Source organism: Chenopodium album, chromosome 20, assembly GCF_948465745.1.
Source record: "Chenopodium album chromosome 20, dcCheAlbu1.1, whole genome shotgun sequence".
Classification (NCBI taxonomy): Eukaryota; Viridiplantae; Streptophyta; class Magnoliopsida; order Caryophyllales; family Amaranthaceae; genus Chenopodium; species Chenopodium album.
The window spans coordinates 28,366,293-28,432,404 of record NC_137853.1 but is presented as its reverse complement, the minus strand read 5'-3'; the positions used below and the strand labels follow the sequence as shown (position 1 = coordinate 28,432,404).

At 35.4% G+C, this 66,112-nt stretch overlaps 4 protein-coding genes across 12 annotated transcripts; 3 read left to right on the top strand and 1 right to left on the bottom strand.

The window, feature by feature from the left end:
• Window positions 1–2,051: 2,051 nt before the first annotated feature.
• Window positions 2,052–9,569, top strand: LOC145596973 (4-coumarate--CoA ligase-like 9; the record flags this gene model as incomplete). The annotated part of the gene is made up of 6 exons (XM_081653161.1): window positions 2,052–3,026; window positions 5,881–6,070; window positions 7,489–7,634; window positions 7,724–7,791; window positions 7,950–8,052; window positions 9,085–9,569. Coding segments are annotated over 6 exons (1,605 nt in total), but the record flags the coding sequence as incomplete, so codon positions are not given.
• A 16,768-nt stretch (window positions 9,570–26,337) lies between these two features.
• LOC145597525 (4-coumarate--CoA ligase-like 9) lies at window positions 26,338–33,835 on the top strand. The gene is made up of 6 exons (XM_081653715.1): window positions 26,338–27,470; window positions 29,132–29,318; window positions 31,574–31,719; window positions 31,806–31,873; window positions 32,280–32,382; window positions 33,004–33,835. The coding sequence occupies exons 1-6, from the start codon at window positions 26,427–26,429 to the stop codon at window positions 33,124–33,126; spliced, it is 1,671 nt and encodes a 556-aa protein (XP_081509841.1). The 5' UTR covers window positions 26,338–26,426; the 3' UTR covers window positions 33,127–33,835.
• A 1,177-nt stretch (window positions 33,836–35,012) lies between these two features.
• On the top strand, window positions 35,013–49,834 carry LOC145598670 (uncharacterized). Of its 2 annotated transcripts, none has more exons than XM_081655052.1 (5): window positions 35,013–35,513; window positions 41,051–41,482; window positions 41,925–42,222; window positions 42,310–42,530; window positions 49,131–49,834. In XM_081655052.1, exons 1-4 carry the CDS (start codon window positions 35,073–35,075, stop codon window positions 42,456–42,458), a joined length of 1,320 nt encoding a protein of 439 aa, XP_081511178.1. In that variant the 5' UTR covers window positions 35,013–35,072; the 3' UTR covers window positions 42,459–42,530; window positions 49,131–49,834. The 2 variants fall into 2 exon arrangements, with proteins under 2 accessions (XP_081511178.1, XP_081511177.1); XM_081655051.1 differs by having other exon boundaries at window positions 49,120–49,834.
• A 3,942-nt stretch (window positions 49,835–53,776) lies between these two features.
• LOC145599512 (cyclin-dependent kinase G-2-like) lies at window positions 53,777–58,332 on the bottom strand. Of its 8 annotated transcripts, none has more exons than XR_014103783.1 (7): window positions 56,713–58,332; window positions 56,467–56,602; window positions 56,272–56,360; window positions 56,036–56,147; window positions 55,269–55,926; window positions 54,917–54,992; window positions 53,777–54,354 (listed from the first exon to the last, which is right to left on the bottom strand). XR_014103783.1 is itself a non-coding variant. In XM_081655878.1 (6 exons), the coding sequence occupies exons 1-6, from the start codon at window positions 57,855–57,857 to the stop codon at window positions 55,730–55,732; spliced, it is 1,584 nt and encodes a 527-aa protein (XP_081512004.1). In that variant the 5' UTR covers window positions 57,858–58,332; the 3' UTR covers window positions 54,041–55,729. The 8 variants fall into 8 exon arrangements, 2 of the variants coding, with proteins under 2 accessions (XP_081512004.1, XP_081512003.1); XR_014103785.1 differs by having other exon boundaries at window positions 53,777–54,318; XR_014103781.1 differs by having other exon boundaries at window positions 55,274–55,926.
• Window positions 58,333–66,112: the final 7,780 nt, after the last annotated feature.

Genomic DNA, 66,112 nt, shown 5'->3' with positions numbered 1-66,112 from the left:
GTTTTCCTATTCTCAAATGTCTTCAATTCACCGTTTCCATCGAAAATTGTGGATGGACAAATAAACCCCTTCCTTATCAAATAAAATGATGTGCGTGTCCTTTTGAGAAACATACAAGTTTCTCCTTAACTTGTATTTTCTCCTTTAAAAAAAAAAAAAAAAAAAAAATTACATTTGAAGTAGAAAGATTAGATACGGCGGGACATTCAAATATCCAAGTCTAGATATGTCTAGTTTATTGTGACCACTTATTGCACCAATTTACCATAACCAGTAATACTCCCCCAAACACTACACCAACCCTCTTCTTCACGAGTAGTGGTGGGCATGGGCCGTGCCGGGCCTGCCGTGGGCCGTGCCTAGGCGGGCCATGAACAGTGTCGTGCCGGGCCGTGCCGGCCCACGGTGGAGGCGGGCCGTGCCGTGCCGTGCCGGCCTTCAAGGTTTCCCTGTCCACGGCACGGCACGGCCCACCGTGCCGATCGTGCCGTGCCGGGCCGCCCGTCGTGCCGGCCACCGTGCCGGCCCACGGCTTACCCTTTTTTCTTTTTTTTTTTAAAAAAAAAATTAAAAAAAACTTTAAAAAAACTTGAATTTTTTTTATGAAAGAAAAAATTGAATTGAATAATTATACAATTTAATATTTGAATTTAATAATTATTAAATTTTTTATGGAGTTAAGTTATATTAAATATTGTTTAAATTATATTAATATTTATTGTTCATTCATAATTTACTATATATCATATTATTCATATAACTATATAAGTATTAGACAAAAATTAAATAACAATATAACATATTCCATAAAATTAAAAATTGAAAAAATTCATTCATAAAAATTTATTAAGTAAAAGATAATATGAAGTACAAGTGTACAACTAACAATAATTGATGAATAACTTATTTTGTTATTTTATTATACGGCTAATGTTAATAGAGTACATAGCCAACATAGGAAATACTAACATTTTCACTAATTAATAGAGTACATAGGAAATACTAGAATTTTCGCTAATTAATATTAATTCTCGAGTTGTTGGTAATCTTCAATCAAGGTCTTCATTATCTTCTTCGTCTTCATTTTCGGCTTCATGTTCACTAGCTAATGCGGAGGAGCTAGTTGAACCAGAACGATCGGAACCATCGATGTTGTCGTTGGCCGTAAAAGTACGATCTTGGATGCGTTCTTGGGCATCCATCCAATCCTTCAAGCAAACACACATTTCTAGTGTTTCGGGCTTCAAACTTGTTCTTCTATCGTCTAGAACCCTTCCCGAAGCACTAAAAGCTCGTTCCGAGGCAACGGAGGAGGCTTGGATGCTGAAAATATCACGTGCCATTGCCGCCAAAATTGGATGCTTTGTGCTTTGGGATTTCCACCAATCTAGGATGTCCATCCCCAACCTCGAATCTTCGTCCAAGCCTTTCATGAAGTCGTAGTTTAAGTACATTTGCAACTCCGAAACATCGCTTTGTGTTCGCCTTGATGATGATCCACTACCTGAAAACTTAGATAACATGTTAGCAGCTTGGGCCGCCAAACTTTTGCCCGTTTTACTTACGCTTTTGGATGTTTGAGAAGGGGCAAAATGAGTGACGGTTCCATATTTAGATTCATAAACTCTATATAACTCAAAAAATTTATCTTTCACATGATTTTTATATTGTTCGACACCATCACCGAGTTGCATGCATTCATAGTAAATATTGGAGGGAAAAAACAAGAGCAGCGCCAGTTTATAGCCGTTAGCCCGCGGGCCGTGCCTGCGGGCTATTGGCCGGGCTCGTGCCGTGCCGGGCCACTTTTGGATTTTTTTTCACCGCAGCCCGCACGAGGCACGAGGGGCGTGCCATCGTGCCGGGCCGGGCCTGCCGTCGGGCCGGGCCGTGCCGGGCCATCCTCGTGCCGTGCCCGGGCCGCCCGCGTGCTGACCCGGCCCATGCCCAGCTCTATTCACGAGTCACTTCTTCCTATTTCTCTGCCTATTTTTCATTCTCTCTCCCCAAAAATAAAAAAACTAAACTCCTCAAAAATGGCACTCTCATGAATTGATCCCAAAAATGGCTATTGCTCCGCCACCAAAACCTTCCACACCCTCCGCGAAAACCCCCCTCTTCCTCCTCAAACCACCCCTCTCTCCATGACCGATTACGTGTTCTCTCTCCTCCATTCCAACCCCGACTTTTCCCTCTCGTACTCCGACTTCCTCTGCCGCGTTAACTCCCTCTCTCATTCTCTATCCAACCTCAATAACTTTCCGATAACTTCTGACGCTGTCGCCCTCATTCTGTCTCCTCCCTCGTTCCACATCCCTGTCCTCTACTTCTCCCTCCTCTCCATCGGCGTCATCGTCTCCCCTGCTAACCCTTTATCAACCCAATCCGAGTTCACTCATTTAATCGAACTTGTTAAACCGTCTGTTCTATTCGCTGTCTCTTCTATGTCGTCAAAGATTAATTCGTGTACCTCTGATCTTCCCGTCATCCTCCTCGACTCGCCTGAATTCGAATCAATGCTGACCCACCGAGACACCACCCGCCCTCGAGTGACGATCCCGCAGTCGGATTCCGCGGTGATTTTATACTCGTCCGGGACAACGGGACGAGTCAAGGGAGTCGAGTTGACACACCGGAATTTCATCGCGTTGCTCGCTGGATTGCACCATCGGAGAATGAAGGCGATTGAGGAGGAAGAAGGCCCGAAAACTCGGGCAATCTCTCTATTCTTTCTGCCTTTGTTTCATGTGTTTGGATTCTTTATGCTGCTTAGAGCGGTAGCAATGGCGGAAACTCTGGTTTTAATGGCGAGGTTCGATTTCGAGAAGATGTTGGAGACGGTGGAGAGGTATCGGGTTACTTACATGCCGGTTTCGCCGCCGTTAATGGTGGCGTTTGAGAAATCGGAATTGACAAAGAATTATGATCTCAGCTCGCTTGAGTTTTTAGGATGTGGTGGTGCGCCGCTGGGTAAGGAGGTAGCTCAGAGGTTTAAAGCACGTTTTCCTCATGTGGAAATTGGACAGGTAATTTTTCGTGTTTAATTTGATGTTTTCTGTAAAACACAATTTTTAATCTTATATTCTGTACTATATACTTGATATAGTAGTGTCAAGTTTAGTTATCCTGCTCTTGAAATGATTTAGATATACTTTTTAATCATAAAGTTAAAGGCTTTTTTGGCGTAGATATAAATGATGTAGGCGAGATTTGATCTAAAATGTGGTCATACTGGAAAGACATGACGAAATGTCCTGTTGAGTTTGGTTTACTTTTGGGATTATTGCTGTACTTGATTTAGTTAATTGCTGCTTTTTTCTTTGGGGCCCTGTTATGTGACTAAATAAAGGTAGTAATTGTAAAGTATTGGTTATTTTAATCTATGTTTAGGCTGAATGTCTTTACAAATACAGTTATTCTATAGTAATTATCATTGTTGTTTATGTGATTATCATAGAAGAGTTTGATTATCAAAAGAAGTATTGCATGATAATGTTACACAATTACACACTTGCACTGCATTGGCGTTGAAATGTTAAGTAGGATAATAGGAAGAACTGAGAGATTATTAACAAATTGAACGAGATAGAGAAACTGTCAAGTTTTGAAAATTAAAGCTATAGAGTGAGGAAGAATGGTGTGGTGGAGAAGCAATGAAGTATCGAAATAACGAAGATTTATGAGTTGGTAGTATGTTAATTCTATGAACCTTTAGAACGATGCATGCTATGACTTTTTTTAGTTATTATTAAACATGAAGTTGAAGGTAAGGATTTTGTTAAAAAGTATGAATTAGTGATGGCTCCACCACAAATGGACAAGGGAATTGCATTAACTGTGAAATTAATATTCAGAGGAGGCCTTAAGCAGGCATTCTTGACTTTCGAATTCTAAGTCAATCTTGCTACAATGATTGATAGGTTTAATCTTTTTAAGGTTAAATTATTGAGTATAGATATAACTTTAATTGGATTATATAATTGATAATGAGTGAAAACTACTAGTAAGAGGAATGGTTCTTTGTCCTGATGTGCAAGCAGGGAAAGTGTCTGACCAGCTTATGTTCTATATTGAAGATTAGGTAATATTAAACCTCCTAATAAGAAATAGAATTGGCTAATCAAGCTAACAAGGGCCATTCCTAACAGCATTAAACTAACTTGGAAATAGTTTATTTCAATATATCTGACTGATTAGATTTAAAAATACTTTTTGTTTATGAAATTTGACTATATTTGAGTTTCTAATAAGAAACAAGCACACCACCAAAGTGGGTTTAATTTTTCTTATATTTTTTTTTTGAATCTTTATAGATTTAGCTTAAAATATTTGCTAAATGTAAAGAAATATTACAATCAAAATTCTAACATTCAAATTAATAGAGCAACATTTAAGTTTCTAACTGTTCTAAACTCCAAATTAGTAAAAGAACAGAACAAACTTGAAAGATAAAAACTCTGATCTTTTCTTTAGATGCAATACCAGAATTGTATAAACAATTGGTTATTTCTGCAACCATTTATAAACTGACTGTTTTGTATCTATCTTCTCCACTGTGACCTTGGGTGCTCAGAGTTATCGTGGTGTTCTGAAGTTTATATTCTCGTCTGTTTGACATAAAACCCTTTCCCTCATCCACACGGATTAGTAGCCAACCTTCCATCACAGCATTCCCTCCTTTGAGTGAGGTGAAGTAAGCTATGTGTGGCCTTTGAAACTACTTTAATGAACTTAAAACAGTTACTAGGAGTTACATGGTTTTGTAATTCTTCAAAAGGATTTGCTCTGGGTTTCGACTTTCAAGTTTTTGTTTCCAATGTCTAATCTAAGTTGTTCTGGAAAAGATATGATATTCTGGGGCTAATTAGACTTTAGAGAAGGAAGAGAAGAAAATGGGAGGAGAGTAATTTTCAAGTTGGGATATTTGTCTTCTTTGTGGGTCAACAATTCAACATTTGTAAATATTATCTGCATTTGTCAATTCTCTGCGCATAAATATATTACTGTATAAAAATTAAATTTACTATAAATTTTGGAAGGATGTGACAATGTTAAGACACCTTAATTTGCATAAAAATGACACCTTAATGATTTCTACTGGCATGACTGTACAAATTTTTAATTTTTTTTTCGGTATAAGACTAACCTTGTAGATGTAATTCCAGTTTGTTGGTTATCTAGTGGTTAATAAGGAGATTGATAAGGTGAATATTGAAGATTGAATGGAAATAAATTACATAACAAAGTATTATGGTGAAACTATATAATGAGTAATGCATATGGGCAGCAAGCTTTCCTCAGTTGTTTTGATCTGGCATTGGAGATGGATTTTGAGGCTAGGCTCTAGTATAGTAGTACATATTACCATATATCTTATGTTTCGTGAAAATAACGGATTTGTAGTGAGGCAAATTGTAGAAATGGTGGCACTTGTGTGATACGTAAGTGATAGTGTGGAACCATATTGATATGTGTAAAACCTGTGTGATATGTGTGAAACCAAATTGTGGAAAACAAATCAATATTGTTCAGAGGTACTGCCCAAGGAAAGATGTTGTATCTTAGTTGTAATGGTCATTCAAGAAATCAAATGAAACACGTTCTCACTATATCTCTCTAGTTCTATCCCTTCCCTTCCCTCCATCCCTCTTTCTTTTTCTAAGAAGCTAGTTAAACTTCAGTAGCCATTTCTGAGCAGCAAGCTTCCTTGCTGTTAAGATATGCTTTTGTAACACTTCCCTGAAAATAAATACTTTAACAGTTTTAACTTGCTAGTTACTGATACAGATTCCACAAGTATAAGAAATTAATTTCATGGGAGGTTCTGCAACTTCTACATATGTTTTCTTTTTATCAAATTTGCTCTGTCCTCTTTCGCAGGGATATGGAATGACTGAGACAGGAGGTGGGGCAGCGTCGACAGTTGGACCTGAAGAGTGTGAACGATATGGTTCTGTTGGCCGCCTACAAGAGCACTCGCAAGCAAAGATTGTTGATCCGTCGACAGGAGAAGCCTTGCCTCCTGGTAAAGAAGGGGAACTATGGCTGCGTGCTCCAACCATCATGAAAGGTAAGTTTACCCCGAAGTTTTATACGTCTCCTGGACACATGTATGGCTCTTTAAATGTAATGGTGTATTTTTCTAAAATATATTGTACCTGTTTTAAAAAGTTGGGAACAAAATGTCATATCAATGATGGGCTCTAACAAGGCTAATTGATATGTTTTATATTATACAAAGTAAATATTTTTTTCATATGATCAAGGAAGAAGATCAAGCCTCTTGTAGAGGGCTAACTTTATTTGTTGTATGCTGATAGCAAGCAAGGTGGTGGTCAAGGACTCAATGCAATCAAACTAGCTAGATAGATGGTGCATTTATGTCCAACATTAGCTTTGAAGTTTGCAATCTGTGTTCCTGAAAGCAATGGTGGTTTAAGATTCTTAACAATGACATCAATTGAGTTGGCTCAAGTCTATAAGAGAATGATTGGTCATTCATTGGATCGCACAAGGGATAGCCCACTAAATCTCTATGGCTGTAATGATAGATGAGTATTATGACAACCAGGCTATTTCCTCATCAACCAAATTGGAGATCCTTGTGATCTTTGCAGATTTAACACCATTCGTAAGAGGATAAGATTCTGCTGAAATATTTATTCTGCCAGGTTCTTAGCCTAAAAACATGTCTTTGAAGATCTTTAACATTGTAGACTCTTATCCAATCTTCATCCTAGTTACTGACCTATCAACAATCAATTCAGTATAGTTGTGTGGCCTGGGCCAATATGTGTCCGTGAGTATATGACTAGGATATAAAGTTTGATAAGTAAAGGTGCATAGTTCTTGGTAGTCAAGGTTTAGAGTTTACAAATCAGTAGTGGCTCTCTTTTAAATACCTATCAATGGACATTGCTTTAATACGAAGAGTGACTTTTTTGCAAGCTTAAAAGTTTGACACTTCCCATATCTCTACTTTTCAGTGGAAAGTAAAAGGGCATCTGATTGTGTGAGTCATGACTAAGCACCCCCATATTACAAACATTACTTTTGTAATATGCTGCTTAGTAAAAGGCTTGCAATTACAGTTTCCTGAAAAACTACCAACTTCTGTATCATTTGAAATTGTTTCTCTCATTCCTAGAGGTCCTTATTTCGTAGTTTTTGGTGGACTTCTGGTCTGTCTTCTTTGTTTCATTCCTTCTGCTGTCAATGAAATTTATAGAAAAAGATCATAACAAGATGGGCGACTTGATTGATATTGTGCAAGATACACCTTATGAGCAATTTTGATTTCATGGAAGGGTATTTGACTGCTAACAATTGAGGAAGGGTTATTATATGTGAAACAACCACTGTGCAAGATACATCTGTAGTGTTACGAAAGGATTAGTCTCTGTCTGGTGTTGTATCATTTTGTATTAAAAATGATCAGTTTGACTCTGATGTTTGTCTAATAGCAGTTGTAAGTTGTAACAATTGTAGGTTATGTTGGGGATAAAGAGGCAACTGCTGCTACCTTCCATCCAGATGGGTGGTTGAAGACTGGTGATCTTTGCTATTTTGATTCTGATGGATATCTGTACATTGTTGACCGGTTGAAGGAATTGATCAAGTACAAGGCATATCAGGTTACAAGATAGTCATTAAATGACGGACAATCATTTTAACTTTAGAACTGTTCTATATTCACTGAATCATATCCTTTTTCAATTGCCAGGTTGCTCCAGCTGAGTTGGAACGTTTGCTATTATCACACCCAGAAATTGCTGATGCTGCTGTTGTTCCGTAAGTTGGTCGTCTTCCTATTATGCACACATGATCCTATAGTAGATTGCATCATTTCACTCCAATCAATCAAATATCATTTCACTCCCTGCATTGTTTTATGTTAGTTGTTACAATATAAAAAAAGGTATGATAAACCTTATTCGTGTTGACTGCAGTTATCCCAACGAAGAAGCTGGAGAAATACCCATGGCATTCGTAGTCCGTAAACCTGAAAGCAGCATTACTGCGTCTCAAGTGATGGATTATGTTGCAAAAGAGGCATGTTCTTTCTAAACTGATAACAAACTTGGTATTGTTTATATATATTGTCAAAACTTTATGCAAGGGTCATAAGCTGAGGATCTAATCTTACAATCCTATACTATGCAGTAGCTATCCTATAAAATTACTTCGGTTTATCTTGAACTTCTGTTGCAACCATAGTATCTTATTTTAGATTCAAAGTCAAAAACCTGTTTCTGTTTTAGCTGACTATAAGGGGCGGGGCCATTCCTTTGGCAGGGAAATCTGGTGATGTTAGGCTGTGTCATAAATAGTGCATCTGCAATAAATTGACGCCCATGATATTACTGATTGCTTTGAACCACTACCAATCCTTGTAACGGAAAACACATCTTTGCAACTGTAGGCTGCATACATGCCACCCCTACTACCCCGTCGAGCCTTGTTGTGGCATCACCACATTGGGAAGGTTTTTGGCTTGAAGAAAACCAAGAGCCAAAATTCTTTAATCAAGGATTCAAGGGACAATTTGTCTAGTACATATGAGGAAATACTACTTGGACAATGACTTAATTTAACCAAACTTGGGCATCACCAAACGGCATAACTCTAGCAAGGTGATGGGCTGCAAAATTACCCTTCTAGTATGAGACCACTCTAAAACATCAAAATTCGAGCTAGTAGACAAAATATCACCCAAAATTGAATCAAATTAAGTGAGATGCACAGCAACCATGGAGAGATGAGTGGTGAGGGTCTGACAATTCGACTCCATTGTCATGCTCTTGATCCCATTCTGTTTAGCAAGTTGTAAGCCAAATAATTATGCCTTGCCACATTGGGGTAGTTTATTCCATGCTATAGGTGAATTAAAGTTTCCTTGTAAGAGTGAGGTTGTTGGTCATACAGTTATTCACATGCATGGAAAAATGGAGTGTGACCATTATTGAAATTGTGAAATTGTTGTAGTCTTATAGATGTGTCTATAACTTTTGCTTGATTATTCTTGTTGAACCCAAAAGTAGGTATTGCGTGAAATCTTATAGCTGTGCTCTCACATCTGTGCAGGTTAGTCCATATAAGAGGATACGCCGTGTTGCTTTTGTCAGTGCTATTCCGAAGAATCCATCAGGGAAGATCCTTAGGAGAGAGCTCGTCAAGCAAGCTACAGCTAGTCCATCTAAGCTATGATTAAACAATAGTTTCCTGCATCTGTATCAGTTTAGTTTTGGGTTCCTTAATGTTGCTCATTTAATTTAAGGTTGTCCCCTCCCTGCTCTTGTATAGTTGTATTTATCAATATGATGATCAGTCCAGAGTTGCTATCAGGTAAGCTTGGTGCCAAAATAATCGAGTTGTAGCAGTCTAGCAGAGAATGAGTGCAACTCTTTTGTGCAGGGTTGATATTCCTTGTGAACATTTTTTGAGCATGAGAAACCCTCTAATTAAGTTTTGTGTTGAAACTCAATACATTATTAAAGGTGGTTCAAATGTGTATATGAATTTTATTGTTTACAATTGTACAAATTTTGTGAGCGATATTGTAAATATAATTTGACATAAGTTGCGTTTTTGTTGGTACAATTTATACATTTGACTTTTTCAAAGCATTGATCTTCTTTTCTTACTATTATAAAAATAAAACGATATAATAACTAATAAAGTTGTTGATTTTATCTTAATGTATCTTATTGAGATATTAACTGAATGATTAAAGATGTGAAATAAAAAAGTCAATCATTATAAAATTGAGGAAGTTTATGACTATAAGTGTATAACTATATTTGCATGACTCATACGAGTATGAAATACTCAATTTGTCTCTATTTGTTTGTCTCATACGGAATAAAATGTATATATGAAAAATAAGGACCCATGGGGGTAGGAGACAGATAGAAAGAAAGAAATGTAAAAAATAGAAAGTGTTGTAATCAATTAAAATTTTCAAATTAAGAAAGTGTAACAATTAAAAAGAAACAGAGGAAGTATTTGATGTTAGAATGTCCCTTTTCCTAATTAGTGCTCCATCCGTTTTTAAAATACTTGCTCTACTTTTTTTTCGGTCGTTTTTAAATACTTGCTCCATTTCCTTATTTAAAAAGCTTTTACAATATTTAATTAATTTCTCTCACGTAGTGGACTCATCATTAATCATATGTTATTAATTTCATGTTCTCTCTCCTTTCATTTTCTCTACTCCCTCCGTCCCTAAATTACATTCCTCCTTTCTATTTTTGGTATTCCAAAATTACATTCCTCCTTTCTATTTTTGATAAGTTTTTTTTAGTAAATCAACTCTCTTTTTCTGTTTTATATTTAATGCTTTCTCACTTATCCTTACCTAATCTCACTCATAATCCTTGTGTCAAATTACAATGAATATGATTGGTTAAAAATTTTCAATTAGGAGCATGTGATTGGTCCTTTTTTTTTGCAAAGGATTGATGACATGTCATGAGTAATAACTAATCTATCTTTGTACTTCCCATCACATTATCTAATTATCGTTATTTGTCTTATTCTTCTTCCTTAATTCCCGTGTAAATTTCCAAAGAGGAATGTAATTTAGGGACGGAGAGAGTACTACTTATATTTTTACAATTTTTTTATTAGTCTACCTACCCCACTACCTCCATATTTTATTCCTTTTTTCTATTTCTTCTAAAAGTCCGCACATAAAGAAATGGAGCAAGTATTAAAAAACGGAGGGAGTAATATGCTCCCACAGTCCCACCACTAAGGGCATGTTCTCTTACGTTGAAATTCAGTTCAGTTCAGCTCAGCTCAGTTCTTTTCAGTTCAGCTCCTAATTTCCTTCTCTTACGAAGTATAAAATATTCAGTTCAGTTCAGCTCCTAATTTGATATGGCTTTGTTGGCCGCCTAAATGCACACATGGAAGCAAAGATTGTTGATCCCTCAAACGGAGATGAAATGCCACCTGGCCAAGAAGGGGAACTGTGGCTGCGTGGTCCAAGCATCATGAAAGGTAAATTCCTTAGGAGTTCTATATGTGTCTCGCAGGTCTGGGCACATATTCACCTCTTTAAATGAACATAGATAATTAAATATAACATACCCATATTAGAAGATTGGCAACAAAAAAAAAAGCCATGAAGAGAACTTCTAAACAAGGCAGATTGATTTTTTTTTTTTTTTTTTTTTTTTGATTATCATTATTATTATTAAAATGACCAATGAAGAAGGTTGAGCCTTTTGTGAAATGCCAACCATATTCCTCATTGCAACATTTGCAAGCTAGGTGATGTTCAATGCAATCAAATTAGCTATAAATGTCGGGATATTTATGCCTAACATTAGCTTTGAAGTTTGAAATCCTCTTTGATTCTTAAAAGCAATTGTTAAATTTCCTTTAAATGACACCATTGATTTATTGAGTTGGCCAAGTCTACAAAGACTATTATTTGTTAGATTTTGGATCTCACAAGGAATAACCCACCCAACCTTTAAGGCTTTAATGAGTATTATCTGCCACATTTTGGATCTCACAAGGGATGACCACTCAACCTCGTTAACCAATTTAGAGTTTCTCGTGGTTTTTGATGATACATCGTTCCCATAAGAGATGCTTTTGCTAAGATAATGTTTAACAATGGATTTGACTATGTGATAGCGTGACCTTTAAAGATCTCTAATATCATAGCCTCTTATTAAGTTACCGTCCTTGTTTTAAGACCTATCAATATACCAATTCAATATAGTTGTATGACTTGGCTTAATATATGTACTTGAGAATTTGAGTATAATATATAGTTTGATAAGTAGAGACACATAATTCTAGGCAATCAAGGTCTAGAGTTTACAAATCATCAATGGCTCTCTTTTGGGTATATTTATTAGTGAACATTGCTTTATTGTGAATAATGACTGTGTACAAGTTTAACAATTTTTGCACTTGCATTTCTCAGAAATGTCTACTTTTCAAAGATTAGAAGTACACAATACACGTCATAAATTTATTATTTATGCCATGAAAAGATTCTTATTGTTGGTATCAATATGATGATCGGTCCAGAGTTGCTATCAGGTAAGCTTGGTGCCAAAATAATCGAGTTGTAGCAGTCTAGCAGAGAATGAGTGCAACTCTTTTGTGCAAGGTTGATATTCCTTATGAACATTTTTTGAGCATCAGAAACCCTCTAATTAAGTTATGTGTTGAAACTCAATACATTATTAAAGGTGGTTCAAATGTGTATATGAATTTTATTGTTTACAATTGTACAAATTTTGTGAGCGATATTGTAAATAAAATTTGACATAAGTTGCGTTTTTGTTGGTATAATTGATACATTTGACTTTTTCAAAGCGCTAATCTTCTTTTCTTACTATTATAAAATAAAACGATATAATAACTAATAAAGTTGTTGGATTTATCTTAATGTATCTTATTGAGATATTAACTGCATGATTAAAGATGTTGATTGTAAAAGATGTGAAAAAAAAAGTCAATCATTATAAAATTGAGGAAGTTTATGACTATAAGTGTATAACTATATTTGCATGACTCATACGAGTATGAAATACTCAATTTGTCTCTATTTGTTTGTCTCATACGGAATAAAATGTATATATGAAAAATAAGGACCCATGGGGGTAGGAGACAGATAGAAAGAAAGAAATGTAAAAAATAGAAAGTGTTGTAATCAATTAAAATTTTCAAATTAAGAAAGTGTAACAATTAAAAAGAAACAGAGGAAGTATTTGATGTTAGAATGTCCCTTTTCCTAATTAGTGCTCCATCCGTTTTTAAAATACTTGCTCTACTTTTTTTTCGGTCGTTTTTAAATACTTGCTCCATTTCCTTATTTAAAAAGCTTTTACAATATTTAATTAATTTCTCTCACGTAGTGGACTCATCATTAATCATATGTTATTAATTTCATGTTCTCTCTCCTTTCATTTTCTCTACTCCCTCCGTCCCTAAATTACATTCCTCCTTTCTATTTTTGGTATTCCAAAATTACATTCCTCCTTTCTATTTTTGGTAAGTTTTTTTTAGTAAATCAACTCTCTTTTTCTGTTTTATATTTAATGCTTTCTCACTTATCCTTACCTAATCTCACTCATAATCCTTGTGTCAAATTACAATGAATATGATTGGTTAAAAATTTTCAATTAGGAGCATGTGATTGGTCCTTTTTTTTTGCAAAGGATTGATGACATGTCATGAGTAATAACTAATCTATCTTTGTACTTCCCATCACATTATCTAATTATCGTTATTTGTCTTATTCTTCTTCCTTAATTCCCGTGTAAATTTCCAAAGAGGAATGTAATTTAGGGACGGAGAGAGTACTACTTATATTTTTACAATTTTTTTATTAGTCTACCTACCCCACTACCTCCATATTTTATTCCTTTTTTCTATTTCTTCTAAAAGTCCGCACATAAAGAAATGGAGCAAGTATTAAAAAACGGAGGGAGTAATATGCTCCCACAGTCCCACCACTAAGGGCATGTTCTCTTACGTTGAAATTCAGTTCAGTTCAGCTCAGCTCAGTTCTTTTCAGTTCAGCTCCTAATTTCCTTCTCTTACGAAGTATAAAATATTCAGTTCAGTTCAGCTCCTAATTTGATATGGCTTTGTTGGCCGCCTAAATGCACACATGGAAGCAAAGATTGTTGATCCCTCAAACGGAGATGAAATGCCACCTGGCCAAGAAGGGGAACTGTGGCTGCGTGGTCCAAGCATCATGAAAGGTAAATTCCTTAGGAGTTCTATATGTGTCTCGCAGGTCTGGGCACATATTCACCTCTTTAAATGAACATAGATAATTAAATATAACATACCCATATTAGAAGATTGGCAACAAAAAAAAAAGCCATGAAGAGAACTTCTAAACAAGGCAGATTGATTTTTTTTTTTTTTTTTTTTTTTGATTATCATTATTATTATTAAAATGACCAATGAAGAAGGTTGAGCCTTTTGTGAAATGCCAACCATATTCCTCATTGCAACATTTGCAAGCTAGGTGATGTTCAATGCAATCAAATTAGCTATAAATGTCGGGATATTTATGCCTAACATTAGCTTTGAAGTTTGAAATCCTCTTTGATTCTTAAAAGCAATTGTTAAATTTCCTTTAAATGACACCATTGATTTATTGAGTTGGCCAAGTCTACAAAGACTATTATTTGTTAGATTTTGGATCTCACAAGGAATAACCCACCCAACCTTTAAGGCTTTAATGAGTATTATCTGCCACATTTTGGATCTCACAAGGGATGACCACTCAACCTCGTTAACCAATTTAGAGTTTCTCGTGGTTTTTGATGATACATCGTTCCCATAAGAGATGCTTTTGCTAAGATAATGTTTAACAATGGATTTGACTATGTGATAGCGTGACCTTTAAAGATCTCTAATATCATAGCCTCTTATTAAGTTACCGTCCTTGTTTTAAGACCTATCAATATACCAATTCAATATAGTTGTATGACTTGGCTTAATATATGTACTTGAGAATTTGAGTATAATATATAGTTTGATAAGTAGAGACACATAATTCTAGGCAATCAAGGTCTAGAGTTTACAAATCATCAATGGCTCTCTTTTGGGTATATTTATTAGTGAACATTGCTTTATTGTGAATAATGACTGTGTACAAGTTTAACAATTTTTGCACTTGCATTTCTCAGAAATGTCTACTTTTCAAAGATTAGAAGTACACAATACACGTCATAAATTTATTATTTATGCCATGAAAAGATTCTTATTGTTGGTATCAATATGATGATCGGTCCAGAGTTGCTATCAGGTAAGCTTGGTGCCAAAATAATCGAGTTGTAGCAGTCTAGCAGAGAATGAGTGCAACTCTTTTGTGCAAGGTTGATATTCCTTATGAACATTTTTTGAGCATCAGAAACCCTCTAATTAAGTTATGTGTTGAAACTCAATACATTATTAAAGGTGGTTCAAATGTGTATATGAATTTTATTGTTTACAATTGTACAAATTTTGTGAGCGATATTGTAAATAAAATTTGACATAAGTTGCGTTTTTGTTGGTATAATTGATACATTTGACTTTTTCAAAGCGCTAATCTTCTTTTCTTACTATTATAAAATAAAACGATATAATAACTAATAAAGTTGTTGGATTTATCTTAATGTATCTTATTGAGATATTAACTGCATGATTAAAGATGTTGATTGTAAAAGATGTGAAAAAAAAAGTCAATCATTATAAAATTGAGGAAGTTTATGACTATAAGTGTATAACTATATTTGCATGACTCATACGAGTATGAAATACTCAATTTGTCTCTATTTGTTTGTCTCATACGGAATAAAATGTATATATGAAAAATAAGGACCCATGGGGGTAGGAGACAGATAGAAAGAAAGAAATGTAAAAAATAGAAAGTGTTGTAATCAATTAAAATTTTCAAATTAAGAAAGTGTAACAATTAAAAAGAAACAGAGGAAGTATTTGATGTTAGAATGTCCCTTTTCCTAATTAGTGCTCCATCCGTTTTTAAAATACTTGCTCTACTTTTTTTTCGGTCGTTTTTAAATACTTGCTCCATTTCCTTATTTAAAAAGCTTTTACAATATTTAATTAATTTCTCTCACGTAGTGGACTCATCATTAATCATATGTTATTAATTTCATGTTCTCTCTCCTTTCATTTTCTCTACTCCCTCCGTCCCTAAATTACATTCCTCCTTTCTATTTTTGGTATTCCAAAATTACATTCCTCCTTTCTATTTTTGGTAAGTTTTTTTTAGTAAATCAACTCTCTTTTTCTGTTTTATATTTAATGCTTTCTCACTTATCCTTACCTAATCTCACTCATAATCCTTGTGTCAAATTACAATGAATATGATTGGTTAAAAATTTTCAATTAGGAGCATGTGATTGGTCCTTTTTTTTTGCAAAGGATTGATGACATGTCATGAGTAATAACTAATCTATCTTTGTACTTCCCATCACATTATCTAATTATCGTTATTTGTCTTATTCTTCTTCCTTAATTCCCGTGTAAATTTCCAAAGAGGAATGTAATTTAGGGACGGAGAGAGTACTACTTATATTTTTACAATTTTTTTATTAGTCTACCTACCCCACTACCTCCATATTTTATTCCTTTTTTCTATTTCTTCTAAAAGTCCGCACATAAAGAAATGGAGCAAGTATTAAAAAACGGAGGGAGTAATATGCTCCCACAGTCCCACCACTAAGGGCATGTTCTCTTACGTTGAAATTCAGTTCAGTTCAGCTCAGCTCAGTTCTTTTCAGTTCAGCTCCTAATTTCCTTCTCTTACGAAGTATAAAATATTCAGTTCAGTTCAGCTCCTAATTTGATATGGCTTTGTTGGCCGCCTAAATGCACACATGGAAGCAAAGATTGTTGATCCCTCAAACGGAGATGAAATGCCACCTGGCCAAGAAGGGGAACTGTGGCTGCGTGGTCCAAGCATCATGAAAGGTAAATTCCTTAGGAGTTCTATATGTGTCTCGCAGGTCTGGGCACATATTCACCTCTTTAAATGAACATAGATAATTAAATATAACATACCCATATTAGAAGATTGGCAACAAAAAAAAAAGCCATGAAGAGAACTTCTAAACAAGGCAGATTGATTTTTTTTTTTTTTTTTTTTTTTGATTATCATTATTATTATTAAAATGACCAATGAAGAAGGTTGAGCCTTTTGTGAAATGCCAACCATATTCCTCATTGCAACATTTGCAAGCTAGGTGATGTTCAATGCAATCAAATTAGCTATAAATGTCGGGATATTTATGCCTAACATTAGCTTTGAAGTTTGAAATCCTCTTTGATTCTTAAAAGCAATTGTTAAATTTCCTTTAAATGACACCATTGATTTATTGAGTTGGCCAAGTCTACAAAGACTATTATTTGTTAGATTTTGGATCTCACAAGGAATAACCCACCCAACCTTTAAGGCTTTAATGAGTATTATCTGCCACATTTTGGATCTCACAAGGGATGACCACTCAACCTCGTTAACCAATTTAGAGTTTCTCGTGGTTTTTGATGATACATCGTTCCCATAAGAGATGCTTTTGCTAAGATAATGTTTAACAATGGATTTGACTATGTGATAGCGTGACCTTTAAAGATCTCTAATATCATAGCCTCTTATTAAGTTACCGTCCTTGTTTTAAGACCTATCAATATACCAATTCAATATAGTTGTATGACTTGGCTTAATATATGTACTTGAGAATTTGAGTATAATATATAGTTTGATAAGTAGAGACACATAATTCTAGGCAATCAAGGTCTAGAGTTTACAAATCATCAATGGCTCTCTTTTGGGTATATTTATTAGTGAACATTGCTTTATTGTGAATAATGACTGTGTACAAGTTTAACAATTTTTGCACTTGCATTTCTCAGAAATGTCTACTTTTCAAAGATTAGAAGTACACAATACACGTCATAAATTTATTATTTATGCCATGAAAAGATTCTTATTGTTGGTATCAATATGATGATCGGTCCAGAGTTGCTATCAGGTAAGCTTGGTGCCAAAATAATCGAGTTGTAGCAGTCTAGCAGAGAATGAGTGCAACTCTTTTGTGCAAGGTTGATATTCCTTATGAACATTTTTTGAGCATCAGAAACCCTCTAATTAAGTTATGTGTTGAAACTCAATACATTATTAAAGGTGGTTCAAATGTGTATATGAATTTTATTGTTTACAATTGTACAAATTTTGTGAGCGATATTGTAAATAAAATTTGACATAAGTTGCGTTTTTGTTGGTATAATTGATACATTTGACTTTTTCAAAGCGCTAATCTTCTTTTCTTACTATTATAAAATAAAACGATATAATAACTAATAAAGTTGTTGGATTTATCTTAATGTATCTTATTGAGATATTAACTGCATGATTAAAGATGTTGATTGTAAAAGATGTGAAAAAAAAAGTCAATCATTATAAAATTGAGGAAGTTTATGACTATAAGTCTATAACTATATTTGCATAACTCATACTCTCTCCATTTTTAAATACTTGCTCTATTTTTCAGTGCGCGGAGTTTTAGGAGAAATTGAAGAAAGTAATAAAATATGGAGATAATAGTGGGTAGTTGGGAGAATAAAAAATTGTAAAAAGCAAAAGTAGTGGAATAATTGGAGGAGAGAGAGTATTATGTTGGGTCCACTGGGTGTAAGAAATGAATTAAATATACTACCTCCGTTACATATTATTTGCAACGATTTGACATAAAGTAGAGAAGGAAAATGTCTAATCGTTGCAAATAATGTAACGGAGGTAGTAGTAAAAGCTTTCCATAAAAGGAAATGAAGCAAGTATTTAAAAACGGCCGAAAATAGAAAGTGGAGCAAGTATTTAAAAACAGAGAGGATGAAATACTCAATTTGTCCGTATTTGTTTGTCTCATACGGAATAAAATGTATATATGAAAAATAAGAAGGACCCATGGGGGTAGGAGAGAGATAGAAAGAAATGTAAAAAATAGAAAGTGTTGTAACAAATTAAAATTTCCAAATTAGGAAAGTGTAATAATTAAAAAGAAACGGAGGAAGTATTTGATGTTAGAATGTCCCTTTTCCTAATTAGTGCTCCCTCCGTTTTTAAAATACTTTCTCTACTTTTCTTTTCCGGTCGTTTTTAAATACTTGCTTCATTTCCTTATTTAAAAAGCTTTTACATTATTCAATTAATTTCTCTCACATGATGGACTCATCATTAATCATATTTTATTAATTTCATGTTCTCTCTCCTTTAATTTTCTCTACTACTTACTCCCTCCGTCCCTTTTTGATAGTCCCTAATGGACATTTTTCACGGGAATTAATAAACACAAATAAGAATAGTAAAAGTACATTGAAAAAGTAAATTGACATTGGATATGCAAAAAAGTAGAGAGAGAAAGTAATAATAGTACATGGGAAAACAAAATTTACATGGAAAATTTAAATTTGCACAAATATTGTTGTAAGTTGGAAGAAATTTTGGTAAAAAATTAATATTAATAGTTGTTGGAAAAAGCAAATGGGGTGAACATTTTGGGACTAAAATTTGCCCATAAGGGACTATCAAAAGGGGACGGAGGGAGTATATTTTTACAATTTTTTATTCTTCTACCTACCCCACTACCTCCATATTTTATTACTTTTTCCAATTTCTTCTAAAACTCCGCACATAAAGAAATGGAGCAAGTATTCAAAAACAGAGGGAGTAATATGCTCCCACCACTAAGGGCCTGTTCTCTTACGTTGAAATTCAGTTCAGTTCAATTTAGCTCAGTTCAGTTCAGCTCCGCTCCTAATTTCCTTCTCTTATAAAATATTCAGTTCAGCTCAGCTGAGTTCAGTCAATGAGAATAGACCCTAAATCCACTTACAATCTTACATACTCCGTATTTTGCAATTAAAAAAGACAATTACACCCTCATCCACTTGCCATCTTTCAGCAAACACGGAAGGAGTACTACTTGAATGAGGAATTCTTGGTCTCAAGTAGGTAGAGACCAAGGTGGTCTCTAGTAAGGTCATTTTCGTAATTTAGTAAAAAGACAAAAAAAAAGTACCTTATCTGTGAGTACCAACGATATATATATAGACAATACCATCATGAGTAATATCAAAATACCATCCTACAACGTGTTGGTATCATCATAGTACTACGGTTGGTATCATATTAAACAAATATTATTGTTGGAGTAAGTAGCTTTATAGTTGGGATCCTAATTAAAACTTTGTTGGTATCTAGCTGCGTTCGATTGGTATCAGAGCCATACTATTAAAAGCTAATATTAGGTTGTAATTAATTAGGTAAAACTGGAGAATACTAGGCCTTCTACTGAGTGTAAAAAGCCTGATTTTAAGCATTACTATCATATTCCAGAAAATTCTAATAATCTTGGCCCAGTCCTTAATTATATTGTAGATCAAATTGGTGAGCTTAAAGTAGAAGTTGGTAGCGTACATTGTCGTTGCATGAGCAGTGAGCATAAGCTATTAACAGAAATATCAGAGATTAATAAAAATTTAAGTGAGCTAAAAGAACAAGTTAAACAAGTACAACTTGCTTTAACAAACGAGGTTAGACATCAGTTTAACAAAGAAGTATCACCTAGTAAGGAAAAGATTGTTCCATATAAATATAAATATCCTTTTCAAAATCTAGATAAAAATAAGAAGTTTATTGTATCACTTCCTAAAAGACCTATTAGTAATCAAGAAAAGAACCAAGAGACTAAAGATGAGCCATCATCTTCAGGAGAAAACGCTTGAAGAATTACAAGTCTTATTCGATAAGGAAGAAGACCCTAATAAGCTTAACGAAATCATGAATTTAATTTCTAAAAAAGGGATATCTTCTATAGAAGAAAATAATTATGTTACTTTAGAAGAAGACCTATATCAACAAATAGGATTAATGAAGTTAAATGATCTGGATTTTCTACCCATAGAAGTAGTCCAACAAAAGATTGAAAATAAACTAGGTAAAAGAGTAATGGATAATAATGATGTGGGAGAAGAAATTATTGATGAAAACATTAACGTAAATAATGTTATCCCAAGACCTAGATATCAAGGAGAAGGAAGTTGCACACGACCAAGATACATACCAGGGAAGACTACCCGGTTTAGTGTCAAGGTTATGCCAAACCAAATTCCTAAACAAGAAGAAGTAACTCTTGAACCCATAAGTCAAACTGGATATAAGCTTAAGTTAGATGGAGTAAGAGATAGACAAAATGTATTAGACCAGTGGAAAAAGAGCATGAGTAGTGTACTCAACCTAAACACTGATTGGACTTCTGAGAATTTCTTAAATTATATCGAACATAGTTTTTATGGCTGTGTAGAAGATTGGTATGATGGTATAGATGAAGAAGTCAAAGCTACATTAAGAACTAGTGAATCTCCTACTAGAATGTTTAGGCAGTTATGTCAATTCATTGAGTTAGAATTCATTGGTCCAAAAGCTGATCCTAATGAAAAACGTATAGAATATCAAAGAAAGTTAAGTAATTTGTCCATCTGTAATATGAAATATGTTGAGAGTTACATTATGGAGTTTGAGATATATTATTATAAAATTGGCGAAAATGAAACAAATCTTGGAATGTTCTATGATAAATTACCAAGCCCCCTTAATGAAGAAATTAGTGAAAAATACCAAGAATGGAAAGAAAAATTCTTAGCTAGGGATGCCCTAGGAAACAGAATTGCTTTTCTAAGAAAATGGACTGAAAAGAAATGTAGAGAAGTTGCAGGAACTCAACAAATGAAGAGACAATTTCTCACTTGTTGGGATTTCCCAAATAACTATGGATGTGAAAGAAAAAACTATAATAAGAGAAGGAACTATAAGAAAAATAAATTTGACAGATCAAGAGGAGAAACCTATAAAAAGAAGTACTATAAACATAAATATAGAAAACCAAGTAGGTTTTTCAGAAAAGCAACATATTGTCTTGAGAAAAAGAAAACATGCAAGTGTTGGTCTTGTGGAGAATTAGGACATTACGCTAATGAATGTAAGAAAGCTAATCATAAATTAATGGAAGCCTTAGGTAGTTGGGATTACATAGAAATACCAGAAGACGAGGCTTTAGAATTGGCTTTAAGTAATAATAAAGGAATAGTAGAAATAATAGAAGAAGAAAATGAGTGCAATAAAGAACCTGAAGACAGTGAGTTTGAAGATGAAAATTACGAAGAAATAAATAATATGATGGAAGAAGATGAAGAAGAAATATTAGACTTAATTAAAAAGTTAAATGAGAAATATGAAGCTAAAAAGGCCCTAAAACAACCAGCAAGACATAGTATAGATATTGGTTCATGTTCTAATCTAGAAGTGCATGAAGATCCGAATAATTCTATTATTGATAAAAGAAAAGTAATTGGATATAAGACTAAAACTGTGAGTGAACCAGTATATGAAGATGAAGTTAATATGCAAATGGAAGCTTGTAATGAAGTAACCAGTACTAATCCTAATAGCATTTATATTCCAATTGATATATGCATTGAAGACTATAATAAATATAAATTATGTGCGTATATTGATAGTGGTTGTTCTACGTGTTTTGGAAAAAGATCATTATTTCCAGAATTCTTATGGAAAAAGGCTAAAAATCCTATGCAAGTTAGAATCGCTAATAATAGTGTCATGATGCATACGGAGATAATTGAAGATTTAAAAATAGAAATAGGAGGAGTTCGATGTGTTATTCCTATTTTATGGGCAACTGATCAGCCAAGTCATGATATGATAATAGGAAATAACTTTCAAAGATTATACTCCCCATGCACTCAAACAATTGATCAGATAATCTTTACTATTAATGGTCATTCTGTTCCTATACAGAAAATATTAAAGGCTTATACCCATCAGACTATGGAGTTTACGCGCAGCCAGCGTGGTGATAGGGTTACACCTACACAACGAGAGGTTGCACTTAGAATTTCTGAGTGTGAATTATCATTAATAGATCAAATTAATAAGCAACAAGAAAATTTATGTGAAAAATTATATTCAACAAATCCTTTAGAACATTGGGAAAGGGATAAAGCATTTGCTAAGATAACTTTAACAAATCCTAATAAGATTATCAGAGTAAGACAAATGGTTTATACCTACCAAGATATATTAGAATTCGATGAGCAAATAAAAGAATTGTTGGATAAGAAGTTAATTAGGAATAGCAAAAGTCCTCATAATAGTCCAGCGTTCATGGTTAGAAACCATGCAGAAGAAAAAAGAGGTAAAGCTAGAATGGTCATTAATTATAAACAACTAAATGACAATACTGTTTTTGATGGCTATTACATTCCTAATAAAACTGTGTTATTTAATAGAATACAAGGAGCCACATGGTTTTCTAAAATGGATTGTAAGAGTGGTTATTGGCAAATTAAAATGGAAGAAGAAAGTATTCCATTAACTGCATTTAGTGCACCTCAAGGGCATTATGAATGGTTAGTCATGCCTTTTGGATTAAAAAATGCTCCACAAATATTTCAAAGAAGAATGGATAATATTTTTAGAGAACTTAATCATTGTTGTTTGGTTTACATAGATGATATTTTAATCTTCTCAAAGGATTTAGAACAGCATAAGAATGATCTTAAAGCTGTAACTCAAAAATGTGCTGAACATGGAATAATCCTTGGAAAAGATAAATGTGTATATGCTAAACAAGAAATTGAGTTTCTAGGATTAGAAATTAAAGCAGGACAAATAATATTGCAAAAGCATATTCTAGAATAGATTGAAAAATTTCCTGATAAAATTGAAGATAGAAAACAACTAGAAAGATTTCTAGGATGTTTAACTTATGCTTCTGATTTCATAGAAAATCTTGCTCTATTAAGAAAACCATTACAACAAAAACTCAAGAAAGAATTAACTTGGAGCTGGAAGGATTGTGATTCTAAAATTGTTCAAAATTTAAAAGCTATGTGTAAAGATCTTCCTGTACTAACACTACCTACTAGTGAAGATGACTTAATCCTTGAAACAGATGCTAGTAATGAGCACTGGAGCGCTGTGTTAAAAATAAAAGAAGGAGAAAAACTTTGCAGATATAGCAGTGAAAGTTTTAATAAAGCTGAGTTAAATTATCCTACAATGCAAAAGGAAATCCTTGCAGTTATTAGAGGGATCGAGAAGTTCTTAATCTTCTTAGCCCCTAAACAGTTCTTAATAAGAACAGATTGCAAAGGCATACTCGGTTTTGTTAAAAAGAATTTGTCTAATATGCAAGCGCAAGGGAGACTCCTGTGTTGGCAATTATGGCTTAACCAATTCTCTTTTACTGTTGAACATATACAGGGAACAAAGAATTCTTTGGCAGACAGCTTAACCAGAGAATTAGCCAATGTCGTCCAAGAAGCTCAAGACTACACAAAAACCTCCTGCATACCAACTTCAAAAGATGGATGTAGAGAGGAAAACTCTCATTAACGAGACCGAAAAGGCAATGGAGCGGGTTTCACCCTCCAGTTGGGCCTTAATGCAAGGCTTAATCTTATTAGCAAAACAACGTTCACGAGATGGTTTAATTAAAGGTTGCCATCGAGCAGTCCAGAGGTTATTGATGTTCGAAATAACAATTATGTTATTTCAGCTCATTCCTGATGTACGAAATATAATATTAAATAAAATAAGAGATAACGATTTTAGGACATGGTACGAGTTGGTGGTCACGAGGTCCAGTAAATTCTTTGATGTTCGAGATCTATGGGGAGATAGGATAGAGTTTCCCAAAAACTCTAAAGTTGCATCAGTGTGACTCTATCCATATCCTCTTGATAAAAATGCTCCATTTATTGATATACATTACAAGGCTTGGGATTATGGGATGGTACTCGATTTCTATAAATTCCCTACTCCCAATGACTCTTTCTTTCCAAGACTCACGAAGTTCCAACAGTATGCATTCAACAGGGTTCGAAAATATTGTGATGACAAAAAGGATAAGTTTCAGCTAAGTGTAAAGGTGCAATGTGCTAATATCGAAGTTAAGGAAGGAAAAGTTAGTACTCCGCATTACTTGATAATGGTTGGAAGAATAAGGTGTTGCAAAGATCCCATACTAATTCGTCAGAAGACTGTTAGAAATCCAACTGAAGCCAGAGCACTGGGATTTTTCTACATTTCACAATATCTTAATGATTTTATAAAAAGGAAAGGAATTCCTCTTGTCATGTTTCATATTGGTAACACTACAATTGTGGCGCCAAACGAGATGACAGAATATTTAGTAGATGGCATAAACAACACCGAGTCAATCTACAAATATTTAGAAGATATTGAAAGTGGAAAGTTTATGTCATTTGAAGGCCATGAGTATCTGTTTGAAGCATTCATGAGTTGGGATGAGGAGTATGCAGCCAAATGTGTTGCAGACCTTTGCAGAGAGAATCCTATGTATGAAGACAGCAAAGATAGTGAGGGAGGCCTACAAGAAATAATGATGGATGAAATTGTAAAGGCTTGAGCCCACACCAACAATAATGCAAGGAATCTTCACTGTAGCCACGTTTTACTAATGGTTTCTGTTTCAAAATCTCTGTAAAAAGCAATGGTGTAGAATTGCTTGGTAGGAATCCTATGTAACTTTGTTTCCCTATATAAAGGGACTTAGGCAAAGAAGTGAAGGCAGAGTTGGAAGAGTTAGCTAGAGAATTACTCTGAAAATAATAGAGAGTCCTCTAGAGAAAAATACTCACATTAAGAGACAGATTGGTTCTCCATCTCTCTTAAAGTAGAGAAAACTCTAGTTCAGCTTATGTCTGTTTAAGCTTCCTGTGTGTGTGTGTGTGTGTTGTAATATATGAGTGTTGTAATCTTTTCAAATTAAATAAAAGTTTAGTTCAAGAAGGGAACGTTATCCCCTTGAACCTTATATATCAAATGAGTTATCTTTCTGTTTAAAAGGTTCCATCATAAACACAGTAAGGATTGTTTAGTTAGAGATTACGGTCTAAGGTAGGAAACGAAATAGATCTGTGCTGAGCCTGATCTAAGGAAGACAGGGTTGGGGTTAGCTACCTTGGTAAAGCCGGAAGCTCAGAACGCCGGAGGTTCCATTGTCGACTAAGTTCAGGTATTGGTCAAAACTCTCTAGTTAAGTAATAATTATTGCGAAGCATGGTGGGCTATTAAACTGTTAAAATAACTTATTTTGATGTATAAGTAGTAGAGTAGTGATAACTAGTACCGTTAAAAGTCATTAATCAAAAAACAAGTAAACATTAGTTGATATCGTACTATATATAAGTTTGTAAGTACCAGTAAGGTGTTCGTTGGTATTGAAAAGGTGTTAGATAGTATCAAAAGAAATACCATCTAAGAGTTCGAAGGTATCAAAAAGGAATACCATCTAAGCTTAACTGGTTATTGTTGGTACACCATCCACGTTAAAACCAGAACCAAACCACTAAAGACAAAAGTGTCGGTAAAAGTACACTTGGTCCCCACTTGGTAGAGACCAAAGTGGTATCAAGTAGGTAGAGGTTTAGTTCAGTTCAGCTCCGCTCCTAATTTCCTTCTCTTATAAAATATTCAGTTCAGTTCAGTTCAGCTCAGCTGAGTTCAGTCAATGAGAATAGACCCTAAATCCACTGACAATCTTACATACTCCGTATTTTGCAATTAAAAAAGACAATTACACCCTCATCCACTTGCCATCTTTCAGCAAACACGGAAGGAGTACTACTTGAATAGTGTAGGACAATAGCCTTGTAGGAGTAGTTGATAGTTCAAAATTTTAAAGTAATCCCAGTCACTTCACAACTCACATGTTACATGAGTTCCACTAATAACATGAATAACGTCCCATTATTATCCAAGTATAAAACATTTCTCGTAGTATTCATACTTGACAAATCACAATACAATACTATTCATACATTAATGCCTAATGATTGCAATGCAACACTCAATTGATCCCAGAAATGGCTACTGCTCCGCCACAAAAACCTTCTACAGCCTCCGCGAAAACCTCCCTCTTCCACCTTCCACCACCCCTCTCTCCATCGCTGACTACGTCATCTCTCTCCTCCATTCCAACCCCGACTTTTCCCCCTCCTCCCCCGTCCTCATCGACTCCGCCACACACCAATCTCTCTCCTACTCCGCCTTCCTCAACCAGGTGAATTCGCTCTCTCATTCTCTATCCAACCTCAATAACTTTACACTCTCCCCCGGCACAACCGCCTTCATTCTGTCCCCTCCCTCATTCCACATCCCAGTCCTCTACTTCTCTCTCCTCTCCCTCGGCATCATCGTCTCCCCTGCTAACCCCTTATCAACCCACTCCGAGCTAACTCACCTACTCCAACTCTCTAAACCCTCCGTCATCTTCACTCTCTCTTCTCTCTCCTCAATCCTTACTTCGTCTTCCTCTAATGTCCCCCTCATTCTCCTCGACTCTCCCGAGTTCAACTCAATGCTCACTATTGATCTTCAAGTCACTCGGCCTCGTTTTACAATCCACCAGTCAGACTCCGCGATGATCCTATACTCTTCTGGGACTACAGGACGAGTAAAGGGGGTTGAGTTGACGCATCGTAATCTGATTGCGATCACTGGGTTCAATTTTTGGAGGACAAAGGCGTTGGAGAGAATGAAAGAGAAGAAAGCTAGGGCAATGGCAATCAATCTATTATTTCTGCCAATGTTCCATACCTTCGGATTCTTCATGTTGGTCAAGGCGGTGGCAACGGCGGAAACTCTGGTTTTAATGGCGAGGTTCGATTTTGAAAAGATGTTGGAGACGGTGGAGAGGTATAGGGTTACTTATATGCCTGCTTCACCGCCTTTATTGGTGGTGTTTGGAAAATCGGAATTGGCAAAGAATTATGATCTCAGCTCGCTTGAGTTTTTAGGGTGTGGTGGTGCTCCGCTTGGTAAGGAGGTTGCTCAGAGGTTTAAAGTTCGCTATCCTAATATCACAATTATACAGGTATATATATTTGATTAGTGTTATCTTCTTAAATTCCTCCTTTCCAAATTAGTAGATATGAATTTTTATCACGTTTTGAGAGTGAGTGATAGCTTAAGTGGTTAAAGCTTTCCTCCCGGTTTCAAATGATCGTGGGATCGATTCTCACGACTTGCCCTTGTGGCTGTCTAAACTCTAAACACCAAAAAATAATAACTTTTTTTTTTTTTTTTTTTTTTTTTTTTTTTTAAAAAAAAAAAACCGTTTGTTAACACATAAATTCAACCAAGATGGTACGTAACCATATTTTTCTTATTTATAAATCCGTTATTAACATAGATTTTACTGAATTAAAGAGAAAGAGAGGAGAATCTGTTCATTTCATTCAATAAGTGCTGAAACTTCTTATATGAGCTTATATATAAACTGTAACTCTAACTAACTAAAACAGAATTTTGGGGCCAAAAGCTATTCTAACAGCTTTCCTAAGGAGCTAAGTGAATTCTAACATAACCATATACTGTTACAAGACTTACAACTACGAATTCGCTTGTGTCTTATATAGTAAGTAGTATGAGAAATTAAGTATGTAAGACCTCCTAGAAAGAGCTGGAATTTGCTACTTAAAATAATAAGGGTCACTTCCAATAGCATCAACCTCATGTTGGTATTCAGTAAATTGACTGATTGGAATGGTCATATACTTTTGGTTTCTTGAAAATTTGACTGTTGTTGATTTTGTAACATGAAACAAGTGTGCCACCATGTTGTTAAAAATAAAATTAAGAATTCGCATGATTGCTTTGAGCAAAGAAATCTGACATCAATCAAAATTCTTAAGTCTAAAACATTCTGAATTCCTTGGAAATTACGGAGCATATTGACTATTGGGTGCTGTATATGGCCAAACATCTAACAGAAAATATGTAATCAATCTAGTTTATAGAAGCCAACCTTCGGTCAAAGGTTCATAACACACCATATTTTGAGCAAGGTGAAGGACGATATGTGTGGACTTGGAAACTACGTGGGTGCGCTAGATGAATTCGGCATTAAGTTTAAAATATGTGAGGTTAAGACAGCACACCTTAATATGGTTTACAATGGAAAATTATTGGAATGATGGGAGATATATTTTCTTACAAAGCATTATGAAGCTGTATTGACTAGTAGTGCATATGAAGCACACATCCTCAATTGTTATTACTTGTTTAGATATGTGGCATTGGAGATGGTGTTTGAGGCTAGGTTCTTGTACAGTTGTAGGTATCACTGTATCAACATACATAGTATACTATCTTGTGCAATAGTAGTGAGGTAAATGGTAGAAATGTTGGGCCTATTTGGTATGTAAGTGGAAGTGTGGAACCATATGGATATGGCCATATGAGTAAAAACCTGTATTTTATTTCTTGCGATCATAAGAAACCTCTCCCCTGTATTTTATCAGAAAGATGCTTGGCCCTTGTAATATGGTGAAAACTAGAAGTATGTAGTTTCTACTTGGCTCTTCCCTTGTCTTCACTTAAAAGGGTCACTTCCATTAAAGAATATAACTAATTTGATAGAGAACTTGATGGTTACTGTTACAAATTCAGAAAGTACAAGTAATTAGTTTCATGTGGTCAATAAATTAGATTTTTTTTCTGTTTCTTAAATTTTTGTCCTGTTCACTTTTTCAGGGATATGGACTGACTGAGATAGGTGCGGTATCTTCGACAGTTGGACCTATAGAATGTGAACAATATGGCTCTGTTGGCCGCCTTAATGCACACGTGGAAGCAAAGATTGTTGATCCCTCAAATGGAGATGAAATGCCATCTGGCCAAGAAGGGGAACTATGGCTACGCGCTCCAAGCATCATGAAAGGTAATTGAGAGTTCTATATGTGTCCCGCTGGTCCCGGGCACATATTCGCCTCTTTAAATGAACATAGATATAAGTATATAATATACCCTATATTAGAAGATTATCTTATTATTATTATTATTATTATTAAAATGACCAATGAAGAAGGTTGAGCCTTTTGTGAAATGCCAACCTTATTCATCATTGCAACATTTGCAAGCAAGGTGATGTTCAATACAATCAAAATATCGAATTAGCTATAAATGTTGGGATATTTATGCCTAACGTTAGCTTTGAAATTTGAAATCCTCTTCGATTCTTAAGACGAATGGTTAAATTTCCTTAAAATGACACCATTGATTTATTGAGTTGGCTCAAGTGTACAAAGACTATAATTTGTCAGATTTTGGATCTCACAAGGAATAACCCACCCAACCTTTAAGGCTTTAATGAGTATTATCTGCCACATTTTGGATCTCACAAGGGATAACCACTCAACCTCATTAACCAAATTAGAGCTTCTCGTGATTTTTGATAATACATCGTTCCGAAAAGAGAAGCTTTTGCTAAGATAGTGTTTTAACAATGGATTTGACTATGTGATAACGTGACCTTTAAGGATCTCTAATATCATAGCCTCTTATTAAATTACCATCCTAGTTTTAAGACCTATCAACATATCAATTCAATAAAGTTGTATGGCTTAGCTTAATATATGCCTTGAGAATTTGACTAGAATATATAGTTTGATGAGTAGAGACACATAATTCTAGGCAATCAAGGTCTAGAGTTTACAAATCATCAATGGCTCTCTTTTGGGTATATTTATTAATGGACATTGCAATGACTTTGTACAAGTTTTAACAATCTTTACACTTCCATTTCTCGGAATTGTCTACTTTTCAAAGATTAAAAGTACACAGTACGCGTCATAAATTTATTATTTATGCCATCATTCGTTTTGTGATACTTACTATTTAATACTTCCTCCGTTTCTTTTTTTCACTTGACCTGTAGTCCCATGGCAAGTAATATAAGGAAGAAATTAGGTAAGATAAATGATTGTTCTAATACACAAAAATATAACCACAAATAAAAGGGATTAAATGGGTTGTATGGTATTTGTTTGTTTTATTTAGCATATGTTTATTTTTTGTAATCTCTTCCTTAAGTTGCATGCCAAAGGGTTATAGGTCAAGCAAATAAAAATGGAGGAAGTATAACTTTGGGGAAAATCGGATTCTAAGATTGTGGGGATACTTAGACAGAGGCCTTAGTTCAATTATAAAGCCTCTAGCCATAAACAATCCCATTGGGGCTCCAGATTAGAAAAATTGTAGGCATTTAAGCATATCTTTCTCACATATATGACTTGGTTATCAAGATGTTTAGTTAATATTTTTGGTAGGAGTTTCATTCTAAAAGCTTTGTTGGGTTTTTCTGACTTTGTAATCCTTAGTACCTTTATGCTTTTAAGAAAGTATATTCCCCCCTCCTACAAAGTTAGGACTTCTGCTTTTTTGTCTCGTGTTCCACATGATATTTCATGACTTCAGCATTTTAAAAGATGGTGTGGATGACTCAATTTCTTGGTTAGTTTCGTTTAGTATGTTTTCCTTTTTTTAAATCGATTATTTCTCCTTGTTAATTTGTGAAAGGTGGTGGTATTTATTCTCTGATCAATTATTGTGCAACCTAAGTACTTCACTCAGGTAGTTTCCAACTAACCTAGTATACTTGAAAAGGTTACCTGACCTATCATGTCTACTGATATTTTTGTATGCTCTGAGGTCAATTTGTAAAATTTGCCACCTAGCTTGATGTTGTATAATGTGTGTCCAATACATTGTTTATCTCACAGAAGCAAAAAATTGTGCTATCTACCAATTTTAGCATATATAATTGTTCTAGCTCTTCCTATCTATGTTACTTGGACTCGGATGAAGTGTCAAATTAGACACGGGTGTCCAAGCATCGGACTCGCCCATTTCTTGAAAAAAGTTGTGTTTTTAGTTAAAAATGAAGTGTCCAAGTGTCAGTGTCGATGTCCGACAGGTGTCGTGTCGACACAGACACGTGAGGTGAATGAAGGAGTCCGAGTAACATAGCTTCCTATTATGATGTCATTGAGCCAAGATTGATGACTCTTTTGTCCTCTTTTGCATAATTAATACACTGTATTGGAAAGCTCCGTCTGCTTTTGATACATCATTATTCTATCAATAATGATTATTTTAACTATGATGTTTGTTTAATAGCAATGACTAAAACTGTAGGTTATGTTGGAGATAAAGAGGCTACTGCTGCAACCTTGCATCCAGATGGGTGGTTGAAGACTGGTGACCTTTGCTATTTTGATTCTGATGGATATCTATACATTGTTGACCGGTTAAAGGAATTGATCAAGTACAAGGCATATCAGGTTACAAGATAGCCAAGAGGACTATATTTTCAACTAACTCACCTATTGGTTTTTGTTTATTGTATCACAACGTTTTCAATTGCCAGGTTGCTCCAGCTGAGTTGGAATGTTTGCTACTGTCACACCCAGAAATTGCTGATGCTGCTGTCATTGGGTAAGTTGATTATTTTTCTCTAGTGCACTCACGATGCTATCCAAGATTATATCAGTTTTCTCTCTGCATTTACCTCCTTTTATGCAAGGATGAACATGAAATTGCATGCTTATAATATTATAACAACAAACAACTCTTTTTTATTCATGGTTTTTTAGGTTTCCTTAAAGACTAACATATATTATCACTCTTTTTTTTTCTTTTTTTTTTTTGGTGGGGGTGGGGGTTCAATATAAATTTCACCTATGTTTTGCTTGGAAAATCTTTCGTAAGTTTTTTCTAAAAATTACCATGTGTTAGAGTTTTGATTAGGTTTCTGGATGTCCTTTAACCATAAGTTCATTTTTTAAACTAGCCCAAGTTATCAACCTCCTGTGTAATAAATCTTGTTTCTGTTTGACTGCAGTTATCCTGATGAAGAAGCTGGACAAATTCCCTTGGCATTCATAGTCCGTGAACCTGAAAGCAGCATTACTGCATCTCAAGTGATGGATTACATTGCAAAAGAGGCATGTTTGCTCCTACTTGATAACAGAATTAGTATTATGCTGTTAAAACTTTATGCCGAGGGTCTTAATTTAAAACTCTAGTTTGGCCAGCCATAAAAATTACTTTGGTTTATCATAAATCTGTTGCATAGCATCATATTATGAGCTTTTAGTCTTTAAATTTTAATTATCAATTCTCTGTTTGGCTGATTATAGTAGGTCATCCAGCAGGGAAGTCTGGTGGTATGAAGTTGTGTCATCATATTGTGCATTTATCTCACATTGGCGTCCATGTTAGTACTGATTTCGTTACCATTTGAATTTAACGAAAATAACCTCTTTGCAATAAGGGTAAAGCTGTTATGATAGTTTTATGGTGATTCACTGATTAAGACTGCATACGTGACACCCTTACTACACTGTGGAGCCCTATTGGGGTATTTCTGTTATAAAGTTTCCTTTATAAGATTGATGTTGTTGGTCATGTAGTTGCTCTAATCCATAACTTAATGAGAGCACTAACCCTTCTTGAATATGTGAAACTGCTATAAATGTGTCTTGAAGTTTTGATTGATTATTGTTCAGACCTAAAAGTAAGTATTGTGTAAAATCTTATAGTGGGGATTTTTCACTTCTGTGCAGGTTAGTCCATATAAGAGGATTCGTTGTGTTTCGTTTGTCAATGCTATTCCGAAAAATCCATCAGGGAAGATCCTTAGGAGGGAGCTCATCAATCAAACTACAGCTAGTCAATCTAAGCTATGATTAAACAACAGTTTCCTGCAACTTATTACCTGTATCAGTTGCAGTTGCTTGGGCTGCTTAATGTCTCGGTTGATTCAAGGCAAGGTTTTGTTCCTCCTTGCATTCGTTGTAATCATTACTATGATGATCTGGCCAGGTTGCTCTGAGCATCAGGTAAGCTAGGTGCCAAAAAATTCGAGTTGTAACACAGCAGGAGTGTGGATCATATGTGCAAAGCTGACATTCCTGGTGAAGATTTTTGAGCATAGGTTTTTAAAATATAGATCCTCTTCAGTTCTGTGTTGAAGTTCAAGTACATTATTAAATGGTTATTCATTTGTGTATATGGTTTTATTGTTTATATATGCTGTACAAAGTCATATAAGAGAGCAATGTTGTATGTGTAGTTTGATATTGTATATGTAATTTAAATATTTAATAGAAGCTACAATTGTATTGACTTATGGAGAGACATTGTTCAGCATTTTTTTTTTTCTGTATTTTTTATCTTCCTATATTAAATTTTGATAAATTCTTTTTCTTTATTAATGATTTTCCTATTTTATATTTGGGAAATTGTTCAGTGTACCTCTGAGGTTTTGCAAAATGCACGGTATACTCTTGAAAACTTTCAAATGCACCGTGTACCCTTGAGGTTTATAAAAAAATGCACCAAATACCTTAATATGAGATCTTTGTTGATTTGTTTCAATGAGGAATATCACAATATCAACATTTTATAACAGGTACTCTCCCGTGCAATATTTGACACATTTCTTATTTACGTTTTTTTTTTTTTTTTTTTTTAATATTTGACACACTATAAAAATGGATTGACACAGTCAATTTTTTTCTATTTGAACGATCCACTATGGTCTATTGATTTACCCTTTTCAATAATGCTTGATGTGTGTTTTTTTATTGTTTTCCCTTTGGGCTTTGCCCTCTCTTTTCACCAAAAAAAAAAAAAAAATCTATGCCCCGTTTGTTTAATTTGTATCATTAAAATATTATCCCACCAACTTTACTCAACATAAACAATTCAATTAAATGAATCCATCTCACTTTTCCTTAAACTTTTTAATCAATACTAAAATTGCACGAATGCAAATTTAAACTTTTATTTCTTGGTATGTATCTTGGAAACAATATACTCTTTAGGGCATGTTCTTTTCAGATTATTTTCAATTTAGTTCAGTTCTTAATTTCCTTCTCTTATAAAATATTTCGTTTAATTCAATTCAGTTCAGCTTAGTTCAGTCAATCAGAACAGACCCTTATTTCCCCAAAACTCTTTATGACAAAATTATAATGCGCATTCAATGAATGATTTTAAAAGTGTTAAAACTTTTAATGATAGAAAGAAATTAATTAGTAAGAGGAAGTAGACATAGAAGTAGAGTTTTTATTTTACTTGCGTTGTTCATAATACGTAAACTTGCTCTTTTATAGGCAAAATCTTACACTTTATTCCGTGATATTCCACATTATTGTATTAGGTAAATGCTCATGTGAACTTTATTTCGATTTTACTCTCAACATTAAGTAAATTTTCTCTACCAATTGCATCGTAATAATTGATTATTCCAAATTGTTTGTTTTACTTGTATTATTTACTAAGCTAAATATTAAAAAAAGAATAACAAATGGTTAATTAAAAAAACAAAATCATACTCTAGTTAATTTAAAATATCAAACTTGGCTTGCCAAACTAATTTGTAATTATTGTTGACTAAATTGATTACTATAGTAGCTATTAAAAAATCTAATACGAAGTAATTACTATTGAAACTTGTTAAAAGGTTATAGATTGATCATGTCACAATCCAAGTAACCTTCAAAAAAATCAAAAATGAAATCTCAACTTCCCAAACAATGAATCAAATATTCAAATTCAATCAACAACTATCAAATTAAACCCAGAATCAAGCATCCTCTTTCTCTCTCTACACTCCAAGCTTCTAACAATGGCGGTTTCAACATCACACTACTCTCATCTACAAAATCGATATTACAACCCAGAATCAACACACCCAGAAACCCCATCTCTTCCACTACACTTTTCTCTTCGACGAATTGAACTCTTCCTCAGATTTCTGGGTTTCATCCATGATTCCCGATTTTCACTCTCAATCTCCTCACTTTCTTTCCTATTTTTCGGTGTTGGCGCTCCTTCTCTTGTCATCATCTTCTTCTACTGTGGCTCTTCCGATGTTGCCGCTTGCCGGAAGTATCATGTCAAGAGTTTTGAGCTGGAAACGCTGTTTTTTCAGGCTACTGCTGCTGCGGTCTCGTTGCTTTGTTTTTCGCGGAGTTTTAGGAAATATGGGGTCAGGGTTTTTCTTTTTGTTGATAAGTTTCATGAAATTGGTGATGAATTTCATTTTGAGTATATCCCCAAAATCAATGTAAGTTTTTGAATTAACCCTCTTCTTTTTCAATTTAATGCTTTGAATTGTTATGTTGTTATTTTTTAATGAATATGTTTTTCTGGCCAAAATTTAGTTAGAGATTGTGGGATATTACTATGTTTTAAGCTGGTTTTGTCTAATGGACTGTTGCTGATGAACTGATGATTTGTATTGTTGAAAAAAATTTAAAGAATTAGAGCAAAAATTTTAGTTGGAATTTAATAATTGGATGTGGGCTCCACAAATGGAAGTTTGTAATGGACTCTGTCGGTAGTGTCACTGAAAAAACGGCACTGTGTTGTGGGAGGAAGGAGTAGTAGTTTATGGAAGTGACAAGTATTTCTGTAATCTGTACTTAGTTGCAGTTCACAAAATTTGTTCTTTTCTTGCACTAGAGCCTATAAGAAATTCAATGGCGACAAGATTTGGACTATTATGGGATGAAGGGAGTATTTGTTCATGGTAGAGACAAGTGCTATTGTATTAGGTAGTGGATTGATACCTCTTTTCTTATCCTAGAGCCTAAAACTAAAAAAATTCAATGGCGACACCTGTTGTACTATTATAGTATCATGTCTCTAAAAGTCATCTATTGATATTTGAAGTGGTTAATATTGCTTGGTTACTTGTTGAAGTGATTGTTGTAAGACTTGTAACTTACGAGAGATCTAGAGAAAGAAGAAGATGAGGAAGGAAAATGCAAGTGTTAGTATTATATGATGAGTTGAATACGCTCCTCTTTAGAGAGTTAGTTTTAGTGGCACCTTGATAATCTAATGGAGTACTTGTGTATGTAATTATGTTTCTTCAAATCCAGTTGTGAGGTATCAGACTTGACTATGGCATTGATCTGATTTAGGATTTATGTTTTGCTTTAGTGTAATCATGAGCGCTATAAACCCAATTGTGTATCTTGGAATTTCATATGGCCATGTGGGGTATGTAAATTTTTTTAGCTATAATTCAAATTTGTGTTAATATGGTGTCAAATAATCAAGGACTTGGAGTTGGGATCAGGAGGGAGCGTGGGAGAAAAGAATTTAGTTTGCGGATTGGTTCTTGGAATGTGGGGTCTCTTACGGGAAAATCAGCAGAATTGGTAGAAGTAATGAAAAGACGACGCGTGAACATCATGTGCCTCCAAGAGACAAGATGGACAGGAGAAGGAGCTCGAGGCTTGGTTTTGGGGTATAAGGTATGGTATGTTGGGCAAGAAACGAGCCACAGAACAAGGAATGGTGGAGCTAGGAACGGAGTTGGTGTGGTTCTCGATGAGAGGTTGGCAAAAGAGGTGATCGAGGTCTATCGGAAGAACGATAGGTTGATAAGGCTGAAGTTGCTATGTGGCAAGGAGATTGTGAATGTTATCAGTGCTTATGCTCCCCAAGTGGGTTTAGATGCAGAAGAGAAACGACAATTTTGGGAGGACCTAGACGAGGTGGTGCAGGGTGTCCACCACTCAGAGAAGTTATATATTGGAGGGGATCTAAATGGGCACGTTGGGGCGAGCCGAGATGGCTATGAGAGTGTCCATGGAGGCTTTGGGTATGGGCAGAGGGACGCCGGTGGTGAAGCTATTATGGATTTTGCCCAATCATATGATTTAATTTTGGCTAATACTTGGTTTAAGAAGAGGGATTCACACTTGATAACTTTTCGGAATGGAGCAAATGCAACTCAAATAGACTTCCTGCTCACAAGGAGCATAGATAGACAAAGTTGCATAAACTGTAAGGTTATCCCAGGGGAGAGTGTGGTCACCCAACACCGGCTATTGGTAATGACTATTCGTCTGAAAGAGAAGACGAAGAAAAAAGTTAGACAAGAAGAACCAAGGATAAGATGGTGGACCCTAAGGGATGCAAAAGCTAAGGTTTTTACAGAAAAGGTAATTGAAGAAGCGGATTGGGATGGAGAGGTGGATCCGGACATGACCTGGTTACGAATGAAGAACTGTTTCCTAAGAGTGGCCAAAGAGGTCTTAGGGGAAGTAAGGGGAAGAACTTCGGTACAGAGAGATACTTCGTGGTGGAATGAAGAGGTGAAAGCAGTAATTAAGCAAAAAAGGGAATGCTATCAAGCCTTAGGAAAATGTAGGAGTGATGAAACCTTTGCAGCGTATAAGGAGGCTAAGAGTAAGGCAAAGGCAGCTGTTCGCCAAGCAAAAGAAAAGGCATATCAGGAGGTTTATGAAAAGCTTGATTCCAAGGAGGGAGAAAGGATCATTTATAAGATGGCAAAGAGAAGACAAGAGGCAAGGAAGGATATTGGCATGGTGAAGTGTGTCAAAGATAAGAACCAAATGGTCCTAGTGCAAGAGGAGGGCATCAAGGACAGGTGGAAGGGGTACTTCGATGAATTATTTAATGGAAGTAATGGAGTTGTGATAGGAGATACCTCTATGAGTGATGAAGAAATCAACATGGAGTATGTGCGAAGGATTAGGAGAGTAGAGGTGGAGATTGCACTGAGGAAGATGAAACCTAAGAAGGCGGTTGGCCCTGATGGGGTACCGATAGAGGTGTGGAGGTGTTTGGGTAAGATTGGTATTGATTGGTTAACAAACCTTTTCAACAAGATATGGACGGCTACAAGGATCCCACAAGATTGGAGGAAGAGCACCTTGGTCCCGGTTTATAAAAACAAAGGAGACGCTCAAGATTGTTCTAACTATCGAGGAATTAAGCTTATGAGCCATACTATGAAGTTGTGGGAAAGGGTGATTGAACAAAGGTTGAGGGCATGCACAAGCATTTCAGATAACCAATTTGGTTTTATGCCTGGGAGATCTACTATGGAGGCAATCCATTTGATAAGACAAATGATGGAGTTTTATAGGGTAAAGAAGAAAGATCTTCATATGGTCTTTATTGATTTAGAGAAGGCATATGACAAGGTGCCAAGAGAGATACTTTGGTGGGCAATGTTGAAGAAAGGTATCCCACGAAGGTATGTAGACCTAGTTAAGGATATGTATCGGGATGTGTCAACAAATGTGAGGACATGCGGAGGGTTGACAAAAGATTTCCCTATTACAATCGGATTGCATCAAGGGTCTGCATTAAGCCCTTTTCTTTTTGCAACGGTTCTAGACGAATTAACTAGACCAATTCAAGATGAGGTTCCATGGTGTATGCTGTTCGCAGATGATATCGTTTTGGTGGATGAGACTAAGGATGGGGTTAATGTCAAGTTGGAGCAATGGAGGCAAAGGTTGGAATCTAGAGGGTTTAAGCTAAGTCGGAGTAAGACTGAATATTTGGTATGTCGTTTTGGCACTCAGAGGGGGACAAGCAATGAAGTGGTGAGTTTGGATGGAAAGGATTTGACCATGAGTGAATGTTTTAAGTACCTAGGGTCGATCATCCAGAAGAATGGTGACATTGATCAAGACGTGACCCACAGGATTAAGTCAGGGTGGCTTAAATGGAGAGCGGCCACGGGAGTGCTATGCGACCGCAGCATTCCCTTAAAGTTGAAGGGAAAATTCTACAGGACTGCCATAAGACCAGTGTTGCTCTATGGTACAGAATGTTGGGCTTCTAAGAAAGAGCATATTAAAAAGATGGAGGTTACGGAAATGCGCATGTTAAGGTGGATGTGTGGAAACACTTTAAGAGATAGAATCAGAAATGAGGTTATTCGCAAGAAAGTAGGTGTGGCGGGCATTGTAGATAAATTAAGGGAAAATCGTCTGCGTTGGTTTGGACATGTAAGACGGAGACCCGAGGGTGCACCGGTGCGAAGAGTGGAAGAGTGGGACCATGGAGGGATTAAACGAGGAAGAGGGAGACCAAAGATGACTTGGTTGGAAGGAGTGAGGAAGGATATGAAGTGCATGGATTTACGTGAGGATGAAGTTTTGGATCGTAAGGGATGGAGGAGAAAGATTTATGTTGATGACTACACGGAATAATCAAATTTGGTTCATGTTAGCCGACCCCACTTTTGGGATTAAGGCTTTGATTGATTGATTGATTGATTGATAATAACTTGTAAAAACGTCATTAAATGTAATGATTTTGGTTGGTGGTGTTTCGCGGTTTCGCATGACTATGATTAAGAAACTTAGATCTCTCTCTCAATCACCTAAAATCAATAAGGAGAAATTGTCCTTTTTGTTCGAGTTCGTGAAATAGTACCTTAATGGATTTTTTTTTTTGGTCAAATTACAATTTAAAACAGAGTTTAAACTTCAAAGCCAATTTTTCAGGTAGAAAGTCAAGATTCCAGTCGTTGACATCTATTTTCCGCTAATTTATGTTGTAATGCACGTGTAAGCCTTGCCTTTCAATCAATCAAAGCCTTAATCTCATAAGTGGAATCGGCTACATGAACCAAATTTGATTATTCCGTGTAATTTTCAACAAATATCCTCCTCCTCCACCCCTTACGATCCAATGCCTCATCCTCATGCACATCCATATACTTCATATAATTCCTAACTCCTTCCAATCAAGTCATTTTCGGTCTCCCTATCCCTCATTTAACCCCTCCATGGTCCACTATTCCACTCTTCGTACCGGTGCACCCTCGGGTCTCCGTCTTATATGCCTAAACCAAAGCCGACGATTTTCCCTTAGTTTGTCTACAATGCCTGCCACACCTACCTTCTTGCGAATAACCTCATTTCTGATTCTATCTCTTAGAGTGTTTCTGCACAATCCACCTTAACATCCGCATTTCCATAACCTCCATCTTTTTAATGTGCTCCGTCTTAGAAACCCTTCTGTACCATAAAGCAACACTGGTCTTATGGCGTGTAAGCCTTGCCTTTGTATATTTAAAAAAAAAAAATAATCAAATGTTTACAACACAATTTCTTACTAAATTGAAGCCTTCCAAAAAGATCCCATCCACAATTAAGAAGCAAGCTGCCATATAGGGGAAGATCGAGCCTAAGGTGCAAGTTGAAGAAATCCTAAGCACCTCCAATTTCACAAGTAGTTGATGTGACGAGGAATGTTAGCGTTAATCCTAGATTAGTGTTTTTAAGTTTTTGTTGCAGTTGTGATTAATTTTCTAGACCAATATCTTGCTTTTGAGTGTTGATAAAACAATTAGCCTAAGTAGTTTTAGTGGTGATAAAACAATTAGCTTAAGCACCTCCAATTTCTTATAGTGAAATGGTTGGAGGTACAAATTTCGTTATTTTTCAGCCATCATGTACTTACTATATTGCAGTTTGGGAATAATGTAGGGAAAAAAAAATTCACTTCTGCCAAGCAGGTATTAAAACCCAATATTCAAAATCATCTCTGAATTGGACTGGGAAGATTGAATTTTTAGAATTAGTCTTTCAATATTGTAGAATAGAGAATGCGAATAAGACATTGTTGTACGTGTAGAGTGCGCTCATAATTTTGGTTGGGTTGAAGGAGTCAACTCTCAGAATCTTGACTTTATGGCTGGAAAATTGGCTTAAAGTTCTATTTTTAACAGATTTTTTAATTCAAGATATTATGTGGCAAAAAAATTTCAATAAGGTACTAGCTTGTGTGATAAACTATTGAGCTGCTGTCAATTTTGTTCAGGATTTCTTTCGCTCGTTGGCTGTATGGGTATTACCATGTGTTATCTTGAAGATGGCACGGGAGGTTGTTAGGGTTATATATGTCCAGAATGATTCACTGGTGCAATCTATGATGGTTGTGTGTGTTTTGCTTGTTTCCTGGACTTATACTGCCACAGTGTACCTGGCTGGAAGCACCTTGTTCAGTTTGGTCTGCAGTTTACAAGTCATACACTTTGAGAACTACAAGAAGCTTTTGGAAAGGAATTTGGATGTTCTAGTATATATTGAAGAGCACAGTCGCCTTACCTTTAATCTGTCCAAAATAAGTCACAGATTCCGAATTTTCCTTATATTGGAGTTCTTGATTGTAACTGCTAGTCAAGTCGTGACTCTGCTTGAAACGACAGGGAACAGTGGGACCATCAATTTCATAAATGCTGCGGATTTTGCAGTAAGTCTCAATTTTAAGTGTGCCCTTGATTATGTGGAAACTGAAGAATTTCTTGACAGCACCTTCACAGTATGAGGCAGTGTTTTCTTTCCTTTGTTTTCTTATGCTGCATATTGCTTAGAAGCTACTTAGATAACCAAGTTCTGGACTCTATATTTTTGTTGCCTATCCAATGCTTCTGCTAAAGTATCTACAAATATCCATGATTCTTTAAAAGGCATCTGGAAAGATAAATTGAAGTTTAGCCGTGTAACTTAGAATGATAATATGACATAGCCACTATGTCAGGGATTTTAGTCTTACTAGTTATTGATGTTGTATTATATTTAACTACTAATGTTGTACTGCGCCATTCATTTGCATGTGTAATAGATTTTTCAAACTTTACTGAACTCTAATTTATTATGGAATTCTACTTACTTTTAGTAATGGCAACTTGCAGATCTCCTCCATTGTTCAGGTAGTCGGAATAATTATTTGTCTGCATGCTGCTGCAAAAATATCGCATAGAGCTGAAAGCCTGGCATCATTTGCTAGCAGATGGCATGCACTACTAACATGTCATTCAAATGAGACTCTGGGGGCATCAGAAAATGGCGGGAACTTTAATTTTGCTGGTTCAGCAATTGCATCAATGAACTACCCAGAGAGTGACATGGAGTCTGTTGACTACATGTTACCATCTATGAATGTAGAATTGAATCCAAAGGTGTCTTCATATCTCAAAAGACAAGCATTTGGTGTGTGTTTCTAGTGCTAATTTACGCTTATGCTGATTTGTAATTCATACAGAATCATCGATTTCTCACTATTCTTTTTTTCTGAAGTCATGTATATGCAGGCCAACCCTGGTGGAGTGACCATTTTTGGATGGACAGTGAATAGGGCGTTCATGGATACAATATTCTGTGTTGAACTCACTATGGTTACTTTTGTTCTTGGCAAGACATTAACATTTACAACAAACAACACTTGAGGAAGCCTGATACATGAGTGCAAAATACATATTAATTTGCCTCTTACATGAGGCACGGACGGCTGACTGATGGTAATTATTTGGTCTTTTGTTATCATCCTATTATATGAAGTACCTGTGCAATGAATTTGTCTAGAAGCCTCTTAAATTAGATGAAAGTACCTATAATTTTGACTGGGTATATTTATCACTTTGAAAAAATAATCAAGCATGAATAGAGAATTTTGTGAATGCTCCCCAAGCGGAAGAATTGGGATGTATCAGTAAGATTACCCTGCATCCACAACCCTTGTTTGTGTTTTATTATATTTACCTTTCCCCATTGAGATTCAACCTGTTACCCAGAAATATGACTATTGGAACCTGAAGCTCAATTGTAAGCCACCATGCACAAGCCATTAGGTTGGAAGTTTGATTATGACAATCACATCTTGATTTCAGGTGGATGGGGTTAAGTAGTGGTCTCTCTAGTCCTTGTGCTGGCCTCCAGCATCAGAAACTAGGGTGTCTAAATGACATTATGAAGTCCCCCCCCCCCCCCCCCCACCCCTCCTCTTAACCTCTCCACTGGTTGACAAGGCTGGTTCCCTTGTTACCTCTCACCATTGCATTTTGCTCAAACTTATAGGTGATAAATAGTTGTAGTAGTAGTAATGGAATGAGTTGTGGGGTCGAACATTTTAGTAGTGGGAAGAGAGGTAAAAATAATATATTGGCGGGTTCATTCTTAAAATGGAAGTGTATAGAGTAATGTTGGACAATTTTGAAAGGAAAATGTAAAGTGTATTTTGGGATGGAAGGAGTTTTGAAATTCCTATTAAGAAAAAAAAGCAAAATCAGCTTGAATGGCCTGCTTCACATAATATTTTGTATTTAGCTAAATGTACCTTATAAGAAGTACATGTCTTGCTCAAAAACTACTTTGTAATTATTTTGTTTTATTTTTGGGTGATAAGCCAATAACTACTGATTATGATTTTTTTAATTGAATTATACGAAGGCCTATTGCACTTATACTATTTTTGTTGAATTTAAATTAAATTTACTAAATTTAAAGTATTTTTGTCGAACTTAAATTATTTTACATACTAAAACTTTATTATGTACCGATTTGCTATTATATTTGATTTTAAAGTTACTTATTTTTACTAAGTAAAACTTAGGTCTTGTTCACTTCATCTTATTTTTATTGAATTGAAATTATTTTTACTGTATTGAATTTTTTTTTGCTGAAGTTACTCCCTCCGTGTTTTAATAAATGTTACACTTAGGAAATCCGGCCGTGTTTTAATAAGTGTTACACTTCCTTTTTTGGTAAAAAGCTACATTAAAATATTATATATCTCTTCTCTCATGGTCCCCACCCAAATCACTATTACTTTTTTTTATTATATCTTTCCTCTCACATTCATTACTTTTCAATAAACTATTAACCCCATATCTTTCTTTTACAATTTTTTAATACTCCAACTACCCCACTTACCTCTTATTTTATTTAAGTCAATTAAATTGCCTAAAACTATGCGCTGGTCAAACTGTAACACTTATAAAAACACGGAGGGTGTAAATTATTTTTACTCGTCTGAAATTATTTTTGTTATACTTAAATTGAATTTACAGATTCTCTATTATATTTCTTGTTAAAAGTTACTGATTTTTACTACATATAAATTATTTTTACTAAACTTAACTTATTCTGCTAAACTTAACTTATTTTTATTGAACTTAAATTCTTTTTATTGAACTTAATTTATTTTTGCAAAATATTATTATTTTAAGATGAAGTGAAAAGGCCTAAATATAATTGTTTTTAGCTAAAAGGTAGTATTTTGCATAGATAATGCTTTATTAGGTTTTTGTTGGCCTCTTAATAAATTGTAATATGTTTTTTTTTCGTAAATTTTACGTCATTGGATTTTAATTGGTGGTAAAATAAATTGTCTAATGATAAAATATCAATATATACTTAGTCAATCATGTATTGATCCTTATAATGTGCAACATAGAGTTGTTTGTTACAAAAGTAGAAACAATCAATGCTGCACTTTATATTGCAAAATGAAATGCTTTTTATAACTATAAATTATTTGTTGTTCTTTAGAAAGTGGTTACTACATAAGGATCACTAAGATGGGAAAGTAGTGTCCTTAGAAGGTCTTGGATATGGGAATTAAGAATAACCATTTGGCTCGTTGCTTTGTTTGGAGCTTATTGCTTAGCTTAAGAATAAATGTCATTACCTATCAAGTATTCAAGTATCAATTTTACACATAAATAGCTTTGAGAGCCAAGGAGTACTTTAATAGCATCACGTATTCCCATTTGTTGCTATACATGTTTGCAATTACAAATTACTTGCATTCTATAGTTCGATTTGTTCCTTATTTAGACAATTGATGACCTGAATAATTACTTGAAAATTTTGGCTCTCGTTTATCTTCTAATTGAAAGAGCACATTAAAAAGATGGAGGTTACAAAAATGCGAATGTTAAGGTGGATGTGCGGGAATACTCTAAGAGATAGAATCAGAAATGAGGTTACTCGCAAGAAGGTAGGTGTGGCAGGCATTGTAGACATATTAAGGGAAAATTGTCTGCGTTAATTTGAGCATGTAAGACGGAGACCCAAGGGTGCACCGGTACGAAAGAGTGGAAGAGTGGGACCATAAAGGGGTTAAACAAGGGGGAGGGAGACCGACTTGATTGTATAGGAGTTAAGAAGGATATGAAGTATATGGATGTGTATGACAATGAGGCACTAGATCGTAAGGGATGGAGGAGGAGGATCTTTGTTGATGATTACACGGAATAATCAAATTTTGTTCATGTAGCTGACTCCACTTATGGGATTAAGGCTTTGATTGATTGATTTATCTTCTAATCATGTATTACAAAGCTTTTGTCTTCTTTAAGCCCCTATTATCTCTCTTCCATCAGATCATATAACCCCTCCATGTATCATCTTTGGGTGCTGTATCTAAAATCTTCAAACCCCACCTTGGCTTTCTTTCTAATCGCCTATCACATTTGTTGCATTGTTAGTGTAGTGAGACCAATTCAACATTAGCAACCTAAGAATCGAATCTATGAGTTTTTATCAAAGCTTCTCCCTGTTTTAGAGGATTAGATTACTCCATTGATATTGATCTATCTAGGAAACATTTTTACTAACCTTCCCCGTCCTCCAGTCCCTTTTTTTAAGGATAGTAAAGCATTGGGGAGAGTTAGATTAATGTCCATATCATTAATCTTTCACATGATCATATTGCCATAGTTAGATCTTAGTTTTGAGCCGTGAAAACTTGAATATTCCTATTATGAATGAACTACACCAAGGATCTACATTGTGTCCCCTCATGTTTGCAGCATTATAGATGAATCAACAAGGTCTATCCAAGATGATATACTATGTTGTAGGTTGTTTATGGATGATATTGTATTAGTGGACGAGATTAGAGTTGGAGTAGAAGCTGAATTGGAGCAATGGAGACTAAAAGTTGAAATCTTAGTTGAAGCAAAATTGAGTACTAAGTAATGTCATTTTAGTACTAAGTGGGAGTCAAGTAGTGATATAGTAACATTGGATGGTAAGGATTTGTCCAAAAATGAGTGTTTTGTATACTTTGGTCGAATGTCTATGGGAATGGATATATGGACCAAAATTCGAGTCACAACAACCTTGGTATTGGGTTTTGGTAAGGATTTTCCCAAAAGTGAGTGTTTCAAGTACTCTGTACCTATGGTCGCCTCTGCATAGGATTGGAGATATTGACTAATATTTGATTCATAAAATTGAGTCCGGTGATTGTAGTATACCTTAAGGTAAAAAGGAAAGCTTTATTGGATAGGTATTAAACCACCAATGTTATTGATTAAGAATATTTGGCATCTAGGATGTGTCATATTGGGAAGATAGGAGAGCTAACCCAAGTTAAAATTGATTTGTGGGAATACTTTACGGGATTAATTAGGACTAAAGATGTTCGGGGGGAAATAAAAGTTGGAGTTAGGGTTAGAGTTGTGGACAATGATATTGAATTAAGATAAAATCATTTGTGTTGATTTGGGCAAGTAAGACAAACCAAAAGATGAGTTAGTAAGAAAAGTAGAAAGTTGAGATCATGAAGATCTTAGTAGAAGCCAAAGTTGGAAGACTTGGGTAAAAGGGTGCAGGAATAAAGTTGATTTGAGATCATGAAGATCTGGTAGATGGTGAAGGAGACCAAGGATGACTTGGATAAAAGGGGTAAGGAATAAATACAAAGAAAATGAGGTTAAAAGAATATGTAGAAGTGCATTGAGAGGATCTTGGTTGAATACTACAAGAGAGAAATTCTTAGTTCATATAGCTCACCCCATCAGTTATAAAGGTTCTGTTAAATTTGGTTATAGTATTAATCTCATATCATCTATAACCACTTGGTTTTACTTCATCAATCCATGTCTATGTCCACTCCCATATGTATTTGTTGAAACAATCTGTAATGCTTTTCAAGCTTTATGAAAGGTGGTATATTTAAAGGTATTAAATCTAATACTCCATACATGTAGGTTATGTGTGTATGGTAAGTGTGAAATTTTTAAAGTTTGGTTTATCACATACAAAATGAAAATGCTCAAATTACCATTTGGAGAATAAACAGCACCATTATATGGCTAATATATGCTTCATCTATTTATTTCTAACATTTTGCTTTATCTTTTTGTGTTTCTCGTTGAGCATATTGTTTATTACTCCGTAGTTAGTTGGGTTTACATCTTGTTTTACATGGTTTATATTTTTGGAAAATTTAACAAGAATGCACCAACCTTTGCTCTGTTCTCCCAAAATGGGCCAACCCATAAATCTGCTCAAAATAAACCTAAGTTTGCATTTTTTTTACTTTATCAGTAAACTCAAATGACTTGTGACCTAAACAACCGGTCATTTTTATTATTTTCCTTTATTTATTTTTTTTAATTAAAAAAATGAAATAAAATAATTTTTTTCAAAAAAATACTCAAACCAACCCCCTTAACCCCACTGCCAGCCCCCTCCTCCCCCCACCCCACTGCCAGCCACTCTCTCCCCCTGCTGGCGGTTATGGTCTGCTCGGACAGCAATGGTGAGAGACCGGGACTCTGGGAGATGGAAGGGAGATGGCAACATGATAAGCAGCATTTAATAACTGTTACAAAAGCTCAGTCCCCTCCCTTTGACCCAAGAATAATGTTCAATTGCTGTGAATAACTAGGTTAAGAAATTAACATTAAAATTTGATGTCAAGCCACCTGCTCTACACAATCTATGGAGCTGAATGCCTAATGCTACAAGTCCGTTCTTTCGGATTGATAAATTATAAATAAGTCCCATCTTGGGGTGGTGTATAGGCCGTTTTACGGTTTGGGGAAAAGGGGGTGGTTTCGGGGGCAACGGGAATGGGGAAAGAGGAAGGTTGGGCTGCCGTGAGTGGAAGAGAGAAAGGGTGGTGGGCGACGGTGCTGGGAAAATGGGTTGGGCGCCGACAGGGGAGGGAATGGTGGGGAAGGGAGTTTTTTTTTTTTTTTTTTTCTTAATTATGAAAATTTTAAAAATGAAAATAAATAATTTATTTAAATTATTTTCCTCAAAAAAAAAAAAAATTTATTTAAATTATTAGAATTTTTTTTAAAAGAAAATTAACCAATGAGGATGACACGTGGATTGCAACCTGCTATAACAAGTCAACTTACCTGCTTGGGTAATATGAGAGAAAAATTAGGAAGTTAGGTTTAATTTGGGCAGATTTAATGGTTGGTCTATTTTCAGAGAATGGAGCAAAGGTTGGTTTGTTGTTGTTAAATTTTCCTATATTTTTTAGTATAAAGTTTAGTATTGTAAATACTACATGAATACTACAATAAGGATTAATAGAGGTGAAAGCTTTATAATTTTACTGATAATGGCTGAAAGGTTACAAAAGGATAGGTTAATAGCTTGAGGCTATCACTCTCTTGATAACGTTAGGTTATCACTCTCAACATATTTCCTCACAATTTACATATCCTATTCCCTATTTATACTAAAGCAACTGTTAGGATTAATCGGATTTGTCACTACATCAGAAAATTAGTTTGCCCAATTCATGTTACTTAAGGCCTTAGTGGAACATTAATGACTTCTGTCTGTTTCTGCCTTGCTGTCCTCTTTTGCTGCTGCTTGTCTCCACCCTTGGTGTATTAGCCTGATTCATTACAAATTCGTTACAAAGTTCTGCATGATGTTGTTCCTACTGAATGCCCCTATCATATATATCGCCTTCAAAGAGCCATCTATTGCAAGATTTGCAACAAGCCCCTAACCTTATGACTGAAAACAATCTTAATCTCTTTCATTATCTTATCCAGCTGGTGTCTTGGCACTTCGCAATGAATTTTGGCAGTTTGCACTACTTTTTTTTGGGTTTCTAGGTATGTGATCTAGTCTTGTATCCCAAGATAAATATGTTTTTGGTCAGTCCCTGATAAACTTCAAAATTTCAAAAATATATTGCCAAACCCATACCCATACCCATTGCTTCCACTATCTCTCTGTTCACGGCAAGCTACAGGTGTTATGGTTTAGCTAATATTGCACAAGTTATCTCTGTGGTTTCAACAATTCACAAATGATCTCTGTACTTTTTATGTTGTTGCTGTGAAGCATATTTACAGGTACTTGCTGGAATGGTAGCTGGTAGCTATGACCTCTTGTCACAGCAAGAAACCTAAAATGGTAGCTGGTAGCTGTGGCCTCTTTTGTCACAGCAAGAAACCTGGAATGGTAGCTGTGTTGATGGAAAGCTTTGTTGCCAACTAGGGGCTGTATTGATACCAACGCTTCCTTTATTTTTCCACTACCTGGGTTCTATTTTACTCACATGATGACCAAAAGGAACAACCCACAGCCCCAGTCAACTGTAGAGAATACTAGACTATATCTTCGCCATCCAATCTGTCTCTAGTGTGACAGATGACTAAGATGCACGATTATATAGAAAGCTGAGGCTAAGGTTAATACATATGATTTGTTCGGCAAAGAGTCATGAATAGGGCTGTCTATGCCCCATGCTTTGGAAGCCAATTTGTATATTGGTCCATCCATTGTACAAAATTTGTAAAGTACTTCTTATCTATAACTTTATACTAAAAGCGAAACCAGGAATGACACATGTCATCTCCTGGTTAAAAATTTTCCCTCCAAAAGTTTTTTATTTATTTTTTTTATTTTTTTGGCCAAAGCTTCTTAGAGAAGTTTTTAATACAAACTATACAATAATATTTAACTTCCTATTTGATAAGTATATTCCATTTGTACATATTCAAACAAAGATATTAATTTTTTTATACAATATTATGCAATAAATATAGTTTTCTATCTATAACTTTGTAATGTAATTCATAGTTATTTTTATTAGTCGTGCATATATTATGCTCTGCGTTTTCTTTAGTATGATAAATTTTAATTTTTTTTTTTTTTTTTTTTTTTTTTTTTTTTTTTTTGTAATTAGAGAACTTTCATCCTATTTTGCAATTAGGTATAATTTTTTTATAATTAAATAATGTTAAACTAATGATAAGTATTAAGTATCAAAAATTACCGTGCATGGTACAGGACTTAACCTAGTAGTCTTATTATTTTGCAATGTATATGATGCTAGCCTCATAGCACTCCTAGGGTTACACTATAGGAAAGTTTGTAACTATGTACTACTTCCTCCGTTTTTTTTTTACTTGGCTCGCTTTGACTTTTACACTATTCACTATCCCTTCTTTGACCGTCTTTTGTGAATAATATGTAATGAAAAACATATTCATGTGAGATTTTTTTTTTATTCATCTCAATAAGTATTATCATAATAGGTAACTTTTATAATTTTTATTTATGGAGAATTAAAGTTATTGATCATTAAAACTTTTGTATTGGCTAACGTGGTAGAAGAAATAGATCAAGTAAAAAAGAAGAGGAAATAATTGATACACTATTCACATACTCTTGTATTAACATGTAAGGTACCATTTAGGAGCATTTGATTTCAGCTTCAAGAAATTTCATAGTTGTGTAAGACCTTGGTGGTTGATTTTAGCATCATCATTTATGGTTTCGGTTCTTGTCATCCACGAAAAATTTATGTAAGCCATTGATAAAATTAACATGCATTAGGTTACATAATCTAAACCCGAAATGTAGCTTTATTATTCATCCAAATAAATAAGTTGAAATCAATATTCTTTGTTTCAATAAGTTGTACTTATAATTTATTTATTTATTTTTTTTTAATTTTCCTTTTTTATTTTTGGACAAGTGTTGTACTAATCATTGTACGATCATTTATTGGAAAAATTTTAAAGGGGTTTAAGAATAAAAATATTGGTTGACGAGTTATGCTGTGGGAAAAAAAAAACAGACGATTAAAGAAAATTCTTATATTATGGAGTAATAAAAATGTCAATCAAATCTCACTCCATATACTCCTACCCAAAACACAAATGCAAGGTCTATAATTAACCGTTAACTACACTAAAATTTAATTTATACTTCCTCCATTTCAAATTAAACTGCATAGCTACTACAAAAATTCAAACGAATAAATCTTTAATCATACTAATGTTAGTTTCAAAAGTTAAAACAAAACCTTTTGCTAACGATATTGTAAAGTCAACGAAATAAGCATCAGATCTTGGTGTAAAATCCATGAGTGATTTCATTGACTCATCTGCTCATCACCATTATACTTCAAACTGTAGCTACATACAATAAGACTTTCAAAAAACAAAGCCAAAAATAAAAGTATGAGCAACAGAAACTTAGGAATACAACTTATACAAGTATATCTAAAATCCAGTACAAGAGTCGGAACATGAAGGATGAAGTACACGAACTTCTCATCGTCCATGAAAAGCAGTTTTCCATCTCAAGCTTGTTTGGTGCATGATGCTTTATTGGATAAACCCAATATGTTGCCCTTTGAATGTAATAAACTAACAGCTTTACTAACCAAACAAAATACAACCGTCTAAGGCCCTGTTCTTTTGAGCTTCTGGGCAGAGCAGAGCAGATTTCAGCAAAGCAGAGCCGAGCAGAGCAGATTTCATTATTATTATTATTATTATTATTATTATTATTATTATTTTTATTATAATAATAATTATTATTATTATATCTCAAAAACAAAAGTCATACAACCTACAATAAATTAGTGGGAAGCCGAGATACAATCTGGGCCCCCACTCCTCTAGCTATAGCAAAACCTACCCTAGTGAAGATATGAGCTGCAGCACGAGCCCCAATGTCTTGCGTCGTCGAGAACCTCTGAATCCGCTTCAGTAACGCAACAGCCTCCTTCTCTAATTCCCCAAGCGAAGAAAAGGAGAAGGGTATGAAACCATATCCAATAACCTGACATCGAGCTTCATACTTAACCCGCTTCCGATGAGCAGCATCAGCCACAACCCGCCCAGGAATAAAGTCAGATAGCCCTGACTGTGTCAAAGGAGAAGACCCTGTCAAATCAACACAGACATCGCGACCACGATCCCATGAATAAAGTAACACATCCGCAGGTCTGAGGGCCTCGTCGTTCCCTCCAGCCAACCCAATGTCAACCTCTTTTCTCGCTGAAATCCCAGAACGATAACAAACATCAACAAGGGTATCCCGAACAACATTATGCCGATGTTTAATACCCACAATACCAGCACAAGACACCGCGTGATCACCGAAAATATCTCCAGCAAAAACCCTCGAACAAGCAGAGCACGACGTGGAGATAGAGAACAATGGAACACCCAACCGATAGGACAACACACATCGATAAGTCTTGGCGTTCATCGTCTGACCCAACCCCGAAATAGGAACCGCCCGAAGCCAAGCAGAGGTGTGATCACCCTGCTGAGATTTCCACAATGCTGATTGTCGAGGAGTTAAAGAATAAGCAGATTCTGCAGAAGCGGTAATCTTTGTGAAATACATATCTGCCAATTTCTTCATGAGTTTAGGGGCAGCGACCTCACTCGGATTACTCAAAATGTCAGACTCCACTGTTCCATTAAACAGACACAACGCATCCTCAAAGGCTCGTCCAAGACCAACAATGCCAGAATGCCGAAGAAGTTGTTATTATCATTATTATTATTATTATTATTACTAATATTGTTATTATTACTATTATTATTATTATTATTATTATTATTATTACAATTATTATTACTACTACTACTAATACTATAATAATAATTGTAATGCTTTATTATTGTTATTAAATATTAAATATTATTATTATTATTATTATTATTATTATTATTATTATTATTACTACTACTACAACTACTACTACTACTAATATTATTACTATTATTATAATCATTAAATTTTATTATTAAAAATTAATTATTATTAATAATATTAATATTATTAAATATTAATTATATTATTATTAATATATTATTATTAAATATTAATTATATTATTATTAATATTATTATTATTAAATATTAATTATATTATTATTAAATATTAATTATATTATTATTATTAAATATTAATTATATACTTCCTCCGTTTTCTTTTACTTGCAACACACCTTTTAAGCACGCAGTTTTAGAAGATGATTAGTGAGGGTAAACAAGCGATTTTATCAATATAATTTTTACACGAAAATTAGAATAGAGTTAAGTATCATTTGTAAAAATTATAATGAAAAATTTGTCCATTTACATTACATAAACCAGAGCTCAAAACACGTGCCACAAGGCTGTGTTGCAAGTAAAAGAAAACGGAGGAAGTATTATTATTAATAAATATTAATTATTATTAATAAATATTATTTATTTATTTATTATTATTAAATATTAATTATTATTATCATTAAGTATTAATTATTTATTATTATTTTTATTAAATATACATTATTATTATAATAATTCAATATTAAGTATTAATTTTAAACAGAGCAGAGCAGGGCAGATTGAAGCAGAGCAGAGCATCTGCTCTGCTCTAAAGAACGGGGCCTAAATCCATCATGACTTAAGACACAGCCAACTCTGCTATTATATTCGACTTCAATTTGGATCAGGATAGAGCAGCGCTGAGATTTGATGTAGTTAAGCTCTGATTGCCTAGCACTTTAATTAGTAAATCCAACTCATGTAGTTTACAGCATAACAATTCTGACAGCTGGGCATTACAATTTGTCAATTTATTGGAAAATCTATATCAGAGTTTTATGTTGTGAAAAATATAAACAAAAATGCACCGAATACAACAAATATCAACTCATCAACCTAATTACAAATATACCAATTTAGTGAGCCAGGTGCAATTTACAGAAAAATTATCCTCACTTTGATTCATTTACGTACTAATAACTTCAGAATGTTTACTTTACAATTACAAGCTAGAAGAAAGAAATGTATCACCCCAGAGAAGAGGCTGGCCTAACCTTTTAGAATGTAAAGAAGTTATACACATTGTACTGGTAAAGAATTACACGTCTGTTTGATGTAACAAGTTGTTCAAGTGTTGCGGCCCAAACTTCGGAATCTTGATCGACCTCTTTATCAACCATAACAATAAAACAAGAAAAGAAAAAAGCAAAACCACTAAAGCTAAATAAATAATCGCAAGTTGAACATAGATACAGTACTCCCTCAGTTTACCATAAATGAAGTACAAAGCTCCAGCTGATCCTGTATTTGTCTCTCTTTTGAAGATCACACATCCAGGGGAAACAGGATCAGATAATCAAATTCATGCAAGGAAAGCCAGCTAAGAGCAGAAGACAGACCATGCAGTTAACATACCAGCCCAACTCCAAAGATTAATGCTGAACGGCAGACAGATAACCTGGAGATGACTACGAACCTAGAGTGAAGAATCGCCAATTCAATATCAACTCTTCTGTTTCGGTCAAACACAAAGGAGAAAAGACCAAAGGCAAAAAAGGATTATTAATGACATAACAAGTTGCCACAAACATCAGCCTGCTGTACAACATTTCTCTAATAATAAATCGAATGACAAGGTCAAGAACCAAATAATAATCTAAAAATTACAGATGGCCAATCAATGGATGGAGCATGTACTATTTGTAGCACACTGTTTTAGATTATTACATTGCAATATATCATGTCAAACACCTTCTGACATGTAGGACCTAATCGTATGAAGTGCTAATGATCTAAGAAGCAGTAATCAGCAACAAATTTGATGAAAGCTAATGCGGAAGATAGCTGATGTACAAAATACAAAATCTTAAAAAAAAAATTAGGATTAGTTCACATCGATGCTGCTCAAGTTTAGACGCCCTAAAAGGGCTTAAACATTTACATGTGCTTAAACCTTGGAAGAGGATGTAAGCAAAGATGAACCAGAAACATAAACAATAAGCCAGCACAACAGTTTCACAAAGCAACTTCAAGCATTGCACTGCCACATCTGCAATCCATTATCAAGTAAATACCTGAAAAGCTTGAAAAGTATCTCCTTATTTTTGGCATGAGGTTAACAGTTTCCAGTGCCCCTTTTATGCAGCAACTCTTGCAAAAATAAGTGCATGTAGAACATTAAGAACAGGTCAAGATGACAGAAAGATCATATATAAATTTTTATGGTACTCCAAAGGCAATGTATAAATTAAGGAAGAATGTACATGAAAATACTGATATATTTACAAGAGTTTTCTCAAATCTCCAACAATAAGTGTATGAGATAGAAGCAAAAATGACTAAAAAAAGTTCAAAAGAATCATGACCAAGGAACAATTGAAAGGGGGGCAAAATATGATCACGGAGAAATGAACTGCTACTTCACACCTTACATGTTAATGCAGGGTGCCTGAAACATTTTTTTTCTTTCGAGTTCAGACATGCAGCTCCTTTTCAATTACAAAGCCTGCTCCATCACAATGGCTAATAATGTCCAACCTCCAAAACGGGCTCAGATCTGTAAAGAGCACAGGACACAATGGTAGTAAATCCTATTTAGGAAGGTAATATCAGTAAAAAAAATCTGCTACTTCCTGTATTCATATGCGAAACCACCAATTCATCACCAAAGCAGCACGTCATAGCCAACCATTGCTGCAAACCCCACCACAACATGCCTGGCTGTATCTGTAAAAGCACAACAGAGACACAGGAAGTAATAGATCCCAGAAACAATTAATGCAAATTTCACTTCCCCTTCACTGCATGTTCCAAATCTGTCCAACCCAAGCTGCCACCCCACCAATAGATAGTCATTCAACCAGCCTCAAATAACCAGCCATAGATGCCTAATACTGCCAGGTGAAGTCCACAGAGACATGATAAGAGAACCCATTACGATCAATGATAAGACAATGTCAAGCATCAAGCCTCATCTTGCCAAAACTACCTTGTCTGCTGGGAAAGTAGGCATGAACTCTTTAGAGTTTGGAAGAGGAACCTCTTGGAACCAGGGATGGCTGAGGGCCTCTTTTGCTGTTATCCTCTGCAAAAACAAAAGGAACAGAACTCAAATAAGAACAATTTAAAATCCCAAAACAAGAACATATAAATAAAACTAGAGCATCCTGTGAGTATTTTGAAAGCAGACGTACCATTTCAGGGTCATAGGTCAATAACCGGCTCAGCAAGTCAAGCCCTGAATCAGAAAGTGCTGGAGAGCCTGTAAAAGAAGCACGAGGGAACTTCTTATGCAATTGATTATACCTGAAACCAGAAAAAAAAAAAAATAAAAAAAAAAATAATTAGGACTTAGGAGCAACATCCTAAACAAGGATACTAAACCCATGAGAGTACAACTAAATGAAACAGTACAACAGCATATACTCACGGTTGTTGAACAAAGTGAGCTTTGATCCCAGGCAATTGAGAATACTTCGGCCAAATCTTATCATTAGGCGTGCCCAGTGTTCTGAATATCTGCAATATAGTCATCAACAAATTAAAAAATCAAGCATTTAAAAGATAAGACAAAAGAGAAGACTGCACATTGAAAGAAGGCAAAATAAAAGGAACATATGTCTACCTTGTCAAGCTGCTCTAACTCAGTTTTTCCATCAAATAATGGTTTATTGGTCAATAGTTCAGCCATTATGCAACCCACTGACCACAAATCCACCGCTGTAGAGTACTCCTTGGCTCCAAGAAGAAGTTCAGGAGCCCTGCAAACACAACAGAACACCATCAATTACAGTTAGCAAGCTAAATTAATGCACCAAACAGAATATGATCATTATTTCAGAGAGGGAAAAACAAAGAGCAGCAACTCTACCTGTACCAAAGAGTAACCACCAAAGAAGTATAAGGCTTCAACGGGCTACCATACTGGCGTGCCATTCCAAAGTCACATATTTTCAGCTCGCCCGAATTATTCAACAAGAGATTTGATGTCTTCAAATCTCTATGAAGAACCCAATTATCATGAAGATAACTAACACCCTCCAAAAGTTGAAGCATCAAGCACTTCACTTCACCCTGCCTAAAATGCTGCTTCCTCGCCTGCATCAGCGCCTTAAGATCATGATCCACATAGTCCATCACCATATAAATGTTATCAAAGCCTTCGGCGCTTTCATCCACCACTACTTCTCGCACATTTACAATTGAAGGGTGGTTCAAGGACATAAGAGTATTAATTTCCCTCAAATAAACCACTGGGAAACCCTCTCTTTGATTTCCCAACTTCATCTTCTTTAAGGCAACCATCTCACCACTCTCCTTGTCCTTTGCTTTGTATACAATACCATAACTACCCTCACTAATTTTACCAAGTTTTTCGTAATCAAACACAGTTCTACAACCTTGCAGCATATTCCTCCTTCCTTGCCCGGCAACTCCAGCCTCAATATCCTCATCATCACTCACATCAATATCCATCAATTCATCACCCTCCAATTCGCTTTCCGAACATTCACCCTCACTATAGTATTTCCGCACACATCCTCCATCAGACCCAGAAGACCTACCTCCAGAATAATCAGAACTCTCCTTTTGCGTAACCCCACTCTCAGGACTCGACCTTCTTCCCTTCGACTCGTCCCCTTTACCCTTCTCTTCCCTACTGCCCTCCTCAAGGTCATCATCATTCGCCCAACGAGACATCATAATATTAGGCGCCCGAGAAAAATCCTCTTCGTCAAGCTGCCCCGGCTCCTGATCATCATCAAGGTTCATAACAGGAGAGCACTTCCTCCTCTTCTGAAGAGGCGAAAGCACAATCCCGTCATCAAATTCCATGGCTTCATCCTCAAACACGCCCCTCTTTCCACCCACATATTCCAAATCTCCATAAACTTCAGATTTAGACCTAATCTTATCCCCAAAATCAAAAACACCATTAGCATGAATCCCAGTAGCTTTTCTTGAAACATGAGAAAGATCTACACGCCTTGACACATCGATTTTACCAGCCGCCATAATATCAGCACACACAAAAATTCCCTCAATTAACGAGAAAAAGAATAACAATTAAAGGATTAGAAATCCCTAACCCTAATTCTCAAAACTTTGAGAAATTTTGTTCAACCCTAAACAACGAATTCGTTCAATTACAGATGACTAAAATCCAAAATCAATGATATCACAATGAAATTGACGAAGAACAAAGAGTATGAACCCGCAGAATTCCCAGATCTAAGAGAAATCAATGTAAAAAAAAATCGATGGCAAAACCCTAGAAAATCGCAGCGATTTTCCTCAAATTGACAAGAATTATTAGACAGAAATCAAAGTTAGCCGAAGATCTTACCAAACAACGATGAAAGAGATTATCGGATGAAATCGCAGAGATTGGAAATCATCGACGATAAGATGAGGAGAGAGAAAGTGTGAAGGAAAGAGAAGAACAAAAGTCGTCGACGTTACTTAAACCCAGGAAAACAACGAATATTCGAGAGTAATTTCGTGACAGATGCCCTTTTTATATTCCTCGTTTTTTTTTTCTTATTAGGTCGGCGGAAGGATATTAGCCGGTTTCCAAAAATAAAAAATAAATTAAAAACGATTAAATTTTTTTTAGAAAAAGCCTTGTAAAAATTTGTTAGTGTGTTTTTTTTTTTTTTTGTTTTTTGACAAAAGATACTATTAACGAAAAAACAATATTACAACCTAACCAGACCCATTACAGGAAGAAAGAAGAAAACAACACATTGAAAGAGTCTTGCAGCAAACCAATAGCTGCTGAGCCCGAACAACCAAGAAAACCAAACCACATCCCTACTATGGACCAAGAGAAGCCAAAGTAACTGAAACAGTCGAGATGGACCAAGAGCGTAGACTACAAACATTGAAGAGAAACTGAACTGGCAGTGACAACGAAGGAAACTCATGATGGAAATAGATGGGAGACGGAAGAACCCGAAATATGCATCTTGTTGCTGAAGAACGAACCTAAAACACCATTCCACTCCTAGGGCTTGAAAATCACATCTGCATCCTAGGTTTTTGGGAACACAACCTATAAAGTCATTTTCTTTTACGACTCTATGAGAAACCATGCATCCAAATGATGTTTCTCTTCTTGCAACTCTACCAATAGAGAACGCAAGAAAATGGAGGACTTTGTTTTACCTAATCATCATAGATGGGTAGCCTCCTTCAAAGTATGGATTAACAGCGATGACTGACCTTGTCATCACCCAAACTAACAAAGGGATGATAGCAATTGTATGAATGCCCATATCATCCCAAAACCAAGCAAAAAGACCTGCAAACCAAACTCTTCCCTCAAAACCACACTCCACATCCATATACAGGGAAACCTATCCATCTGCGCAAATAACCTCACCCCCCGGAGAATTGTTTTAACTACAAGGGGAACACATTCACACCCCGACAAGGCTACTAGAAGGACCACCAACCCAACTAATAAGGGATAACTTAATCTTACAACCCTTAAATCCAACTAACAAAGCTTAAAAGACCACGACAACACTTCGTTAACTTCCAAAGCTAGAACTATTCTAAGGAACTCTAACTCATGACCAAGCTGAGAAAGAGGATTATTTAAGAACAAAAACCCAAACAACACAACAAGCAACTTAAACAAAAGCAACATAAATAAAATAAAGCAAAACCAAAAACAACTAAAAGGAAACAAGCACAAACTAACAAAAAACAGAGGAAAGCAACGAACGACTGATCAAACCTCGTCGGCAGGAACCCAACCCTACACCAAGAACAATCGTCAACGGCAACCCAAAGAACCCCTCACTACACCTAACCTTGGATGCGCGAGGAAACCCTACCCTTAACTTCACCTTTATTGTCGGGAATTAATTTACGAAATTCCTTTCGACGGTGGCGTTAAGACTAGCCTTTGGTTCTTAATTTGTTGAAGCTAGCCGCAAACTTGACGATGAACCCAATAAAATGATACCACCGAAGAGGACCTCTGAATTCTTAACCAACAGAGCAAAAACCAAAATTAAAAAACCTAGAAAGGAAACAGAGGGAATTAGGCTCGCCGGTGACGGCTAGACGAAGAGCGCCAGTCGCCGGCTAGCAGGGGCTGAGATAAGGTGGAGGCGGTGGGGCGGTGGAGGATAAGATTGGGGTTAGAGAGAGAAAAGGTCGAGAGCCTTTGGTTAGAGTGTTAAAACATTACTCCGTATTGTAAATTTTTTTTTGTTGAATACAACTCTAAGGGCTTGTTCACATTGACTGAACTGAACTGAACTTATTAGAGCTAAACTGAACTGAAATGAATATTTTATAAGAGAAAGAAATTAAGAGCTGAACTGAAAATAATCTTATGAGAACAGGCCCTAATTCATTTAATTACCCCTCCAATTCCCTTTATTATTTCTGTAAATTATCCTCTAACTCACTTAATATTCAGGGTAAAATTACCATATTTAGGGTAAAATTACCCTAGACATGTGTAACGGTAATTTGGTGACACATGTCCCCTAGACTAGCGTTCAAAAGAGCCAACAAGGACATGACACGTGGCATCAATTGGCATCAGGGTAAACGAGCTTTCAGACCCAACTCCCGTCGAAAGGTAGAAACGGTGCGACCCACTTACTTAGCTTAAATAATTTAGGAGGCACGCACTCCCATAAACTATAAATATTGTTCATAAATGAACAGTAGGGAGCATTCAATACACATTTATTACTTTCAATCGAAAACAGAGGAATCTACTCTAATTTTTTTTTTATTACAAGCCTCTTTCTGGTACTAACTTGACCGTCGGAGGTGAAACGTACTAACTTGACTGTCAGAGGCGAAACTCCAAAAAAACCGGAGCTTTCGTAATTATAAAGGTACAGAGCATACAATGGGGCTATATTCAGTATTGTAACTCTCCTGCATGACATCTAGAAAACCCAAAACACTTAATTATTTGTAGGGAATGATAATGGAATCCCTATGTGGCTATCTCCTAGCACCTCTCTTAGTAGGATTTGAATATCAAACCTCTAGAATATGAAGTACCTTCCTTACAAAGTGAGCTAGTACTTTGTTGGTGCATAATCCTCGAGTAGTGATAGACCACTACCAGGTATGAGCTCATTGGGCCCATACTGGGAGCAAAAATGTAATTTTGCATGTTACTTATCATGCTGTAAAAAAGTAGTCTATCTCCTCTTAATAACAATATTCAACACCATAATTAGAGATGGAAATGAATTGGGTTCGGGGCGGGTGGAGCGTCACCCGCATCCACCACCCGCCTCCATCCACCCCACCTGATACATCCACCGAATCCATCCATCCATCACCCACGGTGAAACGGATGGATTGGGTGGTAATCGGATATTTAATAAAATTAAAAAATTAAATTACACTTAGTTCTTCCCAAGAAAATTCACATATATATGAACCCTAAAAAACCATAAATTAACAAAAAAAAAAAAAAAAAAAAAAAAAAAAAAAAAAAAAAAAAACTGTGGCAAATTCGTGAATAAAGGGCAGTTTTTCAGATCAAGAAAATATATGATTCATATATATATTATAAACCATAAAAACAAGCAGCAATTCATGAAATCAAACCTAAGAACAAGCAAAAAATTCGAATTAAATTCAAATGAACAAGGCAAAATTAGCAACAACAATTACAAATTTACAACAAGTCAAGAACATATCTTAAGAATGGAGGCCACCGTAGTTTGCCTTAAGCTTGCTGAAACCAACGTTTGCCTTGCTGCAGTGGGGTCACGGACTGTCCGTGAGTCCGTGACCCGTCCAACAGTCCGAGAGAGCAAACTCAGTAGAGGGTTTCGAACTTTTTAGCTTAGGAATTACTGTATTGAAATATTCTTTGATTTTGCATTCTCAATAAACCCAAAATTTGAAATCAATTTGGGGGAAAATTAAGATATAGATAGATAAATGGGGTTTTGGGAATTTTGGGTGTATTTGAGGGTTCGAGAGTAAATTGTGAAGAAGATCCTCCGTGACTCTCGAAGGAGAAAAATCTGTGAAATCGCTTCAATGGAGAACTCAGAGTATGCTTTAATGGAGGAGAGAAAGGGGAGGAGGAGAGAGAAAAAGAGGGGAAGAGGCTTGTCTACTTAATACATTTTTATTTTTTTTGCAATTCTAATAGTTCTTTCTTTTTTTTTTTTTAATATTTGGGTGATAGATGGATTAACGGGTCGGGTGATGGGTGAAATTTGTCCACCTGAATCCGATCCGTCACCCGCATCCATTAATCCATCACCCGCCTATCATCCTTTTAAATCGGGTTTTCACCCATCCAATAAGGCGGGTGGACTGAGTGAATGGGTGATCCACTGGATATATCCATCTCTAACCATAATGACAGTATACAAATGACAAATAACAGTGTACAAACCAATAATAGCAGTATACAACCCAATAATAATAGTATACAAATTAATAATAACTTAGCACCGACAAACAATTAACGTCGTAAATCTTCGACCGAATTCAGACAATTTCCAGCATAAAACTCACTGTTTTTAATGGCTAGGGCCGTAAGTCCCATGAGAATTAAACTCCAGCCGGAAGTACTCTATAGCATTGCTCACTCTTTTTTTTTGGGTTATGTTTTTTGGGTGGTTTCTGGTGATTTCTAACGAAGGTGATTGCGTGTTTCTGGATTTCGACCAAGGTGGTGGCTGGTGGGGTGGGTTCCTTGCTGTCGGAGGTGAAGGTGTGGTGGGCGGAGGTTTGGCCAGCAATGAGAGCTATCCATGGAGGTGGGGAAATGGTTTAAGGGAGGAAGAAGATGAAGAGGAAAGAAAAAAAGGAATTTTTATTTTATTTTATTTTATTTTATTTTTTTATAATGTGGTATGGACAACTCTAGCCCATACCTGGTAGTGGGCTATAGTTACTCCACAATCCTCCATGTACCAAAGACCCCCTATGAGATTAAAGAAATATCTTAATTTGGTGCCAATGAACAATATCATGTACTTGCTCCACTCCACTTCATTCTTTCCCTTGCAGCAATTGCTAAGTTAACTGATAAACTGATAAGTTGTATATTGAGTGTGTTTTTAGAGTCCATTTAGGTAGTTTTCGAGCCTAGATTAGTTGTTCATAGCTTATCTTAGCTTGATTTGGTTGTGATCATGTTATGCTTTTATGGGTAGTTTCGTTGTTTTTGATGTATTTCAGGATGAACGAGACTAATTTGGATGGTCACAAGAGTTTGTTAAGATGAAGAAGTGATTTCCCGTGTCCGCCGTGGCAGGGCAACATTTCCCTGGCAGCCAGGGCGAAGGAAGGAGAAAATTTTAGCAAGTATTACTATTTACTATGAAGTATTACTCCCATCGCCCTATCAGGGCGACATTGCCCTGGCAGCCAGGGTGAAGAGGAAATATGATGTTATAAGCTTCGTGGTCAGTAATCGAAGAGGACGTCTCGCGCGCCCGACCGGGCAGCCTTGCCCTGGCTGCCCGGGTAATGTGTCGAAGACCTCGTTTTCCTATTTTTTTCGGTTTTTATGAGATATAAATACCCATTGTAAACCCCATTTAAGATACTTAGTTATTATTTTCCAGCTAACCTTCATTAGAACCCTAATATTCTCTCTAGATCAGGATTAATTCGCACTTTAAAGTTTTGATCTTTGTTCATCAACAATTGGTACTTTTCTTCATTCAAGTAATTAATATTCATCTTTACTTCTTCTTTTACTTTTATTTGTTTGTTAATCATGTTTTCTTCATTGAATATTGTTTTTGCTTCCGTTAATATGTGTGAGTAGTCCTTTAATCCAGGATCTTGCGGAACCCGAATATGATTAATGCATGATTTAATTATTTAAATTCTTTAATGATAATTGCAATTGATATGCTTAATTGATTGTGCTCATGCCAATACTAGATTAGGGATAATTAGTATTGTTATTAGTCCATTGTTTTAATCGCAACGGGTGTTGGGTTTTGACGGGTTTGAATAAATCAATTAAGGGTTTGAAGTTCATCACGGGAGTAGTTGAATGGATGATTAGGAAGTTAGAGTAATGTGCTCAAGGTGTTTAATTTGCATGACTCCACGAAAGTAGGCTTGATTGTGATTAGGGAAGCCGTTGATAACTTGGGAGAGACCATTAGTACTACTTAGGGATTACTTTTCCTCATTTATCAATTGAATTATATCTTAGGGGTTGAACGACTATTGCATTAATCGTATTCGTGGTGATTCTTGATCTTGGATGTTTTTTGCATTGATTTGTCATATTACTTAGATTTAATCGTTTTAATTAATTCCTTAGTTATTAATTCTCACTTATTTGATTTGGTTAATTGCTTAGTAGTTACTTGTGTCTAATTAATTAGTTGAACCATAGTCTCTTGGGATCCGAACCTTACTTGCCCGTCTACATAGTAGTGGTCTTGTTAGGTTATTTTTGTTAGGTACGGGACAAGGTTTAAGCGACTGCAAAGACAATGCCCTCACCATGGTATTCCAGAGTGGATGTTGATCCAAGCGTTTTATAATGGTTTGACCCATGAGTTTCGCATATACATTGATGTTGCGTCTAGAGGTTCCATCATGACTAAGAACCCAACCGATGCTAAGGATTTGATTGAGAAGATGGCAGCTAATGATAATTACCATCCACGAGGACGAAGTGCTACTAACAAAGGAGGTAAATATGATGTTGATGCTCTAATTCTCTTGACAACTTCTGTGCAGGCATTAACTCATAAATTTGATCAATTCCAAGTCGGGCCTCCTCAAGCCTCGATAGAAACTTGTCAAATGTATGGAACACAGGGCCATACTACGCGGGAGTGTCAACCCAATTATGATGGAATGACAATCGAGCAAGCAAATGCTTTTTATACCACGACCTCCACAAGGTCATTAGATGAAGGGTGGAGAAATGATCAAGGGTTCTCATACAAGAACACTCAAGCTATAGCGAATCCTCCACCACCACTCGCTTTTCAAGCAAGGGCAGCTATCAATCATCATCCCATGCACCAACCACCACCTCAATATTCAAATCTTGAATCCATTATGGAGACTTTTGCTACTTCCCAACATCAATAACAAGAGCTTATTTCAAAGCAATTTGAGTTACAAGCAAAGCAGAATGAATATTTTGGAAACTCGATCCAACTGCTCGTTGCTCAAAATAAGAGGATAGAGACTCATTTTTCTCAATTATCACAACAAGTGAGTAATCTATCAACTCTTCAAGATCAAGTAAAAGTCCAAACAAAACAATGCAATGCAATTTTCGTGAAGAGAGATGAGTTGACTACGGGGGGATTAGAGGAGAAAGTGTGCAATCTGGAGTCGAAAACTGAAATACGTGAGAGTGAAGGTCCCAAATATGTTGCTCCACAAGCCTATGAGGAACCAATGCCTTTCCCGCAAAGGTTATCAAAAGCCGTGCTCGATAAGCATTTTGCGAAATATTCTGAGACTCTGAAGAAGGTATATGCTACCATTCCTTTTTCAGATCTTATAATTCAAATGCCTCAATTTGCAAAATTTGTGAAAGGAATTCTAGGTCATAATCATAATAATAAGGAATTAGAAAATTTGGTAGTGAAGAAGCATGGCTTTGATATTTTACATGAGAACCTACCACCTAAATTGCATGATCCTAGTAGTTTTACTATTCCTTGCAAGATAAACGAAACAACTTCTGTAAGTTCTTGTGTGATTTAGGTGCTATTGTTAATTTAATGTCTTCTTCTTTGTACGAAAAAATTAGGTTTGAAAAAACTTAAACCCTCCCCCATATCTCTTCAAATGGCTGATAGAACTGTTAGACTCCCTAAGGGTGTAGTTGAAGATGTATTAGTTGGGATTGGTGAACTTGTCTTTCCTGTTGACTTTGTTGTAGTGGATATGAAAGAAGACCTTAAGATCCCACTTATATTTGGTCGCCCTTTTCTTGCTACAAAGCCTACAAGTCAAGCTTTAATAGACGTTCCCAAAGGACAAGTGACCATTAGAGCTCAGGATAAACAAGTTGCGTTTAAGCTTTTCAATGACCATAATTCTACTTTTGATGGCGGTACTTGTTTGAGAATTGATGCCACTAACCCTTTGGTTGATAAGTGTGTTTCTAATAGAAATCATGTGAGCAAAAAGGACAATATTCCACCACATGATGGGTTTTATTATTGCATGAAGATAAGCTCGGATACAAAGCACATTAACTCTAATTTGAAGGAGTTGTTTGGAGGTGGATATATTAATAAGCAATACCATGGAGTATCTTC

Bases quoted from the DNA above. Each gene is read 5' to 3' on its own strand.
- LOC145598670 (XM_081655052.1), top strand. From the start codon at position 35,073: ATGGCGGTTTCAACATCACACTACTCTCATCTACAAAATCGATATTAC. The intron at 35,514-41,050 runs GTAAGTTTTTGA...AATTTTGTTCAG, and splicing joins AGTATATCCCCAAAATCAAT to GATTTCTTTCGCTCGTTGGC. The intron at 41,483-41,924 runs GTAAGTCTCAAT...GGCAACTTGCAG, and splicing joins TAAATGCTGCGGATTTTGCA to ATCTCCTCCATTGTTCAGGT.
- LOC145597525 (XM_081653715.1), top strand. From the start codon at position 26,427: ATGATTGCAATGCAACACTCAATTGATCCCAGAAATGGCTACTGCTCC. The intron at 27,471-29,131 runs GTATATATATTT...TCACTTTTTCAG, and splicing joins CTAATATCACAATTATACAG to GGATATGGACTGACTGAGAT. The intron at 29,319-31,573 runs GTAATTGAGAGT...CTAAAACTGTAG, and splicing joins CGCTCCAAGCATCATGAAAG to GTTATGTTGGAGATAAAGAG.
- LOC145599512 (XM_081655877.1), bottom strand. From the start codon at position 57,857: ATGGCGGCTGGTAAAATCGATGTGTCAAGGCGTGTAGATCTTTCTCAT. The intron at 56,361-56,466 runs GTAGACATATGT...ACTATATTGCAG, and splicing joins AGTTAGAGCAGCTTGACAAG to ATATTCAGAACACTGGGCAC. The intron at 55,927-56,035 runs GTACGTCTGCTT...TTGTTTTTGCAG, and splicing joins TGACCTATGACCCTGAAATG to AGGATAACAGCAAAAGAGGC.